Source organism: Notechis scutatus, chromosome 1, assembly GCF_049901735.1.
Source record: "Notechis scutatus isolate UNSWTSFEM ecotype Mainland chromosome 1, rNotScu1.2, whole genome shotgun sequence".
Lineage (NCBI taxonomy): Eukaryota > Metazoa > Chordata > Lepidosauria > Squamata > Elapidae > Notechis > Notechis scutatus.
The window spans coordinates 309,998,903-310,070,991 of record NC_142009.1 but is presented as its reverse complement, the minus strand read 5'-3'; positions in this window follow the sequence as shown (position 1 = coordinate 310,070,991).

Here is a 72,089-nt window from a genome sequence, read left to right as displayed (position 1 = left end):
GATAAGGAGGCTTTGGCTGCTGTAGCTGCTGTAAAAAAGTTCCATGAGTTTCTCTATGGCCATTATTTTGAACTGGTCACAGACCACAAACCACTTTAGGACTGTTAGCTGGAGACAAGCAAACCCCACAGGTACTTTCCCCAAGAATGACCAGATGGACTTTTTTTGGCCGCTTATTCATATACCTTGATCCATCGCCCGGAATAAACCTGAGCCACGCAGATGCCCTCAGCAGATGCCCCCTGCCTCACGCCAGTCGAGGACCCAGCTCCCATCCACGCAATCTTCGAGTGCACGGGACTGGACCTCCCAGTTTCAGCTGGGGATGTTGCTGCACACTCAAAAAAGATCCATTGATTTCGCAAGTCCTGGACTGGGTGGGAAGGGGGTGGCCGGATATACAATTTGCCCCTGAGCTAATTCCCTTTAGAACCCGCAAGCAGGAGTTGTCAGAAATTCAGGGCTGCCTGTTGTGGGGACAAGGGTAGTCATTCCTGCCTCATTGCAAGAACCAGTTCTAAGGGCACTGCACGTGGGACATCCGGCATGGTGAGGATGAAGGCCTTGGCCCGGAAGCTACGTTTGGTGGCCTGGACTAGATGCCCAAATTACCAGTTGGGTCAACGCTTGCCAGGCCTGCCAGGCGACAAGGGCAGCTCCACCCACAGCCACACCCACCAGGTGGGAGGACGCGGGGCACCCTGGGCCAGGGTTCACATTGACCTAGCTGGTCCCATGATGGGAAAGACTTTCTTGGTGGTTGTGGACTCATTTTCTAAATGGACCGAAGTGGCCATGCTGACTTCCACCACAACACAAGCCATCACAAGGGTTCTGACCCAGCTGTTTGCTACGCATGGACTGCCAGACACCCTGGTGTCAGACAACGGCCTCAGTTCAGCTCAAATGAGTTTGCCATCTTCGCAGCCAACCTTGGCATCAGACACACGCACTCACAGCACCCTTTCACCCTGCTAGTAATGGGTTGGCCGAGAGGGCCTTAGATCAGCCAAGGAGGTTTTAGCCAAGCTGAGCATGGCAGACTGGCACTCCAGGTTATCCATGTACTGCTAACACAGCATGCCACACCATGCCCGACCACCAACAAGTCACCTGCTGAACTTTTAATGGGCAGGCGACTCAGGACAACCCTGGACAGGTTGCACCCTACTACGCCTCCAGCACACCCCCTGGCATCTGACAGCCATGCCAGGGGTTTTGCCCTGCAGGACCTGGTGTATGCCAGGAACTATGCAGGGCAACCATTATGGCTGCCAGGGCAGGTAGTTTCTGTTACAGGGCCCAGGTCTTACAAAGTCCTCCTGGAAGATGGGAGAACCTGGAGAAGGCACATCGACCAACTCCGGAGACGCTGGACCGCCCGCCGCCGAGAGCCTAGGCAACCCGCCGCCGAACTACCCGGTCTACTCACCGCCTGCCGCAGCCGCCCCGCAGCACTACCCGGTCTACCAGAGGCCCGACTTTCCAGCCAACCATCCACCGCGCGTAGACTTACCAGAGCAGCCGCCAGATGACAGGTCTGGAACAGCCATCGACCCTCCACAGACGCCTGGCACCGCAGAAGGCAAGAAGGACTGCTGCAGCCGCCAGCCTCCAGAACCGCGAAGGTCCGGTCGCGACGAAGACCGCCATTACGATGGCGGACTGCGCATGCGCATCGACCAGGGGAAGGAGTGTTATGTATTTAGCACTTGACAGCAGTTCTCCTTCTGGTCCGCTGCCTGAGCGGGAGCGCCGAACGCTCCCATTGGCTGATGCCGTTTGACAGCCGGCTATAAAAGGAGCTGTCAAACGGCATCAGCTGTCGCCGCCAGCTGGCTGTCAGATTGCATCTGAAGCCGCGGCGACCCTTTATTCCCTGAATAAAGCTGTTAGCGTTATCCTGGCTCCGCCTCCCTTCTGTAACCGCCGCTCTACAACAACATCGACCGGAGAAAGCCATTCCCCATGCTGACACCTTAAGCCGTTCACCATTGCCAGAGTTCCTAGACGACCCAGCTCCTACACTTTCCACGCTACAAATAGAGATGCTTCCTCACCTCCACTAACTGCGCAGGATATCGCGTTAGAAACAAAAAAAGACCCTTGTCTGGTGCGAGTCCTCAGCTGGGTGGAGAGGGAATGGTCAGAAATCGAACCCAACGACAAGTTCAAACCCTTCAAAAACAGACAGACAGAACTTTTCTCCCAAAATGGGTGCGTGTTATGGGGAGACCGAGTAGCCATTCCAGAAAAACTTCAATGCCGAGTCCTGAAAGTGCTGCACGATGGACACCCGGCATCGCATACGAATGAAAGCACTGGCAAGGAGCTACGCATGGTGGCCAGGTATGGACAGACAAATCGAAGCCTGGGTTGCCACCTGTAGCAAATGCCAAGAAACACGTGCAGCTCCACCAAAAGCACCCCCAACGGAATGGGAAACGCCCAGGGGTCCATGGTCCCGCATCCACATTGATTTTGCGGGACCTACAAAAGAACATACTTTTCTAATAACAATAGATGCCTACTCGAACTGGCTCGAGGTGAACAAGATGAAGACCACCACCACAGAAACGGTCATCAAAAACTAAACAGACTGTTTGCAACACACGGATTTCCAGATGTCCTGGTCTCCGACAATGGCCCGCAGTTTACCGCCTTGGCGTTTGAACAATACCTAGCGGACCGGGATACGTCACGCCCTGACATCACCTGCTCACCCAGCGGCCAATGGCAGGGCTGAACGAATGGTTCAGTTTACTAAAACAACCCTACACAAAATGGACCAAGGAAACATTCACGACAGAGTCACCAGAATGCTCCTTCTCCAACATATTACACCGAACAGCACCACAAACAAAAGCCCAGCCGAACTTCTGATGGGCAGAAAACTTATATCACACCTGGACCGCTACACCCTGCTTACACCCCAGAAAAGCCCCTGGGTTCCAGCAGCAAACATCGTACATTCAAGGTAGGAGACCTCGTATTCGCTAAGAATTTTACAGGTGACCCATTGTGGGTCCCTGCCAAGTTAACACAAATTACGGGCCCCTGTTCCTACCGATTAGAAACCACAGATGGAAGATTGTGGAAACGCCACATCGACCAGCTGCGTTCAAGGCTTGATAACTACCCCTCCACGAACTCTGAAATTGGAACCAGAGGGAAGGGAAACCAAGGATTTTGAAAACAAAATAACACCTGCTCCAAGACACGCAAGCCCGCAGTTCACACAACCAAGCTCAGCATACTCACCTGATGGAGAGGACCCATGGCAGATGATCACTTCCTCAGGCAACAGCAGCCGAGCGGGGTCAGCAAATTCGGAGGACCCAGACGACAGGGACGAGGGTAACGTTGAAGGCATCCCCGAGTCACCTCCAAGGATACCCAGCATAGAAGCCAGGTCACCATTAAACAACCCACCAGAACCAGAATCCGAGCTAAGGCAGGTTGAACAGCGCAAATCAGGTAGACAGGTGCGAAGACCTGCCTACCTGCGTGAACTACATCGCCCCCCCCTGAGACGGAACCTAGAGGGGAGGGGTGTTCAACTAGCAGGCTCGTAAGCCTGCAAACCTGACTGGTTCCACAAGCAGGCTCGTAATCCTGCACATTTGATTGGTCCGTTGACAGCGAGTCGTGATTGGTCATTCTGGACTGGTCTGATTGGCTAGTTAACGGGCTGCCGCGATTGGACGCTCAAGCGCGGCAAACTTAAACCATTGGACGCTTTGACAGCAGCCAGCTCTATAAAAGGAGCTGCTGTTGCTATTCTCTTTGCTCTGTTCCTGAAGTCACAAATAAAGAGTTGGAGTAACTATTCGATGTCTCGTCTCCGTTATTGCACCCACTCTCCGAGATAAAACAATGCCCACAGAAACGGTAGTAAAAAAAATTTTGAATCCCACCACTGATCTGTAAGCTGCTCAGAGTCACCATGTGTGAGTTGGGCAGCATATATTTGTCTAATAATTTAATAAATCATGTATGGTACTACTTTTGCTGCATTCTGATAGCAACCTTCAACTCTCTACTTAAAACATTCAATTTAAAGATATCTGCTTTATCATAAAATTTCTCTGAATTGGGAAACATAAAAATGTTTTTTTCATACTCATATATCTCAATGAACTGCTAGGAAGCAAAAAAATTATCTGCACACCTCCTATTTAGTACAAAGCCACACCATATTCTGTTTTTAAATAATATATTTTGATTGTTTTTGTATTCATGAGGGTAAATTATTTGGCTACTATCAACAGAGTAACATCATCCCAAAATAAGATTCAGAGTGTTCAAAATGGCCCAGTCCTTTTGGCATATCAACCAATCCAACAAGTTCTTTTCTCTAAATCTGCATTCAAAACTAAATTAAGAACAATAGATGTGATGTTCTTTCATGACAATGAAAAGCTGCTGCTGGTGTAGGTTACATCATTCATAAGCAAGTGTTGTCTTTAAACTAATACCCACTATGTCATTATGAGAAGGACATTTGTATGATTTCTACTTGTCCCTTTAAAATATATGGAAGTGACAACTAGGAAAAGGAACACATCTATGTTTCCATAAATTTTAATGACGCATCACTTGAAGCTACTGATCTTTTGCAAGCAGCACAGAGTCTTCTGTTTGTACCTTTGAAATGACAGGTAGCATTAAGTTGCCAAAGGGGAAAGGCATATCTGAGATCCTAATCTGTTATGAACCATAGTGTTTCATGAATCTATAAAGAGTGGACTCCAGGAGGAAAAGAGTTAACTGATTAAGAGTATAACACTTTTAATTCTACATTAATAGGTTAATTTGGAAAATAAATGTGTACATTTACTTAGCTGTATAAATCTCATATGGTAGCACCGGCTGATGAGCTGTGCTATTGTCTTTTACTGCATATGTTACCAGTAAGTAATTTGTTTTGGAAGGCTAGTAGATCTAATGGGCCATGTCCAATAGTATTCAAAGGTTGTGATTATGTATACAGTAGAACCTCTGGTCACAAATGCTTCTGACCACGACCAATTCGTGTTCCGACCAAAAAATTCACAAAATTTTACTCAGGTGGTGATCAAACATGACCCCTGACAGAAATTCCTGAAGATGAAACATTTAGAAGACGAAGAAAGCGCCAAAGTTATGGAACAAATTATGGTTGTGACCATAGTCCACTCAGTGGTGGGATTCCAAATGTTTTACTACCAGTTCTGTGTGTGTGGCTTATTTGGTGGGTGTGGCTTGGTGGTCATGTGACCAGGTGGGCGTGTTTGGTGGGCATGCAACTGGGTGGGCATGCAACTGGGTGGGCATGGCAAACTCAATGTCACTCACATCAAGGGGTGCCTCACCTGGCCCCTCCCCTCTCAGCCATTCCTTGTCACACCCAGCTTCAACATATCTATAGTTCTGTAAAAATGTTGTTCACTTTTTTTTGACTTTATTATCTACATACTGTAGATGTACTTTCATGGACCACTGAAAGGAGGAAATGGCTCACATGCTTTGCCCAAGAGCATGATAGGCAACAGGCTTTTAAGGGGCTGCTAGAAAGAGGAGGGGGAAATGTATTTTCCAAAGCAGCAGAAGGCAAACAAGAAGCAATGGATGGAAACTGAACAGAGAGAGAAGCAAAGAATAAGAATAAGGAGAAACTTCCAGACAGTGAGAACAATTAACCAGTGAATCTGCTTGTCTCCAGAAGTTCTGGGTGCTTCAACACTGGAGGTTTTTAAGATAAGACTGGACAGACATTTATCTGAAATGGTATAGGGTCTCCCCCCACCCCAAGATCCCTTCTAAGTGTTATTCTGACACTGTTCCCAGGACCTCTATTCAGAGTTTGGCATCCTCAGTTTTTCATGCCTAAGCAGGGGGTTGGACTAGAAGACCTCCATACTCCCTTTCAACTCTGTTAAACACACATGTATTTATGCTCTGGACTATTGACATGTAAACCCTGAACAATACCTGGGCAAAAGAAAGGCAGTAAAACCACTCTAGGTGTAGGGACAGTGTAAAATATTAATATATGATAAATAATGGAACAATTAAAAATAATAGCACAGAGTTTTATCTCTCTTTCGCCCTTTCCTTCCTATTTCTTTTTCTTTCTTTCTTCTTACTTTCTATTTTTTCTTTCTCTTTCTCTCTTTCTTTCTCTCTCCCCTTCCTTTCCTTCTTGCTCTTTCTTTCTTCTATTTTTCTTTCTTTCTCTTTCTTTTTCCTCTTTATTTCTTTCTCTCTCTTCCTGTTTCTTCCTTTCTTGCTCTCTTTCTTGTTCCTTCTTTCTTGCCCTTCCTTCCTTCCTTCCTTCCTTCCTTCCTTCCTTCCTTCCTTCCTTCCTTCCTTCCTTCCTTCCTTCCTTCCCTCTATCTCATACACACACATCAAACTCTCTCTCATCACACACACACACACACACACACACACACACACACACACACCTGGTCTGGAAGAACTTATCAGGTGAACTCCAGAGCAGCGAGCGGCAGGACAACAAAGAAAGCAGCAGCCCCAAAACATCCATCCGCCCTCCCTTTCAGAGCACATGGATGATGATGGTGGCGGTGGGGGCAGGGCAGGGGGGGCAGTCTGGCTATGGAAAGCCTCCCTTTTAGAGCACATGGGCGGCAGCAGTGGCGGGGGGCAGCGGCAGCGACATGGCTATTTGAAGCAACCCCGGGAGTCCCCACCTTTTCTTTGGAGCACCTCTTACCACGGCATCAGACAGACATTCCTCCCACATGGAGTCATCTCCTGCACAGCCCCACCTCCCAAAAGAGAGTCACCAGAACTGGTGCGAACCGCTGAATACCACCTCTGAGTCCACTATGAAAATTGTATTTCAAGTTCTGACTCCAGAATGGAGGTGAGCAAAGGAGAGGGAATCTATCTATCTATCTATCTATCTATCTATCTATCTATCTATCTATCTATCTATCAATCAATCTATCTATCATCTATCTAGGACTTTTATGGCCGCCCACTCACTCTCAGTAACTCTGGGAGGCTAATTTTGTTTGAATGAAATCATATCCTCCACTACTTAATCTTTGAAACTCAGACTATAGTAGTGGAACAAGTTATATGCCAAATGTGAACCAAGTACACAATCTGCCTTGGACTTGTCTACTCACAATAGTGGTCTACTTTTTGTGGGCAGAGTTATGAGGCACCTATTCCAGACCACACCATCGGCTATCCAAAGTATGTGCAATATTTGAAATGATTAAATAGATTGATTGTTTTAAATCTATATGTTAAACAAAATAATTGTAATCAGTTAAAAATATTTCAGTATTTTGGGCTTTGTTGTGTATTTTTATTAGGCCATTGACTACAGTGAAAGAAAGCAACAGTGAGAGCAATTATATTGAGACTATATTGAGAAAACATTGGAAGAAGGACTCAAAGGAAACTCAGTGGACTTTTTAAGAGGTTTTTTTTTTAAGCCTGCTGTCTATTTCTTAATGTATCTACTATATTTTACTGTGCATTTTAAAATATTTACTGTATATATCTATAAATATCTATAGAAAAATAGAAACTTTCAATGAAAATATACATTAGTGCACATAGGTGGGGGAGATTTGAGGAAAGGGTCACATCATTCTGCCTGCCTTGTCCCCATTGTCTGGATTGTTTCATTCCCTCTAGCTCTTTCCTGGTTACTTAAACATTGTCACACTTGTTAAAGATCAAAGGCTTCACAATATTGCATTGACATTCTGTCAAAGCATGAGATACTTCTTCTTAATCTCCAGAAAGATATGGTTGAGTAGGACTTCTCTTGAACCTAGCCTATATTGAAGGCTTCTAGTATGCCTTCACAGTATGGGTGGAACCATTAAGCGGCATTGATCAACCCAGATCAAAATAGGGCATATCTTTCTGTTGTTAAGTCATTAATTCCCATCATGGACTCTGGTTCAAGAAAACCAAGGCAGAAAATGGAATGTTATTGATATTTCAAAGAGAAGCACCATTAAGAAAAATAAGAGATTTTGCTCTGCTTTGAAGCATTTTCTCACATCAAAATGTTTGTGGGGGGAGGGGAGGGGCTCAGAAATTTTTAATCAAGAATTTTAATCCTCTGCAGCAGACAGCAGTAAATACATTGATTATCAAAGTGTCTGTGGCTAAAACCAATATAGGGTTTGATGAATTTTACAACATCCATTTCAATACTATACCCTTCATTCTCAAGACAAGTACTCAAATGCAAGACAAGTAGTGAGTTTTTCTTCTAACTGTGTTACAAAAATGTCCAAGATAGGAAAGGCCACAAAGAGACAAAAGAAATGGAAATGAAAAAGCACCATCTTCTTGTATATGTAATTTCTTATTTTCTTTGCTATTTATCCAGTGTGTGGAGAGAGGGGCGGGCAGGGAGGGAGGGAGGGAGAGACAGAGACAGAGACAGAGACAGAGACAGAGACAGAGACAGAGACAGAGACAGAGAGAGAGAGAGAGAGAGAGAGAGAGAGGATAAATAGCTAAAATAAGATCTGCACATCTAATATCCAGGAAAACAATTTAAGCAGTTTCATTGATGCACTAATATCCTGTGACTTGCTCTAGAACTACATAACAAAAAGTATAGATATTTTCTGAATACATTTGCAAGGGATTTAAAGTAAATAGAAAGACAGTAGGATAATCTCCCTTCCCCCTATAAACTCCTTAAAGAAATCTATCCCTTTTTTTTCCTACTGATTCCTTTAATTTATACCTCCAGGTTGAAATAAATGGGTGCCAATGAACATAAAAACACTAATATGTAGCAACCTTCCAATTCAGTATTGTTCCCCAAGTCTCATAATGCCCAGACAGCCCTGGAAATATGAAAGTCAACATTTGTAGAGATAGCAGGTTACAGATGGTTGCTATTTTAAGATAGACATTATGCAGTTACTTTGGTAGATGTACTTTGGTATCTGCACTTTGTTCAGATATTTCTAAGGCAGAGATTCTAGTTGGCCTTCATAAGATATACACAAGCTTCTAAATTACAACTTCCAGTTGAGAAGACCAGCTGTGTTGCATATGCTAATAACAGCTGGACATTCACAAATGCCAATTTCACACCTGTATCATGAGTTTCATACAGTAAAATTCTTGACCAGACTTGACAAAATAGGAATCTGGACATTCTTAGTGCACATTTGGTCAAAGCAATTATGGAATAAGTGTATTTCACCTCTGTAACTTGAAGGTCTTAATAAAACATCCTTGCTACATCTCACATATTTTCTAGAATTATTGCAATCTTTTCCTGGCTTCCTCATTAGAAATTCTCCACTCATCTTCAGCTAGCTAAAATGCAGGAATCTGTCATGTATGGTGAATTTCTCTAATCCTTCCTTCCCCATAAAAACTATGAACCCATGGCCTTCAAGGAGATGAAGCCCAATCACTAACCTGAGACCAGGAAGTAAATATCCAAAGAAACCATTTTAAGCAGTTTCATTGTTGCACTGACACTCTAAGTTGCTCTAGGGTAATGTTTTGTCATTTCCTTTTTACACTTGACAAAGTTTAATGATTACATTTCTGGGATGGCTATCTATGCAGTGTTAAACTCCCACAATTACAGCCTTCCTCTCATTTTAAGCCCGCCTTGCTGGATCTCTTTAACTTACAGTATGTTGAACTAAGATATGACCTTCTTCACAGAAGCAGCAAAGGTGGTATCGAGGAAGAAAATGGGGAAAGTATACATAAATACACATGGTGATACAGCTGAATTAATAGAATGCTAAACTGATTCTTCAATCTAATTTATGAATAAAGACTATGAAGTAAGCATTCTATGGCATGATATTCTCCTGTATTATACATCAGTTTCCATAATTCCCTGCCAGTATAGTTGGGAAACATAGTTTCCTCAATAGCATATCTCCCCTCTTCCCACCATAGTATTGCAACGAATAGGAAAGCAAAGTTTCATAGAATTGTTTTTCCTTGCAACAGATAAAAGCACAAAAATCTAAGAAGAGATGGACTTGACAAGCTCTTTCGCTTCTCTTCACCTTCAATGTCACCTCTCTGAAACTGAGAAATGTCAAATAATGTGCCACAAGGACAGCTCAGGAGGATATTTTTCTGCTAAAGAGAATGTAGAAAAAGCTACCTTCTACTCTCTACCAAATCAAGGCCAACTAGGTTATATTATCACATAATTCAGAAAACCACACTGACATCTTACTTCTTTTCAGGCAGTTGAAACATGATAATGGTATGCTAAATAATTGTTTACTAGGAATTGAAAATTACTTAATGGCATATAATCAATCAATCAATGCTAAATAATTAATATTGTGTTTTCCCCAAAATTAGATGCATCTCATGCTGGTTGTTAGTATTGCTGTTCTGGTTCAGATTAGTAACCTGGGGAAACAATATTTCGTAATATCCAAGATAGGAAAGGACCCAGAGAGGCAGAAGAAATGGAAAAGAAAAAGCACCATCTTTTTCTTTTTCTATTACCACAGTATGTCCTAAAATGGAAAGACAAAATTGGGAATAGCAGCTGATAGAACCTGAGAGAATTTACCCATCACTGTGGAGTCTTTGGTACTTTCTGAGCTTTGTTGTCTTCTTGAAGATGTTTCATTACCTAAATAGATAACATCATCAGTGCTAGAAGGAAATAAGATTTGTCTTCTTTTTTATGTAATAACTGTCACCCCCACCAACACTGAAAGGGCAAGCCATTAGTTTATAAAAATAAAGAAAGCCCCACTCCCTTCTAGCACTGATGATGTTACCTAGTTAGGTAATTAAACGTCTTCAAGAAAACAACCAAGTTCAGAGGGCAGCAAGGAACGCCCCCCCCAGTTCAACTCTGAACCACAGATATTCTCTTCTATCAGTTTCCCATCACTGTGTGTCCCCTATTATCATAGTTTTCTATTGTTTCAATATGTATATTGTTTGTCTGCTTCCCTTCTCTCAGTTTTAATTCCTAACAGCCTCCCTCACCTATCTGCAGCACACAGTTGTTTGAGAGGAGTAGGTTTGATCATGTGAATTGTAATTCAACAAGTCTCCAGGATTCCTTATTCCTATAGGCTGTTTTATATCTACATTGAAATGGGAAAACCATGAGTTATACATCCAGAGTCATCTCAGCACATAAGTGTTCATTTCCCCCAACCAAATCTATTAAAGATGGTTGTAATTGAACTTTAAAAGCAACAGTAGACAATTAGTCAACAAGATAATACTTTGTATTTAATCTCTGGTCTTTCTGCTGTCATATTAAACCATGTTGCTATAGCCCACACCAAAGAACATCATTAATCTTATTTCAGTCTTTATATATTTTAAAATACAACTCACGTCTAACCATGCCCACTGACTTCCAGTTTTTTAAATCATCTTCAGTTATCTTACCAAAATCGAATCCACCAGCCTTCTCCAGTATTGCTCACTGTTACAAAGTATTTCAATCTTTGGAGATCAACTCAATTATTCCAATCTTCTTTAAGGCCTGTATAATGAGTTCCCAAAGGCTGAACATAGGACCTTCTGAATACAAATAATTTTCTATGTCGGTGAGTTATGGGCTCCTCCCTGGTCTGTATCTGCAAAAAGGAGCAGAGTCAAAAAAAATGTAAAAATGTTATAACATTTAGAACAAAATAATTTGGACAGTGCACAATAATAATTTTCTGATCTGTTTATCTTTTTAAGTTTATCAGATATATATCTGTGAATGATGAGATGTTGCTTCATGCTTTATTTTGACATTTATTAAAGGATTTCGATGTGGACACTAATAAAAGGACAGTTTAGTCCAACATGAACATTCTTATGTCCCCAATACTATAGTTTGCATTAGGTTTCCAAAGGACAAACAAAACTACAGTCTCATAACCAGGAGCATGTGACTTTTCATAGCATGCCAAGCTTTTCATAGCATGCATGCATGTGTGTGTGTGTACATGCGCACATGCACACACACATTTTTTATTGGCGGGGAGTACAAAAGGGGGTATTGGGATGTTCATGGACCTAATGTGTCCTGTGTCCTGTGCTTTCCATTGTTGTGAATTGCATTCACAATAATAAACTTAGTTATGTGGCTCATAAGGAGACCACTATCTTAATAGTAACTACATTTTAATTTGAACAGAGGAGTTATGTATGTGTATCAGTGCCAGTATAAGAGAAGTCTTGGACCTGAGATTAAGAGAGTTCATGAAAGTGTATTAAAATGTGTTGCCTGTTTGTTGGAAATGCACCCAGGAATATGGATCATTTTTCCACACATGGTGGTCATGTAAGAAAGCCCAGGAATTTTGGCATAAGATTCAGAGATGGTTAGAAGAGATTGGTGAGCTTAAGGTCGAGTATAAACTGGAATGTTTCCTGCTGGGAATCATTACAGAAAGATACAATAAGGAACCTGCATATCTAATAATACATGTGATTATGGCAGCAAGGTTAGCTTATGCTCAAAAGTGGAAAGATAAAGAAATTCCCAATGAAAGCGAAGTAATTAAAAATATGGATATGCACTGAAATGGACAAATTAACTTTGGAAATAAAAAATAAGGATGAGACTGAATATTATATGGGATAAATTCTACCAGTGGTGGGGGAAAAGGGAGGACTCAGAATTAAAATAAGACAAGGTTGTTAGAATAGAAAACTATAAATATGGAAATTCGTTGAAATGTACAAATATATATGTTATGTAAATATGTATTATATGAGAGATATGAGAGATATGTATGACAAACAGGATTGTCAGGATGATTACACCACATTCATTGTTTTTAATGCTTTATTCAATAAAAAAAATTAATTAAAAAAATTAAAGAGAGAGAGTTCATGAAAGATGCTTTTGACAAGATTCCCCATCCTCTCAAAATACTAGTGTTGACAATAACCACAAAACAAAACTTTTTTCCTTTTTTTAAAAAAAAGCATTATAAACACAACTCAAGCATCATTAAGATGCAGCACTTAAGATGTGAACACTTTTATTCAAATTGCTCTGAGCAACATAGAATATAAACAGCCTGTCCTGATTCCTGGTGGTGCATCTTTCTTTTTCTCTTGTAAGAGAAGAAGAAGAAGAAGAAGAAGAAGAAGAAGAAGGAGGAGGAGGAGGAGGAGGAGGAGGAGGAGGAGGAGGAGGAGGAGGAGGAGGAGGAGGAGGAGGAGGAGAAGAAGAAGAAGAAGAAGAAGAAGAAGAAGAAGAAGAAGAAGAAGAAGAAGAAGAAGAAGAAGAAGAAGAAGAAGAAGAAGAAGAAGAAGAAGAAGAAGAAGAAGAAGAAGAAGAAGAAGAAGAAGAAGAAGAGGAGCAAAAATGGATTGAGAGATCCAATATCTTTGCAACATTCTTTTTGTTTGATCTCTTCTCCTGCTGGACTCTTTTTTTCCCCTGCAGTAAATGGTTTGCAGTTTGTTTAAATAACAATGGAAGATAAGAATATGTCTTTGCATTTTTGTTACCAAATTGATGATCCACAAAGACCTTTTAGTCAGCCTTGTTAGACTGCTCTATTTCTCAGTGAAATTGGCATGGGGAAGAGCAGCCAGGAGAACAACTAGTAATTGATACACATTTTGAGCATTACTGAGTATATTTGACTTTTAGCACTGAAATATCCATTTCCCATTTCCTAAGCCAAGCAGAAGCTCAAACTTAGCTCTCTATTAAGAACATTAATGTAGAGTTGCTATCTTTGTCAGGTCTTCTTCTGAGGATCCAGCAAACCTGATAGAGAACAATACTATTCTGATCCCTGGCTTGATCCACAAAGGCAATTCTGAAGTGCATCCCATGAACATTTCATTAATCCCCAGCATCAGCACTGTTGCAATATGTCTCCCTCCTGTGTAGACTAAACACAATTGTTTTAGAAAAGATTACTCTTCTCTCCAGAGGCTGCGACACATCCTCATTCATCACCCTCAAGTGATGGCGACCGAATTACTCTTTGCCACTGCCATTCATTTTTCAGGCCTCCTGCTAATTCTCCAAGGCTCGTTAAAATGCTGCAAGCAAAGGTGCCCTTCTGATCTTTCCAAACATTCTCTAAATGGTTTGAATTTATTCATTGGACTATTCTCATCCTGGGTCATCTCTCTCTCTCTTCCCCTCTCTTTTTCAGTTTGTGTCTCATTGACTTTTAAATTTTCATTAAAGCTGTAACATTGCCTTTTGTCTGAAGCCAGTTCCATCAAGAGCAAATGTTGTTCAGAGAAAGGAAGAGCAACACAGAGTTGGCTGAGAAATACTCCCTTTACAAAGCAATCAATGTAGAAACAAAAGCCTTCCATTCGGGGGTAATTAGCATTGTGCAGGGATTTGGCACTAATATTCAGCAGAAATCTGAATACAGATTTTGAATTATTTCAAGTAGCATTCCTGATAAATGAACATTCCCTACCTGAACTTGATCAGAGAGTAATGTGAACAGAAACACAGCATTATAAATCAAGTGTCATCATCATAAAATAACGGTCCATTACTAAAGCCATTCAATGGGCTACAATAGTAGATAGAGAAGCAAAAATATAGCAACATACTTAACAGTATTTACAGATACTTAAAAGTTTAAGGAATGCTGGTACCATATATGTTATAAAACAACTCTTGCATTTTATAATACAGTAAATGCTTTCTCAGAAGTGGTAAAAAAAAAAACTTGTATCTTTTGAGCCTTAGTAAGTGATTTCAGCTATGAATGGAAATTTGCTATATTTCTATATATTTCTATAGCTGCCCATCTTAGCCAAATGACTCTGGGTGACTTACAACTCTAAAACCTTAAAACTGTTAAAACAATAAAAACATCCAAAAAATAAATACATATGGCAGCCAAGATACTAAATCAACTAACAGTAAAGCCAAGAAATGGCCCCCTTTAACACCAAGAGCCAGGGGCACAATTTTAAAAACTTTATGAGAGTCCAACAGTGTTGGGCTCATTCTAATCTCCAAGGAGAGAATATTCCATAAAGCAGAATATTCCACCAGAGTCCTGTCTTCTAGTGTGCCAGTTGACACTCTTTGACTGATGGAATCTGCAGCATGTCCAATCTTGTTGGATTGAATTGTATGGGTAGGGACTCTTGGAAAAAGATGGTTCCTCAAGTAATGTAATGGAGACTTGGCTGGGAGAAATAGGTAGGTTGATACTCCTAGCCTGGTATAAAGCACAAGGAAATTGTGTGGTTGTGGTCCATAAGAAAATGTATACATACTGATTATAGCAGTGGTTGTTGTCTGGTTGCCCTTGTCTATAGTCAAAGGCAAGCAGAATCAGGCTGGTCTTATTTGGATGGGAGACTATCCATCAGATAATCCTGGTTGTGCCATAGAGGAGAATATGGGTTGAATTTTAGGGTTCTTGTTCTCTGAACTTGCTTCCCTTCCTACAGACATTTCACCAGATCAGGTAACATCCTTGGGGGGGCAGGGTGAAGTGCAGTTTGTTGCCTGCTGATATGTGGTAGTTTATCAGACTAACCTTAATTGGGTATTATTTCTTTCTTGATTGCTTTTTGGATAGTACTTGATTTCCTCTTTAATTGGTGTTGTTTATTTGATGCTGGTTTCTGCTTACCTGGGTGTTGGTTTTTGTGAAGATTTGTGAAGAAAAACATGTTTGAGTCTGCTTGTCTCTTTCCTTTCCTTCTGGTTGCCACTTGAGTGATTTGTCTGAATGTTTGTTTATGACTGATTTGTCGAAATACCATGCTTCTAGGTATTCTTTTGCATTTTTGGATCTGGCTTGGTCCAAGATGTCTACAATTTTCCAGCTGAAATTGTAGTTGAACTTGTCAGAGTAACAGGAGGAAAAGCAAGCTCAGAGAACACCAAAAATGAAGGTAATCACAAATCACTTCCATATTACAGTCAACAAAATTTGTTTCCTGAGGTGAAAAATATATTGAAATGCTAATAGCCGTAGCATTTCTTAGGAGAAATATGAAAGAAATTTGAAAGAAAAATAGGAGGAATAGAAGTGTCTTGGAGCTGAACTGAACCTGACTTGGAGGCTTGAATATATTTGCCTCAGTATGAATACTTGAATATTTTTACTAAAGTCTTGGAATCAGGAGTAAAATAAGGATTTTAGTCGTGGAAGAGGAAAGAAAGACATTATCTCCATTAACATAATGAGGTGTTCTGTGTTGCTTCAATCTTTTGTCCAGATGGTTGGTGTTGTTCTAGCTATTAGAAACTATAAACTGCTTATTAAAACTGTGAGCCTCTGGTAATATAAGTTTTCTTAGACTAGTTGCAGTTTTTTTTAATTTTACTTTATAATCTAACTGAAATCTCCATATGGATTGATCTAAATATCCAGAAGAGGAATTCTAAAACTATTAGGAACTGATAAAAACAGCTTCTCCTCTCCAAGTGCATAACACTTCTCGGTAGACTTGATGCCACTACAGCATCACACACATTTCAAGAATGCAGGGTGGAAGAAGTTATAGATGCTGGAGTTACAGGTTAATATGTTGATACTTGTGGGTGGTGGAAAAAATTTAATAAACAACAGAAGAAAGATGTGAAATTGATCTGAGCTTTCACTGGTCATGCTGCACTTCCCACACACTAAAAATTGACACCCTGCTGCAATAATCAGTAAAAATGACCACAATATTTGTGGTCTTTAAATGGTATTCCAAAAAAAGAAAAAACAGGGGGAGGGAGGATTACCAACTTTAGTATTACAGTCTCTGCCATCCTTAGCATGTTTGGGCAGATCATCTAAGAAGCAATTTACACATTAATCTCAATTTCAGTGACATTTGCGTTTAGGAGGCAGTTTTAATTAAAATGAGAAATCATTTTGGATTAATACAGTATTATATATACTACAGTATATATCTCCCTGATATACATGTACATAGACACCTATATAAATGGAAGGGGGAGAATAGATAATCTTGGCTGAAACAGTCTACTTCTTTTGGGAGAAGCTGTTTCATTTAAGATCCAGTCTTTTGTATATTGGATTTCAGAGCTGAGGGGAACTAAAGGAGGAAGTGGTTGGCTGTTCTTTGTCAATAAATGTTAGAGCAAATGCCAGATTGACTGAGGGGCCTAAATGGTGTCAACCAAACACTGAAAACAACAGATATTAGACAAATTCTAATTAAACATTTGTTAATCATAAAAAATATTCCTATTCCCTTATCTAATTATTAAAGCTACTATTGGACATATTTATATTTTACACATATATTTTAGTGCATATACTTCATAACTATGAGTCTCTTATATGGATGACTGTGGGAACTAATAATTAACATGGGATGGACACAACTTGACCTTATATCCAGTGATTTTATACGCAGGATTTGTATGCAAGGTGACTTTGGTCCAGTCACTATCCATCATCCCAATAAAGCCTGCTTTTTATGATCCTGTAATCCAGGGGTGTCCAACCTTGGCAACTTTAAGACTGGAGGACTTCAACTCCCAGAATTCCCCAGCCAGCTGGGAGTTGAAGTCCTCCAGGCTTAAAGGTGCCAAGGTTGGACACCCCTGCTGTAATCCCTTAGTTTGGGGTAGAGTCGGGGCAACTGGATAGAGTTGAGCATTTACTGGGCAGATGCCTTTCCCGATGCCTATGTGGAGTTCACAGATATATATATATATAAAAATATATATATATATATATATATATATATATATATATATGATATATATATATATATATATAGTGTTTGGCTTGGTTCAAACAGATCCCCTATTTTCCCACCCCAACCAGTCATTGTAGTTCTTTTAAAGTTGTAGCAACGTTTCAGCAGAATCTCATCTGGCCATCATCACAATGCCGCTTCTGATACAAAAGCCTGATGACAGATGGCAGAAGATATCAGAGACACCCATCAAGCAGAACACAGCAAACTCCGAGACCAATAAACACAGACCAAGACTCCCAACCAATCAGGATGAAGAAAAACCATTCTGGCACAGCAATGGCTGCCCCAAATTTAAATCTGAAACCACTGTAAAGTACCACAGACGAAAATTAAGAAAACATATATATATATATATATATATATATATATATATATATATATATATATATATATATATATATATATATATATATATCTATATATATTTTTCTCTGTGCCTTTGGAGAGAAACATCTGCCACTACCTAGGCTTGAACTCTCAACCTTCTGAGTTGGAGGCAAGTGACTTCACCACCAGGCCATTACGCCAGTCTGATTCATCATCTCAGTATACCTGGCATATTCTGATGTGAAGAAAAGCTTTGAAAAAGACCTTGTCATATGCCATCTTGAGCTTCCAGAAGAAAATATTTCAATGAATAAAAGACACAGGAAAAAGACAATCAGACTGTTTGCATTGAAAGGAAGCTGTAAAATATATATAATATCAATTGCCCAGAGTCACTGTGTGAGGAAGGGGGGTGATTCTAAATTTGATAAACAAACAAACAAACAAATGAATAAAATCCCCGTGCTTTCTCCATTAGCATTGCAGAGATCACCCCTGAGTTAAGAGCTAACATTTCCTATTACAAAAGAACAAATGTATAGAGATGGATCATACTTCACAGAGAAAATTTCTATGCATTTGAATTTATTATGATTCTATGTTAATGGTGTAACCTTCTCATCTATCGGTCTGAATATCCATTCAAAGGAACAAAGAATTTCAACAAAAGCAAAAATGAAATTTAGTTGACATGACAAAATGATTCAACTGCCCTCTTTCTGCAGATGAGTGGCTATGGCTGAATGAATTTTTGGCAATGAATCATGAGGTCTTGACAATATCCATTTTAAAAAAAACCACAGCAACATTGAATGTTCTTTATACCAGAACCAAGGAAATCTAGCCCTTCCTCTGGAAGATTCTGGGTGCTCAGATGCACCCAGATGTGCTTCATTATTATTTAGAATATGCTTTCTGGCAGACACCATTGTGTGTTTCTGTTAGAAGTATATCACTTTGTCTCTTATTGGATCCAAGAGAAACAATCTTTAAGACCACATTTAAAAAGGTCAAGAAACATTTTTAAAAGCTCTTTAAAGTTCTTTAAAACACACACACAGAGAAGATGAGAATATAAAGGAGGGAGGATCTTTTTGTCCAAAGTAAAAATGTCCTATAAAAACCTCCACTGTAATAATGGATGAGGAATTTTACACAGATCCAATTACAGTAAAACTCGGGCTAAATAGCTGCATCCCTGAATAAGCGGTACTCAGTTGGAAACAATGCAATAATTAAACCATTGACATTTTGAAGGCAGTAAAGTCAGAAGGATCTTAAAAATTCTAATTCTGAGTTTGTTCATCTCTAATCGGATACTTAATTGAGGTGTACTCATTCAACCAGAAAAGTTCAGGCAAAGGATAGGGAGAAGAGATGTTCTTTTATATCTTTTCTGTACAAGCAGTGAAGATCTCTAACAGAAAGTATTTACAATATGGAAATGCATTTTTATTCCATTAGTCTCTGCTAACAGTGTTTCCACAGCTCATTATTTCCAACAGAAAATAGCACCTAATGAATGCAGAGTGATGGTGGGATTGCTGTGGAAGAGTGTATGACATAGCCTACAAACTCCCTAATGAATTCTTCCTGATTGCTTGCCATTTGCTTTGAAATCCAAATGAATTCTTATTGATTGCTAGGTGACAGGCACTTTTCTTTCTAAACAGAGAAATGGAGCCAATTCATTCATCACCCTGGCTGGAAAAAAACCCCCACATTTGCATCTAAAAATCCCTGCCATATTTATAGGCGATGGAATTGCTAAATATTCAGGGAGGTGGGTATATTTGGTGGTGGTGAGGAACTCAGGGGAAGAAACTTTCTCTTGTTCTAGAGAACTAAAATTAAAATATTAGTAAAACTATGAAAAAATAATTAATATGTTAGAATAAGCTATAAACCACAAATATAAGACTTAGACAACATGCTAACAAAAACTACATTAAAGATAAATGTTATGCTCCTGATGTAAATGTTGTATCGATCAAAAATGTAGTTTATCAGTTTTATTTAATATGTTGGGCAAATATATTATTTAAGGCTTTGTTGTTGAATGAACAACAACAAAAATAAGGAAATATACTTATTCCAAATCCTCCTGAGGCTTTCTTAATTTTACAGATAATGCTACCATATGCATTAATTGTTAGTTAAGCTACCTTGATATAGGACAGAGTCACTTGATCATTGGGCAAATTTTAAAAGAACAAAGTAGGCAGGAAATATTAAGGACCACACATTGAGTGTGATTGGTCAGCAGTTATGAATCCATCTGGTGGTGATGCTGACCTACATTTTTCTATCTGATCAAGTATTAGATTCTGGACTACTTTATCAAATGTCTTACTGACATCCCAGTAAATTATATCCATAGCATTTCCATAGTCAAAGAATACAATAAGATTAGTCTTGTATAATCTGTTTTTGACAAATCCATGTTGGCTTCTGGTTATGACTTTGTTTGCATTCTATGTGTTTGCAGATTCATTGCTTGATTGTCTTTTCTTGAATCTTCCCTGGTATTGAGGTCAGGCTGATAGGTCTGTAGTTTCCTGGATCCATTTTTTTTTTGTCCTTTTTTGAAGATGGGAACTACATGGGCTCTTTTCCAGGCATCTGGTAGTTCCCTGGTGCTGCAGGATTTTGAAAAAAATAATAATTCAGTGGATCATGTCTGCCAGTTCTTTCAGAACCTTGGGGTATAATCCATCTGGTCCTGGTGATTTGAACTCATCTAAAGTGGATAGGTGTTCTCTTACAATTTTCTTGCTTATTTTGATTTACATTCCTATTTTGCATATCACAGGTGTGTTTGTTTTGATAGGTTGGACTGTTTTTTTCCTTTTGTGTAAAGACAGATGCAAGAGGAGGAAAGAGTATTAGGTATGTTTGCCCCTTTGAGTTATTTATAAAGGAATAAAGATGGGATAAAAATGTAATAAATTACTATCAGACTACAGTCCTTTATTTGAAAAGTATCTTCTGTCTAAGACTCTAATGGATTGCCAGGCCTCTTAAAATTCCTGAATTCTTCACCCAAAATTGGACCTGGTCTCACTTCTGTCTGCAATGCAGCTCTCAACATGTCAGATGAGCCCCAGTGTGGCTTCATACTGACAATAGCACACCTCTATTTAGAGTGGTGCAGGATTTTCATCTTGGAAAAGCTAAAAGGCAACGTGGACCATGAACCTGAGTGTACAAAAAGCTTATAGCAACTGCTAAAATAGTTACATATTTGACCTTTATAATGCAATACTCTGATTGTTCAATCCTCAACAGATTAAATCAAATACATAGACACCCTGTGGTATTGTGGGCTGTGACACATGATATGGATATTCATGTGCATGAAATATTTTTCTAAATTAGCCTGGGAAGCCAATTCATTTCCTGAGGTGAGAAATATATTGAAATGCTAATAGGCCTTAGCAGGTTGTTGGTTTTTTTTTTTTTTTTTTTTTTGTCCTTTGGGGAAAGAAGTATACGAGGAATTTCTTAATTGTGCATTCACCAATCTTGTTCAGAAGATCAAATAAGGGCTTTGATATGAACAAATAAACTTTGATAAGACTCCTTCACCCCTGTTGCTAATTGAGAAAAAATAGCTTTGGTATGTGGGCTAAAGCCTTTGATTAAAAACATAATATTAATTTTAAATAGTTTTAATATTAATTTAAAGATATAAAAAGCTGTAATTGAAAAGAGTTCTACAGAATGAATGGAGTTGCTTTTGACAGCTGACTAAAGAAAGAAAAATCTTCAGGTATATATGCAGTGAAATTATAAAGTAGCACTGAAATATTAGAGGGACTAAAGCAGCATGGTTACTCTCATACCAATTTATATTTGCTCAAGATAAAGATAGTTCACAGGAAGCATTATTTCATCTGTGTTTAAATGGCCATATTCAATAGTTGTCACCCACTGCAATGAAGTATCTGGTGATAGGATTACCAGATGTCCAGGAAAAGGAGGACACAACTTCCTTTTTGTCCTCAGGTCTTCTGTCTGGCAGCCTTAGCCTTAGCCTTAAAATCAAATATTATCTTAGCTTTTTGATTTTTTGTTTATTGTTGTTGTTATTGTTGCTTTTTGCTTGCCGTTTAACTGGTTTCATAACAGTTGTTATTCAAACTTTTCTCTATGGTGACCTTGTAAATTATTTGGTTCTTTTCCTCCCTCATCCATGGACAGACCCAACCACCTCAGCTTTTTTTAATTTTACATATTATAATAAATAATAATATTTATTATTTATTTCCTAATTCCAATGATTGATTTCAATCTAGCCCCTCAAATTTCTTTTTTTCCCCCCACAAATTTTATTAGTTTTACAAAAACAATACACAAACAATCAAGGCATAATAACATAAAAAATCCTTTCCATGAAAACCAATAGAACATACAAAATAATTCCAAATTGTAATATAGATATTTACGTTATCTATTCAACTTCGTATCTTATCCCAACTTCTCCTTTTCATTCTATTATCCAAATTATATTTCTTGCTAATTAAAATTTTATTGCCTTTCATAAACAATACACAAACATACAAAACATAAAACATTAAAAAAAAACATAAAACATCTTTTCTGAAGGCTGTTTGATCCCGGGCTAAAAACTCTTCGCACAGACACAAGTTCAAAAATTGTATTCACTTTATATATCATTCCATATCTTATTACCATTTTCAACTTTCTATATAGTTTCTTCCCTCTTTTATCTTTCTTAATTTTGTTTTATTTATCTTATCTCAATTCAGTTCATAATACTTATCATTCTTTGTCTGTTCTATTTCCATCTATCATAAGACATAAGACATAAGAATTTATTTGTCATTACAGTCGCAAAGCGGGTGCAACGAAATGAGGTGCTCTTCCACAAAGTAAAAACTGGACAAACACCACTAAAAAGAAAAAAATTAAACTAAACACAACCAACCATACAATCATCTCTATGCAATTTAAAAATGTAAATACCCCATTACTCTCAGCCATTTAATTCCACAAAAATCTTATGACCCTGCATTCAAACTCAAAACTGCACTTGGATAAAAACTGTTCTTAAATCTGGTCGTCCTTGTTCTTAATACCCTAAATCTCCTTCTCGATGGTAATAGTTCAAAGAGCTGATGTCCTGGATGAGAGAGTCATTCAATATATTAAGTATCTTCCTCTTCGTCTATTCCTATACAGTTCTTCCAAAGAGGGAGTGAGCAGCCAATGATGTTTTGGGCCGTCTTCATCACCCTCTGAATTGCCTTTTTCTCTGCCACTGTGCAGCTCGAGAACCATACACAGAGACAGTAGGATAATATACTCTCAATTGAACTCCGATAGAAGGTAGTCAGTAGACTCTCAGCCAGTTGTTGTTTCCTAAGAATCCTTAGTAAATACAACCGTTGTTGTGCCTTCTTAATTAAAGCAGCGGTGTTTGCACTCCAGGTCAGGTTATTTGTAATGATGGTCGAGAAACTTACATTCAACCACCTGTTCCACACGAACTCCTCTATATACAGTGGCTGAATGTCTGCTCTTTTCCTATAGTCCACTATAACCTCCTTGGTCTTCTTAATATTAAATAGAAGATTATTATTTTGCACCAGCGGATAGCTGTAATACCTCATCCCGATATGCAGACTCATCATCCCCAGAAATAAGTCCTACAAGCGTAGTATCGTCTACAAATTTCATTATCCTATTGTTGGGATGTTTATTTGTGCAATCAGATGAATAGATGGAGAACAGTAGTGGACTAAGGACACAACCTTGTGGAGTGCCAATGCTAAGTGTCTTGACAGTAGAAATATAATCATTCAGTTTAACTCTTTGTGGACGATTTGTTAAAAAGTCCAATATCCATAAACAAATAGAATCTGGAAAATCTAGATCTTTGAGCTTGGCTATTAATCTGTGCGGTATGATGGTATTGAAAGCAGAACTAAAATCTGCGAACAACATTCTTACATAATTCCCCGGTGTTTCCAAATGGGATAAGGCCACGTGAAGCACAGTAATAATTGCATCCTCGGTTGATCTATTTTCTTTGTAAGCAAACTGAAGCCCATCAAAGGAATTGGGAAGGCAGGAGATAATATAATTTCGAACTAGCTGCTCAAAGCACTTCATTAAGATGGAAGTTAGTGCCACCGGCCTATAGTCGCTCGGACCATTTGTGGGCAACTTTTTAGGCAGTGGAACGATGGTGGAAGCCTTGAGACAAACAGGAACCACACATTGTGTCAAGGATCGATTAAAAATTTCGGTCCATACCCCAGCTAACTGATCAGCACAGTCTTTTACCACCCGACCAGGAATTAAGTCAGGCCCAGCTGACTTTCTGGAATTAACCGCCTTCATTTTCTGCCTCACATCCTGCTCATTCACAATGAAGGGGAGGCTCTGCTGAGTAGATGATGGCAAAGGGACAGTTTCAGTTTGATGGATCTCAAATCGAGCAAAAAGTTGTTCAGCTCCTCAACCACCGCCGCACTACCATCCGAAGAGACCTTTTTGCTTTATAGTTCGTTAGTTGTTGAACCCCCTGCCAAACCTGCCTCATGTTATTACTGAGAAAGCAATCTTCAATTCTCCTCTTATATTCGGCCTTAGCTTGCTTAATGCCTCTCCTCAAGTTCGTTCTTGCAGCACTATAATCTAGATCATTCATCTTTTCTCTTTTAATATACTTCTCCTGTATACTGATTGGAGTGACGCCTTTGACTCATTCCCCTAGCTTAAAATTACTTAATATAACACTTAATTTATATTGGGATTCTGTTTAGTACATTCTATAGTTACACAATAGACTTTATGAAAGGGGTAAAAACATAACAGTAACTAAACAAAATCATATATAACCACTATCCATATCATTAAAAAGCTAATCATATATATTGATACTCATTTATATCTTAAGCATTTTACTCTAAATATACATATAAAAACACAATCTTATGTTTAGGTTTTTTTCCCCTTGACAGCTTTCTCCGCCGCTTTCCAATCTTCTTAGGGATACAATGTATCTTCCAGCAATTCAAACGTTTCAGTTTCCAGGGTGTTTAAAAGTTGTTGATTGACCCAGCTCAGACAGCACTTTCACTTTTCCTGCTTCCTCCAGCACAATCTTACCCGGCTGCCGGCTTCTTCATGGCGGCCATTACTGACCGCCGCTCCACCACCTCAGGAAAAAGGGGGTTTTCCGGACGAGGAGGGGGTCTGCGACACCCCCAACCCCCTGTTCGGCTCCCCTCTCTCTTCGGCTGCCTCTACAGGGCAGCCATATCCCCCTGACCCGTTTGGATCGGGGGCACCTTGGCGGCGAGTGCAGCAGGAATTGCGGACAGTCGCGAATTCCTGCTGCTACCGAAGCTGCGCAAAACCAGAAGTCCCTAGCCCCTCAAATTTCTTATGAATACAATCTGTAGGACATATGACTCATCATACACTTCTATGATGAAATTTAAAAAAACGTATTGTTTTCAATTCTTTATTACTTCTAGGATATGTTCTTGAAGATAGAGAGTTGTAAAACCAGTCTTTCTGATTCTGGAAAAGTAATTTTATATGCCTGAAGGGCTATGTTTTCAGTTGTTTGAAATATTTTTTTTGTTATGAATACCAAGAAAGTCAAACAATTAACTCTTTTCACCCATTGGTTCTTCTTTCTAATGATTGATTTTTTCCCTTTCCCTTTCCATGTGCAGATATTTTATGGTCCTATTCAGGAAAGATTAAAGGAAGTGTTTTTGTACTTCACCCATAGCTAAATTATGGGATTTACTGTCATCAGATGTGGTAATGGCCACATCTGCACATTAGACAGCTTTCAAGGGAGCCTGTGCAAATTAGTGGACCAGAGAGATGTACTGGAGCTATATTACAACTGCCCATGCTTTAAATATTTGTGGGAGTGCACATGGAAAGAGGGCTAATGCCTCTAGTCTATATTCATGAGTTTTCCAAGTGCACAGCTGTGCTAGTGTGCATGGAGCTGGATTATGTTCTTGTATAATTGCTGTTTTCCTCCTTTCCCTTAATTTGGATAGGATCTATGCAGTCAATATACAACACAGGTATCACAGGTGGCTCAGGCAATAGGACTTTGATGTCCTGATCAGGAAACAGGTTACTTCTGTTTCCCATTTCTCCTCTATCCCAGACCTTCTTCCTCAAGAACATGAATTACATTAGAAAAAAAATTAACCAGAGAAGGCTTATGAATGGAACTCTAAGCATGGGAATAGCTAGAAATATAGTACTTATCATACTCATTTACTTCTTGGAGTTATATCCCAGGAGCTCAAGACATTTTTCATGGGGATTTCATTTCATGTCTACTACAAGTGTCCTTAGTGAGGTGGTAAAAAAAGCCAAAACATGATGGTAACTGCATTATGAAAACTGTTCCTCCTCAATCTTGATCCTAATTGGTTATCATGAGTATATAAATCCCTATAATAAAGGACTTACAATGTCTCTTTTCTGTAGTGGTGAATATTTCCTGGTGTCCGTTTTCACTTCTCTACATTCTCTCCTTTGTTCTCTGTTCCTATTTGCAGAAGAGGAGACCTGTTTTGCAATTCTGGCTTCTCTTTTGCCTAGTTTTTATCCAGGATTACAGGCTGGGATTCAGAGACAGCAAAAAAAAACCCACTTTCTTTTTGGTGGGCATTTAGTTAAAAGACCAATTAGGCATTGCCTTCAGTTGTTCTATTCCTTTATTGCATGTTGTGCTTTGGATAATATTTAACAGCTTGATTTAAGTTTTACTTAATGTTACATTTATTTTTTTCTGTATATGATAACTAAGAAAATCAGATGTGAAATTTTACAATAAAGAGATGACAGTCAATACATATATTCTTTAAGTATTATGTTTTCTTTTCATACCATAAAACCTAAAATATATACTTCTATTTTTTCCCTAAAAGTTGTGATGTGGACCATTCAGTATTCTTTCTTTAAATACTGAGGAAGAGTAAGTATAAACATGCTATTAACTCTTCTTCCAACTTTCAGTTCTGGTCTAATATGTGATCTTTCAGGAAAATAATTTGTTAATCTTAAAATACAAGACAATTCTTCTAATATGCTTTAATAAAATCTAATATGATTCACCTCATGTATTAATCAGCACAGTTGGTATGCATGAAAATAACAGCACTAGACACGAGACTCATTATAGACATATTTACAGACTGAGCTGCACATTTGTTGACTATGTATTTATTTATTTATCATCACCATAATTTTCAACACCCAGATTAGAATGAGTGTTTTCCACTCATCTTTTTCATCTTTTATCATCAGCCCTAGTAATGGGCAATGATTGTGTCTCCTATTGCTATTGAACATTATTTTAAAATAATTTCATCTGAAATCAGCAAGATGCCTGAATAAAAATTAGTTCATTCCCTTAGTGCAAACTGACATCATGGTATCACACAGCCAACTGGATATGGCTATGTGAGGACATTTGAAGTTAAATCAGAATAGAAGTTGCTTCTTGTCCTTCTTTTGAGTTCTTGTTTTGTTTCTTTGTTCTTATTAGGATCCAATAATAAGAACAATTTGGCTCAGACTTTTTTTTAATGCTTCCCTAAATTGAAAGATTTCAGTGCCCGGAAGGATTCTCAAGCTGCTACAAATCTGCAGGAAATGTTCTAGCAGGGTATCAGCAGCAAGGCAAGGCAATGTCTGCAAATATGGCAAATTATTTTATGATTTATTTATGTGATTACTTTTAATCTTTTCTTTACTATTTTATATAAATTACTCAAGGAGCAAACATACCTAACACTCCTTCCTCCTCCTATATTCCCATAATAAGAACCTTGTGAGGCTGGGCTGACAGAGAGAGTGACTAGCCCAAGGTCACCTAGCTGGCTGTCATGCCTAAGCTTCCTGGGTTACAGGCCATCAATTCAAAAATCAGCTCATTGAAGGAGAACAAATTATATAATTTGATACATTAAAGTACTTTCTGTTATTTTGGGATCTTCTCTGGGACTCGCAATAAGTCACAGAAAGTGCTGGAAGAAGCTCCATATTCAATGCAATATAGCAACTTCATAGCTCTCTTTTAGAGGTTGGGGATATGTGCAACTTTTGACAGAACTCTGTGACCCAAGCAGCACTGAAGCAAGGCACACTTCAGAGCTTTCCATAGCTTCATTTTGCAGTAACTCAGTAGTTGTGAAATATCCAGCATCTTGCTGCCATACCTGAAGTTGTACTTAAACAGGGAAAGTAACAATACCCAGAACTTTCTAAAACTTCATCCATTACTATGAATCATCCATTCTGTTTGGATAGTTTAATTATGTCCCAGCAGAATTCTATGGAAACATTATCACTAAGATGGAATCTGACAAGAACATACATGTGTCACATTGCTATTTCATTCTGTCCCACATATACAAATTACTAAAAAAATTTTTTAATTTTTATTGGTTTTTAAAACAAACATAAACAAACAAAACATAAAAACATCAAGCCATCTTCCATACATGTACATACAGTGTGCCGGTTGGTTTACAAATTGTTTTGTGCTTCTATTGCGTAGTCTTCAATTACAATTACATTGTATATATTCTCGTATTTTCAATCAAGTATTAAATAGATTAATATCATTATTATTCAATCATTTGACTATATTTTTATTCATTCATGTTTTATTAAATAATCATATTTTACTTAATTTGTTTTATGACAGTTCATATTATCATCTCAAATCTATCCTAGAATCATTTTGTAGATATAATAAGAAAAGAATACATCTTTATATATTTATTATTTTCTAAGTATCTACATAATTCATTACTATGTTTTATTGTCTAACCATTGATAGAATAGATCCCAAATTTTATAAAATTGTTTATCATCTTGTTCTCTGATTTCAAATGTCAATCTACTCATTTCAGCACATTCCAATATTTTCTTAATGATTTCCTCTGGTGATGGTATTTTCTCATTTTTCCAGTTTTTAGCAAATACAATCCTAGCCGCTGTTAATACATTTACAAACAGGTATTTCAGTTCTTTACTATATATTTCAGGTAAAATTCCCAATAAAAATATCTCTGGTTACAAATCCATATGCTTTTTGTCATTTTTTCCAACCACGTGTGGATTTTAGTCCAATATTTTTTAGCATCCGTACATGTCCACCACATATGGTAATATGAGCCAGGTGTCTGATGACATTTCCAACATTTTTCAGATTTATTCTTGAACATTCTTGTTATTCTTGTCAGGGGAAAATGCCACCTGTAAAACATCTTATACAAATTTTCTTTATATGCTGTTGGCATTGTCATTTTATAATTTTGAGACCACAAGTTTTGCCATTTCTGTAAATCAATCCCATATCCAAAATTCTTCCCCCAAGCACTCATAGTTTCTTTAACTTGTTCTTCTTTTAGCTTAATTTCTAACAAATATCCATACAATTTTTTAATCACCTTTTCATCAGTACCTGTCAAAATCTTATCTAAGTCAGTCAGTTTATCATAAAAACCTTCTGTTTTAGAGTCTTTATCATACCTTGAATGTATTTGTGCATATGAAAACCAATTCATCTTTATACCTTGTTCCTCTAATTTTTGTATAGATTTAAGTTCACCCTTTTCATTCAATATTTCACCATATCTAACTGTTTGTTCCTTTTTATATTTATAGGATAAGAAAATGCTTCAATAGTCGATAGCCAGACTGGAATTTTCAAGTAACATTGCCTTTTAGTCTTCTCCCAGTTTAACCACAGAGACTCCCGTATATAATGTCTTCTAAAGTACCCCTGTGTTTTTAGTTCCTTTATACCATAAAAAAGCATGCCACCCCAACAACAAATCAAGTCCTTCTAATGTCAACAATCTAGTATTTCTTAATGTTATCCGTTCCTTAACCCACATCAAATTTGTAGCTTGGTAATACAACTCCCAATTAGGCAAACCAAATCCTGCTCTTATTCTAGCATCTTGCAAGAGTTTTAACTTTATTCTCGCCTTCTTACTTTGCCATATATATTTCAACACAATTTTGTTTAAATCTTCAAAGTAATCTTTTCCAAGCCTAATTGGAATTGTTTGGAACAAATATAAAATTCTGGGTAATATATTCATCTTGATTGTTGATATTCTCCCTATTAATGACAGTTGTAAATTTTCCCATTTCGCCAAATCTAGCGCTATCTGCTGCTTAAGTTTGGTATAATTATTCTCTTTTAGTGTACTGCATCTTGCTGTCAAGTGTATCCCCAAATACTTGATCTTATTCGTGACCTGGATTTTCAATAGGTCTGCCAGTTCTTCCTTTTGTCTTGATAGCATATTCTTTGTCAAGATCTTTGTCTTATCTTTATTTATTTTCAAACCAGCCACCTTTCCATATGTCTCTATCTTTTCTATCAATTTTGATGCTGTTTCTAGTGGGTCTTCTAGAATGAAAACCAGATCATCTGCAAATGCTTGCAACTTAAATTCTTCCTTTTTAATTTTCATCCCTTTTATATTCTTTTCATCTCTAATATTTCTGTTTAGCACTTCCAAGGTTAACACAAACAACAGAGGCGATAGTGGGCACCCTTGTCTTGTTCCTTTTCTTATATCAATAGTCTGTCAGTTCTCCCTCCATCATTACCTTTGCTATTTGCTTATGATATATAGCTTCTTTTTTTTTCCCATGAAATTGATTTATGAAAGAACTTACTGTGAGTAAGAGGCAGGTTAAAAAAAAAACACCAACCAGCTGTTTTATTGCTCTCAAAACGAAAGCAATTTGAAAGACTTGTAAAGTCTTCAACTAGATACCAGAACATTTTAATTAAACAAGCAGAACTCAATCCATTTTAATCAAACAGGGGTCTAAATCTTTTACATTGTCTACAGCAGGGGTCCCCAACCACCGGTCCGCGGACCGGTCCCGGTCAGCGGAACAATTCCTACCAGGCCGCTGGTTGCTGGGCGCCACCATCTTTTTGATGAAAAAGTGCTTCCGTGAGCTTTTCCGGGTAGAAAGCTCTTCCGAGCTTTTCCGGGTAAAGCGGCGGTACCGGCATCAGCTGGGCGCCGCCATCTTTTTGATAAAAAGTGCTTCCGGGTAGAAAGCTCACCGGAAGCACTTTTTCATCAAAAGATGGCGCCACTCTGGTGAGCTTTCGGGTAGAAAGCCATTTCTACCCGGAAAGCTCACCGAAGCGCTAAGCCGCCATCATTTTTGATGAAAAAGTGCTTCTGGTGAGGTCACCGGAAGCACTTTTCATCAAAAAGATGGCGGCGCCCAGCTGATGCCGGCACGGCATGGCGCCAGCTGATGCCGGTACCGGGCCGCGGCATAAAAAAGGTTGGGGATCACTGGTCTACAGGACATTTAGGACTGGAGATCTACAAATAGCAAAGAGAAGTTGTCTATTTTATGCAACTGTCGCCAGTCCAGTTTATCTGCCTCCATTTCTTACGTGCCCACTCACAGAATATAATAGGCACACCTTTGTTGGGAGGCTATATATAGCTTCTATTGCTTGAATAATTTTTTTTGCAAAGCCCATCTGTTCCAGCTGTAATAACATGAATCACCAATTCACATTATCAAATGCCTTCTGTGCATCTAGAAATATCAAAGCCATTTGTTTTTCAGGATGTGCCTCATAGTATTCCAAAGTGTCCAAGATTACTCTCATATTATCTTTAATTTGTATCTTTGGCAGAAATCCATTTTGATCAGGATGGATAAAATTATTTAGATATCTTTTAAGTCTTTCTGCCAATATTGAAGCAAAAATTTTATAATCTGTGTTTAGTAAGGAAATAGGTCTATAGTTCTTGATTTGTAATGGATCGGCCTCCTCTTTTGGGACAAGTGTAATATAAGCTTCTGACCATAATTTAGGTATCCTCTTCTTTAACATAACTTCATTCATAACTTCTAGCAATGGAAGGTTCAGCGATTCTTGTAATGTTTCATAAAATTCTGCTGGAAGTCCATCTGGGCCTAGTGCATTTCCATTATTTTGTTTCTTAAGTGCTTCAGTTAACTCCATCATTGTTATATTGCTTTCTAACATTGTTTCAATCTCTTTAGGTATCTGGGGTAGATTAGCATTCTGTAAATACTGTTTAACTCTTTCCTCATCAATATTCTCTTGTGTGTATAGTTGCCCATAATAGTCTCGTATGATTTCCTTCTTCTCTTTACTACCATAGCAAACTTGGACTTTGTCATCTATTAGTTGCAATATTTTCCTTGATTCTTTCTCCTTTCTCAGTTTGTATGCTAACCATCTACCTAGTTTATTTGCATCTTCAAAGTAGTTCTGTTTAGCACCTCTAATTTTCTGTGCTAGTTCTTCTTTTTCTATTAGACCCATTTTATGTTGAATGATATCCATTTTTAACTTAATGTCCTTTTTCTGTGGCATTTTCTGTAGCTCTTTTTCCAGTCCTTTATACTCATCCTCTAATGCCTTAGAGGCTAATCTTTTCATAGTATTCCTTTTCCTTGTATAGTCTATTATCAAGCCTCTGGCATATGTCTTCATTGTATCCCATACATTCTGGATTGATGTATCATCTTTTTTGTTTTCTCTAAAGAAGAAAGTCAGTTCTTTCTCCATCCACTGTGTAAAATCTTTTTCCATTAATATAGTATTATTTAACGTCCATCTAGATCTTCTTTTTTGTCCTTTCCATTTAATTGTCATTGGAATGTGATCTGCCCAAGTACTTGTTTCAATATTTATTTCTTGAATATTAGTTAACAATTCTGTTGACATCCATATCATATCTATTCTGAACCATGATAAATGTCTATTTGAGTAGAAGGTGTATTGTTTAGTTTTAGCATTTATTTCTCTCCATGTATCTTTTAAGTTTATTTCATCTACCTTTTAAAAAAAAAAATAGGGAAAGTCTTCCTGTTTTGCTTTATTGTTTTCTGTGCTGTGTAGTCCAGTTTATTGTCTACAATTCCATTAAAATCTCCCATCATAACTATATTAGCATAGTCCAGTTCAATTATTTTCATATGTAATGTTTTATAAAATTCTTCTTGATTGTCATTCGGGGTGTTTTCACATTATTGTCCATTATTTCCACCATTAGTATTCTTCCATTGTCATCAGAATAAATCAATTTCACTGAGATGGTCTCTTTAATATATAAAACCACTCCTCTTTTCTTACATTGTGTCAAGGAAGTGAATATTTTCCCTAGTTTTGGCTGTGTCATCAATTGTTCATATTGTTTTTTAATATGTACTTCTTGTAGGCAGATTATATCAAATTTTAATTTCTCTAATTTATGGAAGGTTTTCCTTCTTTTAACAGCTGAGTTAAGTCCATTTATATTAATTGTAATCAGTTTTTTCTCTTCCATGGTTATATTTTGTAGTTAGGTTTAGCAGCTCTCATAGATCTTGGTTCACGTTGTTCTTTGGCCTCCACCTTTCCACCTACTGCACCTTCTTCTTTTTCAGTCGTCATTTGGCAGTCCTCTTGGAATTCAATTAGTGAGATTTCTTTTTCTGCCTCTTCCTTTTTCCCTCCAAAAAATTCTGTGTAAAATGATTCAGCTTTCTCAATTGAGTCATTTCTATATCTCTGTTCATGCCATGTGAACATTAAACCTTCTGGAATCATCCATCTATAATTTACCTCTTTTTAAAGTAGCATTTTGGTCAGGAATCGGTATTCTCTTCTCATCTCTCTCACTCTTCTGGGTACTTGTTTCAAGACCACAATCTCCTTGTCTTTATATTTCAATGTTTTCTCTTTTGCCACTTGCAATATTTGCGTTTTAATGGCTTTCTTTGTAAATCTGATGTGAACTTCTATTGGTAAGCTATTTCTCATTGCATATCTTGTGAAGACTCAATAAACCTCATCTATTCCATCCATCCTCTTGAGTTATTTCCAAAGCTTCAGCCAATATTTCTATCATTATCTCAGCTAGGTTTTGTCCCTTTTCTTCCTCTATGTTTTGGAATCTAAGATAAAATTCTGATCTGTCCATTTCCCATCTCAGCATACCACTTTTATCTTGCTTAACCACAGTTAATCTGTTATCAATATCTCCAGTCTTCTTGTCTCTTTGTTTATCTTCTTCTTCAATTTTTTGGAATCTCTCATCATACTTCAATATCATTTGTTGAATGTTCTCCACCTTTTCATCAGTTTTCCCTGTTCTTTGTTCGATGTTCTCTGTTCTGTTTTCAATATTTTCTGTTCTTGTTTGAATATTTTGAATTCCTTGCATAATCATCTGCAGGGTCACTTTTTCTTTTTCTTTTTCTTGCCTTAACATTGTCTGTATTGAACGTTGTCCCCCTGATGGTGGAGAGGAAGAAGTAGAGGTTGAGGAACCAGGGTCTGTTAGTTTCCTACTCATTTCAAGCAATTAAAAATTTTCAGGTTCTTCTAGACCTTAATCCAATTGTGAAGTAACCAATTGCAATTCCAAATAAAAATAGCAGGAAAAAAAAGCCAAATAGTAACAACAACAACAACAACAACAACAACAACAATAATAATAATAATAATAATAATAATAATAATAATAATAATAATAATAATAATAAAGAAAAACAATTTCTTCAGGTTCTTGTATACCTTAATCCAATCGATTGGTTGAATAACAATAAAAACTCAAAAATGAAGGAAAAGACCATAAACACATACAAAAAAGAGAAAGTTGTTAAATCCTAAAAAAGGCGGAAAAGTGAAAAATTAAAAAATTAAAAAGAGAAAAGAAAAATTCTTCAGGTTCTTCAACACCTTAGTCCAATTAAGAAGTCTCAGATATGAAAAGATGCATAAGAAAAAAAAAGAAGGCCAAAAAAATAAAAAAGAAACCAATATGGAAGGTAAATGGAAAGAAAAAAAAATACCAGGGAGGGAGAGAGAAAAGAAAAAAAGACTACTCCCTTAAAAAGAAAAGGAAGGAAATCATTAATACTAAAGCTTTTCTTTTAAAATAAAAAGCAAACATAGAAATTTAACTTCAAAAGACAAGAAAAAAAAATACAAAGACAAGTTCCAAAGCGCCAAAAATCCAAATAGCTATTACAAAAAGTAAACTGGTGAGGAGGGGTAGTGCAGCTTAGAAAAAATAAAAAGAGCACACTGCACTTTATTTAATTATCCAAGGCTCTTGTTATAACTCTCTTCTCCAGAGACTTATCACCTTTTCTTTTCCTATAAGCTTCAACACCAGACTCCAGCTGTTGATAGAAACGCAGAAGAGCACCTGCAATAATACTCTCCCATGCTCTTCCCTCTATCTTATCAAATAGCAATGTCCTTGAAAAAGAGTCTCAGTTCTTTCTCAGCTTTGTCTGGTCAAGAAAAAGAAATAGAATATTTCCAAGCCTCTAGTTGGCAGTGTTACAAAGTTTCTTTTGCTTTCACTTTCCCCCTCTTTTTCCAAGCAAGATATAATAAGAATTAATTAAAAAAAGAAAAAGATATTTTAAAAAAAGTAACTAAAAGGGAGTCTCTAGCCTAGAATATTATAAAGTCAAAAAGGAGAGAAAGAGTAGATGAAAAAAGAGAAAAAACCAGTCTGGTTTCAAAATGTAAGATCATGTGTAGAAAATCCAGCCATGAGAAAAAAAATAAAAATATTACTTTGACATTCCTGTTTAAAATCACTGCTTAATCATTTCTGTCAAAACTTTTACAGATTCTTTCTTTTCCTTAGGGTGTCCTTTCAAATCTTAAAATAAAGAAAAAGTTCTCACCAAACCGGCACACTCTCTCTTTCCGTACTCTTTCATTTCAGAGCTATCCCAACTTCAGCAGCTTTAATGGCTGCCTCTTTGCCGCTGGCAAAAAGAGCTTCTTCTGGATCTACCAGGGACTTTGCGGTATCCCTGGGATCGACAGGATGCACTCTTTACTTTCACCATCTCTTCGGGATGGTTTAGATCCGATTGGACCGTCCAGGAGCAAAGATATCAGCAGCGATCTCAGACCTCCAAGATCGCATGCCGTATTGTCGCAACGCCAGCTCCGCCCTCCAAATTACTAAATATTAATAAAGGCTAAGAAATTCAGGGTAGGTCAACAAGAAATGCCATTGCAAAAGGCCAAGTTATCCATCAGCAAACCTATTTTATGCCAGATATACAACCGGCAGCCTCCACTTGCTGTTTTGAAGTTCTGCATCTATATACTCCATAAATAGTCATTGTCATGACTTTTAACTGGGCAAAACAGTGCATCATAGGGCAACAATTTTTGAACCAAGGTACCTCAAATGGGGGAGTTTACAAAATGTGTCCAAAATCTGTTACACCTTGTAGCATTTCTAGTGTACATATATACAGAGAGGGAGGGAGGGAGGGAGGGAGGAAGGTAAAAAAATGGAGGGAAGAAAGGAAGGAAGGTTAGGGTACCATTGTTAAGCACTAGAAGTATGATTTAAAAATCAGCTGTATAAATTACTTTTTGTCATGCTATTTAGACCAATCATAGTTAGCTTGTTAACTGTATGTCATGGTATATTTTCAAATGCTTTGCTCAAGTCAAGATACACTACAGTTAGAGCATTCCTACATCTAACAAACTGAACGGTAGTAAGCAATTATTTTAACATACATTTATTCTCCTCTCCTTTTCCTATTATTCTGTTACAGCATTTTACAGTGAGATAAAACCCTTCAATTTTAATAGAGGGAAATATGAATAAGTTTCAAACTTGGCCTCACGTAGCATGCAGAGACTATAAAGAATATCTATAAAAAGTTATAAGTGCTAGAGCTTGGAAGCGTACATGGTTGGCTGGGTTTAATTTTTCTGCAGTAATTCCCGTATCATAAAACTTTCATTTTCACACTGATACTGTACGCTGTTATTTCTGGTTGTCTTTGGTCTTGTAGAAGGATATGAACTGCAGCAGATAAGAAGATTTTGCTATTTTTTTAAAAAGGAAGGACTAGTCACAGTGGAATCTATGGCTACCTACATTCCTTGAGCCAGATGTTGTAATGTCTAGCTCATCTAAACTCAGCAGGAATGAATTGTAAGATGAGAAAAGTAAGATTTCTTTAAGAATCTTATACTATGGCATTTATAGAAATTCCTAGGAGTTGGATAATGATATTCTTGCCCAACATTCTTCTCTGTGTCTGTGAAGAAATATATAGTGCCTATTTCATAACCAAATCAGTGGTGGTATTCAAATTTTTTTACTACTGGTTCTGTGGGCGTGGCTTGGTGGGTGTGGCAGGGGAAGAATACTGTAAAATCTCCAGTCAGAAGTGGTATTTGCTGGTTCGCCAAACTATTCAAAATTTCTGCTACTGGTTCTCCAGAACTGGTCAGAACCTGTTGAATACCAAATGCTGTTCTTTCTTTAGTGAATTTAAGGACAACCCAAGCTACCAATGAAATCCCACAATAGCTACCAATGAAATCCCACAATAGCTTGCAATTTCTAATGCTGTGTCACTCCACAATAGGTGATACAGCAAGAGCCCTTCCCCACTAAATTTAGATTTTAAAATTAAAAATTACTGATTACATTATAATAACACAGCAGTTTTTCAGCAACATGCAAGCCTCTAATAGTCCTCTTTTTTTTTTTTTGAAGAACATTTCCAAGTCCTACACAGGACTTTGAGGCATTCTTAGAAAGCAAAGAAAGTGAATGGCTAGGTTATATGCAGAATGGCAGCAAAATGAACAAAACCAAATGATTTGTAGAATGAAGTGAAGGAATTAAAAAATGAAAGAGGTGATTTATACCTCATGCCCTTAGGATATGAGATGACCTACGGGGCATTTTATAACATATACAACAAGTGAAGAGAAAAATAATAATAATAATGGCAAACCACATATCTGTTAAAGCTCAAGTGCCATAGAATAAAATCAGCCTGATCTACAGTTTCCACAGACAACTTATGCACAAGTTTCCCTCTTGCCTTGCATTTCCTTCGGGCTGCTTTATAAAGATATAACAATATAAGAATGGAGAACAAGTAAGAAATTGGCATTTAAGATTTGTTAAGAAGTTTATAAAAAGTTCATTGTCTACCATCTGCTTCACTTATACTACTGCCTAGGTCTTATTTGTATATTACTAGATAAAATGAGAATAATCACAAATCTGTGTGGCTCATATCTATTTCTTTTTTTGAACCTATTCCCTAACGCTTTCTTGGAAGTGAGCTGTTTTCCAGAAAAGCGATAAAAGTAAGTATAGGTGGCAAAAAGTATCCTGGGAATATAAAGGATAATGGAGGGTTACCATGGTGGCCATTTTGTGAATATTGGACGTTTAGTATTTATAAAGTTTACAATCACAACATTACACTTGACTGTTCTATTTCAAAATATACTGATTGGTTTAGATGTGCCAGACAACTGTTTTCATAAACCTGAATATGGAGAAAAGAAATGCCCAAACCAAAACTTTGAAGAATTTGGTCAACTGGTTGTAACAATCTGGATGCCCACTGGATGACAGGAAAGAGAAAGTGTATAAAAAAATTACTGTATTAATTTTTTGTTGCCATCTAGTGGTCATTACAAATAATGGCAGCGATTCAAATGATTTGGCTTCCCTACTTTCCATCCTTTCCAAAAGCAACAAGACTCCATAGGTATTCCTTTTTCTCCTTCAGCTCTGATTTTCTCTTGTAATTCTTTCTACAGATCCATTCCAACTAAGCAATAGTTATGTAATTCTGACGGGTCTTGTAACCATGCATTAAGAAATGCCCATAAAGACTTCCAATGCAGATATGTGCTATGGTCAAAAATTTTATCATTCTGAAGATCTGCTTAGGAATGATTCATTCTACTCCTATTGGTGGGCTGGGAAGACTTAATATAGGAGTTCCTCATACTTTTCATTCCTCCAGCCAAAGGGGAAGCAGTTTGGGCGCAGTTAATAAATAATATGTACCTGTATTTTTCAGAAACTAAGTTCTACCTAAAGCAGAAATTTTAAGGATCTGACAATACTACCTAGGTTGCTTTGTTGCAGGCAAAAGAGGTATTCTTCTTTTGGGGAAAAATGTTTTGCTTGCAATTCAACATTTTCAATAACCAAAGAATGTAGTTATAAGTCTGTAACTTGTTATCCCCTAGAAGGATTTCGTATGTTTTACAGTTTTATTAAGTCCAGCAGTTGCTTCTTTGTCCAGCATGGAACATTCAAGGACAGGAAAAACCGTCACTTGCTGAATTATGGGATGTTTTGAATTTGATCTGAGGCCTGACTGAATCCCCCATGACACAAGGGCCTTGATGTTCCACTCTATAGCCACCCCCCCCCCAAGAGAAACTTCAATAATTCAGCCCTGACTTCAAAGAGAGCAGCAACATCCTTACAAATAGCTTTTTCCATGAATGAATCCAAAGATAAGAGTTTTATGGATGGAAACTAAGCCATGCTTTCTGAACAAAACTATTTGGCTCCTACAAATAATGGCAGAGATTCAAATGATTTGGCTTTCCTACTTTCCATCCTTTCCAAAAGCAACAATCTCAGATCACAAGTGAACTGTACAATGTACTTGTTAGCAGCATTTCAAAGCTGATTTATTGCTATAACTGCTATGTATTGATTTGTAACATTTATACACCACTGTTTCATTTATAAAACACATAAAACAATTAAAAACAAGCCGTTTAATTATACTACTTTTTAAGTAACTATAGTTCAATGGCTTAGCTTTTCTTGGTAGGGTCCTTGATTTAGACTCTGTTGCTTACTTGTTCATTTCAACTATTAGCATGTTATTATACTTTTATTTCAGTGGATTTTTCATAATATGGACATTTTCTATAGAGCAACTCATACATTTCATAAATACATAAACAGCAGAGGAAGAAGCTAATCATAGACACAGCAGATGATTATCATCTAGATAGTTAAATACACACACATGTACTAAATATGAATATTAATACGATGAAGCTTTTATAAGGATTTGAAATAGTGATATGCTACTATTCAAATTCAAAGCACAAAACTTATTGGGGGGGGGGATGGCAGTGGCTTACTTATTACATCAATAGGAACCTCATTAAAGAAGGCTATTCCTGATCCTTGGTTGTGCTATCCCAGGAAAAGATCTTGGAAGTGGTGACACATCTATCACATCTGTCAATATATCTTTAACACAAATGTATCTTTTTGAAAGTTATATTTTATTTTTTTCAAGTAATAATTTTATTGCTTTATATATTACAGTGAATAAACTCCCTTTTTATGACCCCGTAATGCCTTAATTCAGGGTAGTGTTGGGTGACTGGATGGAGCTGAGTGTTTACTAGCCAGATGCCCTTCCTGATTCCTCTGTGGAGTAAGCAGCAGATATTTTTTCTTTGCATCCTAGGAGAGAAACATCTGCCACTCCTTATGATTGAACTCTCAACCTTCTGAGTGGCAGGTGAGAAACTTCACCACTAGATTACCACACACTCATAAAATATGAATAATATATTACAAAACTAGCTCTATACCTATGCTTCGTTACAAAACTATGTGGTCGGGCTTAGTTTTTGGGGAGGAAAATAAGGGGGGAAAAATCGGTCTCTGCCTACTAGCATCCATTGGTATTCATCTGGTTACATCCTGTCAGTGTGTGAGAGAGTTGAGGGCTGAAAAAGTATTTTCTATGTGAGCAAGAAGGAGACAGCAAGGAGCCTGGGTGTGGCTTTGCTCAATTGTTCTGTACTAAAACTGCTTGGTGCTATGAAACTAAAACTGAAACTCCTCTCTTCTGCTTGTGTTTTGCAGCTGGGGAGGGGGAGTAGAACTCCTTAGCATCAGAGCATGTTAATAATAATAACCGAAATACTAATGCTCTGATGGTCATTTCTAAAAATCCTTTCTTAGTGAGCACCTAGAAGCCAAGACGAACATACGTGCCAAATTTCAAGTTTCTAGGCTTTACAGTTCTGGAGATTTTGTGATGATGCGTGAGTGATATTTCGCTTTCATATATATATAGATATATACATATTAGCACAATGATGGTTAAGGTAACTTAAATCTTTAAAAGAGAAGAAAGTATATATCAGTGTAATTTCTTAAAACATTAATGAACTTAAGATTGCTTGAATTGTACATTGTTTCTTGGGGTTGCATAGCTATGGGGCAAACCCAGGACAAAGTGTTGCTTCTTTAAGGAACTGCAGGCAGTGCTATACAATCACCAATTATCTCTCTGAAGCACCTTTTCCACTTGAGATTTGAATGACCGCTTATCACCAGGCTGAAGATATGTAATTCAGTTTCTACTGGTAGATGCTTTTACTACTAGAACAACAGTTTCCCTTGCATGCACTTAGACTGAAAGCCACCTGGCCAAGAAAGTAAGTGGTTTTTTTTTATTGATATGTGTACCAGTTACTTACAAACTACTTTGACTCATTTTGATAAAAGTGAAATAAGAACATTTTCAATCACTTGAACTACATTCAGATCTTATACACAAAGGGAAAAGAACAATATAGCAATTTTCTTGCAGAATATATGAATTCCCAAACTTCTCAATTCCTTTGCTGTGTAAGATGTATAAAGGTACTTCAAATGTATGTTGGAAATGTAAATGTAAGGAAGGAACTTTCTACCATCTTTGGTGGACTTGTGACAAAGCAAAGACATTCTGGGGTAAGATTCATATCTTAATACAGAAGATTCTCAGAACAAATATTCAAATTAAATCAGAGACTTTTCTTCTAGGTTTAATGGAGAAAGGACCTGAAAAATAAATTTGAACTTGATAGCAGCAAGAATTCTTTATGGACAAAGATGGAAACATATATTATTTTCCACAATAGAAAATGCTTGGAGAAACTGATGGAACTAGCAGAGATGGCCATATAAACAGCTTTAATCAGGGAGAAGAATACATCTAACTTTGTTTCTGTCTGGAAACCACTTCTAGATTTTGTGCTTGAGATAGAAAAATATGAAACTTTGACTTTGGAATTTACTGATTAGATAAGGTTTCTTTCTTTCTTTTTGTGGTTATAGAAATGGCTAAGAAATCCTGACTAAGTAAAGTAAAAAGTTGAGGCTGTAACATTATGTTCATTCTTCTTCACTGAAAAGAGTTAATTCTTTTTTTTCTATTTCTCCTTCATCTTACTCTTCTATCTTTTCCCTTTCCTATTTGCCCACTATTTTCATTTGTAGTTTATATAATATTTTTATACATAATATAAAAGTATATTATTACAAATCCTTTACAAAAAATTTCTATATAGAAAGACATCTAAAGGAAATTTGCAAATCAGTCAAAAGGATCATAATGGAACATTTCTGGTGCTTTGTGTAATAGAACAAGATCCATAATCATAACACTTATACTCTCAAGTTGACAAGGTCCAGAATATCCCCAGACAAGGGATGTAGGGACACTAGTCTTCAACACCAAGTCCTTGAGGGTTCTGAATGGCCTTTTCAACTGGCTTGCCTTGAACCAATTACTCCTGGTATTCCTCCACTTTTTCAGGGCTTCCTCCTACCAATCCAGAATATAATTTCAAGGTGACTTAATTGCATAACATTTTCAAACAAGGTTTAAAACCTTTAATGTGCTTCTCTTTCCTTTCCACCTCTTTTTCCTTCTTATATCAGATCTCCAAAACTTTAGTTTAAATTATAAACAGGTATAAGGTACAAAGGCACTACACAAATGTAGTCAATAAAATCCCAATACCACAAATGCTGATAATTACTTTTTGCCAGCAATGCAAATATTGAGATGCAAGACATATTGTTGTGTCCATCGTGGAAGAAAGACTCGGGGCCAGTGACTTGGTTTCAGCTCTTCATTTGCTCCGAGATCGGCTCGGCTCGAAAGGGGAAAAGCGGCGGCTTTTATTCTTTGGCCGCGGCGGCCGCGGCCAATGACACCGCTTTGAATCTCCCGTGATTAGTTTCCACCAATCGCGGGAGATTCTCGGCGGGCCAATCACTGCGGCTCGCTCGGCCAATCAGCTCGCCGCGCGTCTTGTCCAATCACCGTGCGGCGTTTACGAGTATGTAAATGACTGTACAGAACACCTATGCCAACACACACACATACACATCCCTCTTGGCCTTTAGTATATCACTTTAATCAGCCAAGAAGTATACAGCAATGATATGTGTTTGTTTTCCTGGAATGTACAATTAAGATTATTGTCACATCACAAAATTCAGGAGATACCTACAGAACTGCCTAATTCCTCTATAAACAAGCATTACTGCCTCTTGTCACTGGTTTTGCCCAGGTTTTGCATAGGAATTCTCTCAATTAACATTGCCTTTGGTACAGGCTTCAGCTAGCTGGCTAAAAACTATTTTAATATCTGATAGCCAAATTTTAACTTATTCTGCAGAAACTCAAAATGATCACACACACCCCAAAAAGGATTTATCTGAAATACTGAGGGCTGAACAGCATTTGTTTCACTTTTAATTCTTTACTACTTAAGCCTTTTTAAACTTAGAGGTTGATCATTTCATCCATATAAACTGGGAGATTGCAGAAATGTCTTGGTTAGTCTAGTAGCTACTATTCCATAATATTTCTACTGGCTGACATAGGGATCTGCTAAGGGCAATAATGATATTATACACACCTTGATGTCACTGCAGAAATAACATGGGGCAAATTACTTATACTTTCTTGATTATATCACACCATGTGTGACATCTCCTGGTTACTTGCCCTGTGGCACCCATGCCTACCAACCAAACACTGTTAAAAACAGACAATTTATTTCATAAAAGAAAATATTCAGTGCTGACCTGGAAAGAAAAAAATCTAATTTGAAGCAACAGATTTAGTAAGCCAACTAGATAGTTATGAAATAGTGTTCATATGTAAGCTTTTAAGATTTCAATAATCCTCCATGAGTCAAGATTGTTTTAAAAAAATCATTAAACAGGTTAAAAGGAGGGAAAGAGGAAAAAACATAGGTGACATTTTTAATATCTGTCCTAATTTTCATTTCTGGAAAGTTGTAGACACTTCCATCGTTGAAATTCAATATTACCGGGAACTTTGGTAAGATTGAATTTGATGATTCAAATGGTTCCAGATTTTACTAAGGTTTTTACCAAAATGTTTGTATGGAAGAAACCAGGAAATAGGTCTTACCATGTTGAGAATATAGATGCACCAATTGTTAGATCAGAGCTTTTGCAGCAAATATATATTTCCTTTGACCAGTAAAAAGAGATCAGCTGAAGATAATTTGATCCAATGTACTATACTATCACAACCTTTCCCAATCTAGGGACTCTCCAGAGCTATTGATTCCATCTCTTAAGATGGGTGTTATTGAGCACTTTTGTGGTTGAATCTGCATAAAATGGAGAATTCCTAGATTGGGAAAGTCTAGGCAAAAAGAATTTATAAAAATATTAAGTGGTAGACAGGCACATATTGATGTGGAATATTGCTCTGATTCAGGACAAATCACATTTAAAAATGATCATCTAATAGGATCTAAAAGGGGATATGCATATGAAAATGTGTTTAACTGTCATGTAGGCTTAAGAAAATAATTTGCAATCTGATATGGGGACAGAATGGAATAAATGTAGCTGAAAAACAACAAAATGTGAGCAAAATCAGACTTAATTCTGAGAAAATGAGCATGCTACTTCCATCCTATGGGAATCTAACCCCCACTTCCAACCACCATTATAAGGATTCCTCCCCCTCTTTGCCTCCGGCAGTGGATAGCTTTTACCAGAAAAGAATATGACCTTAAACTAAAAGATGACATCTCACAAAACAAAGATTAAACATGAGGAAACAAAACAAAGTAAAACAGAGAATTATAAGAAGACTCTTCCATTGAAATGGTGAAGTATTTGGGGAGAAACTAAGAGCGTTTTCAAAGATCAGCCTTTCTATCATCCAAATCTTCTGATTTCAGAATCTAAACAAAACAAAATGTCAGTTCTCATCATTTTAGTTACTGGAATCCTGCAGTCATTTCTTCTCTATGATTCTACAATAGTTATCTAGAATTAGCAACCAATATGATCTTCCAAGACAACCAATAAGAAGAATTCTATTAGTTAATAGATACTTATCTACTAGTCAGTAACTGTTTCACTATGTCAGTTTCTCGACCCCTAAAATTCTCTCCCCCCAAAAATAACAAAAAAAAGCAAATTTAACATGTACGGGGACAGGCTTCTGGCATGCCAATCCTCTATTTTTGCCCATTTATACAGTTTGTCCCTTGCTATTAAGGGACAAGACCATGAGTTGGAGACATGTTCTGTGTAGTGGGCCTGAAAATCTATTTGCTTGTAATCTTATAAAGAGATGGTATCCCCTCTTGCTATTCTCTTCCTCTTCAATTTCCATTGTGTCAAGGAAGGGAGAGGTCCTTATTTCCTTTTACCTTGGGATATGCAGCACAACCAGATGATTACCAGGGTGAAGAGGGATCAATATTTAATGAGTAACAAAGGCAGATGTTTAAATATAGCATAGTTTGACCAATGTTTTCCATATCAACATCCTGAAACACACACACCCCCCACACACACACTCATTTCCTCTTGTTTACTTTCTACAGCTGAACCAAAATTGCAAATAATGCCTTTTGAAGCATTTGAGTTTCACATCTAGCAAGACAAAGAAAAATATTCAACACCAGACTGCTAAAAAAGATGTTAAATAATATGTACAGGTTGTCACAGAAAATGTCTGAGGTAAAATGTAATCAATCTTTCTCATTCCTTTGACCAAATTCCAAAAGTCAAAGCAAATTTTTGCACTCTATAGAAACGAGTGAGACAGCAATGAAAAGTATGAAATAGATTATTTCAATTTTTGGAGGGGGAACAAAGGTCACCTGGTAGCTGTTATGTTATTCATGCAAAAGTACAAAAATGTCAAAGGAAAGTAAATAAGCAATATAGTCTGAGATCATATTGTTTGAACTAATATAATTTAGCCCACAAAATAATAAACAAACCAGGATGCTATTCTCCTTTAATTTTCATATTTTTTTTTCAAATTTTATGATGCAGTTTCTAATCAAACAATGCATACATAAATGCAGATGCTCAGGAAATTTTATACCAAATTGTTTACATTAAGGGAAATGCATATAAAAAGGGATATGAATTTTCATGCAGATAATTTAAGGACTAAAATTTATGATGAAGAGGATTGAATGAATTTGTGCTCAGAAAATAGATTCATCCAGCCCCTGATCAGAATACTAAGAGTATCAAATGCCTTAGGAAAATTATACTCAGTGCTCCTAGTATGCCATTTGCTGTAATAAAATTGATTGAAGTAAAGTTTAGTAGAGAAAGAGACTTAAGGGAGGGTGTGAACTCCTTTGTTTTTGAAATAATATTGTTAAATCCTGATTAAAGATTCTAATTGGGCTTCAGATATATTACAAAAATAACAGCTCAGGTCCTGATATATTTTGAACAACACTTTTTCTCACAGCAATTTTTAAAATTACATTATGTAAATAAAATGTAAATAAAAACAGTTCTTAAAATTGATATCTTCCTGTTTCCTGATAAGCCAAATATTATCACCAAATCATAATCAATTGGGATCATAAAGAAAAGAATTATACCTTATGAATTTAAATTGTTGCCAAAAAAAGAATGTGAGCTCCAAATATATTTTTCTTATGATATAATTGTCATACTTGAATGCCAACATATCTAAATTGCAGAAGGATATTATATACGTTTCTTAGAAGTAAGTCTCACGAGTTAAGTCTCCTTTAGTAAGGAATAAGCTCAAAGACAGCATAAATAAGTCCACAGTTTGAAACAGGCTATAGTATACAACCTTCAGAAACCACCTGCAGACTTACAGTCTCAAACAGTTGCATTACTAAAAGGAGAAAAAAAATGATTATGTACTAGCAACATTCACGTTCCTGTCATTGCATAAAGCCAGATTTCTCCTTTGTGCAGTTAGTTCCTTGTTTTTTATTTTGCTTTCCATTTTCAGGTGGAAAATTACATTAACCAAGTCATTTTCATGGAACATGGAAAATTCCACCTGCAATTTTTATAGTGTGCTGTTATTTAAGAGTTGGATCATACCAGGGAGAATCTGCGATACTGTTTACAGACAAAAAAAAAAAAAGGCTGTTTATTCAGCAGTGGAGGAGCAGGCCAACGACACTTCCCTTAATTTAAAAAGGCTTTGCAATTCCCCACAAAAGCCAAAATGATTTATTGATAGAAATATGCTTTCATTCAGCAAATAACGAATCCTTTCCAAAGTGTTATATGGTTTTATTAATGTAAGAAGCTAGGAAGCTGTGTTTCTGTTTAGATGCAGGATATTGCTGTTGATCATTTCTTTGTGATGAATGTGATGGCTCTCACCTCTTTTTCTAATCTGAAAAGGGGAGACTCACAAACAGTTGTTCAAATGAAACAACCTGTGTATGCTGTAACCCATGTCTGTGGCACAGAATTCAGGAACTCTAGCATCCTATTAAATGCATGCAGCACTTCCCTCAGAGCAAAACTATCATGTCCTTATGTTCTCTGATTGAACACTGATGATGTTACCAAGCTGGGTAATGAAATCTTTGCCTGAAAAAAGCTCACAGAACATCAAGGACTCCCCAGTTCAACCCTGACTACACATTCTCTTCCACTGCAGGGTTCTAATCTAAATAAGCAGGAAAGCCCCAAAATACAAGAGGGCTATATTAATACCTTTGAAGAAAGAGAGTTAATATATAGTTGTTTTAAATAGATTGCCTGATTTCATTTTGATGAACTGTCGCTAAATTATTGCTTTAATTTTGTATATCTCCTTAATCATCCCATGGAAAGCACAAAGAATGTAACTAAGGAATTATACTCTCTCACACACACACAATTATCAAATGAGACATAGCACCGTCCAGTGTGGCAATATATCTCAAAATAGACATTTCAGAAATGAATTCCAGAATATATTCATTACTAGCAGAACTCTCCAGCATCTTCAAGTAAAATAAAGCTAAGAAAATATTTTAGTCATATTTGTTTTTTAAATGCGTCTATGTACTGCAGAAGAGTTCACAATAAAGACATGACCTCTCTGAACAAGATGACATTTTCATTCTATGAAAATTCTGAATAGTTCCCAAAAATAGAAAAGAGTTCCGTCTGACTGGCCTTAATTTCTGGTCAAAATATTATAGATAATACTGGGCTAAATTGTCCCAAAGGTGCATTTTCAGCTGGACTTTGTTTTTCCCTTTTTTACTTGAAGACATTTTGCTACTCATCCAAGTACTGAGGAGCATCTTCAAGGAAAAACAAAGTCCAATTGCCTTTTGGAAAAGCACTTTTGGGAGAACTATGACCTGGATGATTCAGAATCTCCATAGACACTGGACTAAACTATGAAAGTTAAACTGGAATAAGATAGCTTCCAACCTATCTTCATAAGATTTAACAATCGTGAACTGAGTTGCAATATTGATTAAACCTACTGAGAATACTGTTATGATGTCAACCAAGAGCTTCCTTTGCTTAAGAAATGCTTAAAAAATATACCAGTGTACTAGCTTCTAGTTCTCCAACATAAATTATACATTGTTTTGAGAAATACAAATTTTGGAACTGTGGAAATGATTCAATGGTGTATAAATAAATAACATACCAAATATCCACATAACATAGTATCCTCACAGAAGCCTCTATCACTTCTAGCTGGAAAAATCCCTGACATCACCAAATAAACTTTCCCAAGCTTGTTTTCTACAAGCTGTCTTTACAGGGGAAATAAGCGTACATTCACCCCCACATCCCTCAAAAAAAATTTTTTGAAAAGCTTTTGGCTTGCCTAGAATTTTCTCTGGAAACTGGTCAAACACCTAATGTTTCCCCAGGGCTTCGCTATCCAAACAGTGTAGTAACAGCTTTTTCATTTCCGTTCCTTGCACATTTCTTTGTGTGGTCATGTGCCTTGTATCAGGTTGAACTCTCACCTCCTATTTGTATTTGGCTGAGCTCCTAGTCTGGGAACAACCCCTTTCCCCATCCATCACTGACAGCTCTCTGAAGACAACAGGCTTTTCAACTTCCGTGGTCACTTAATTGCAGTTCAACTTGGAATCTGACAGCCATTTTAATCTGTGCTGATCTCAGCTGGTGTATGACAATATCTCCTATAAATTGAGAGGTACAGACCTTTGTAACTATAAAGATTTGTTGTATATGGATCCACAGCATGCCATATTTTATTTGTTACAGTAAAGTCTGACTTGGGGTTTTTTGGGGGGTGGGGTGGGTTTGGCATTGCTTTTGATTCGTGCAACCTGCAACTAACTTCTGGTAAGGAAAAAAAGTTTTTCTGGATTTTAGGGAAGCCTCTAATGAAGCCTCTTTCTCAGCCTTATTGAAAGATGTGAGGGTCAAGAAGGGCTAAAAAAGAACTTCCTCAAAGGGGAACAGGGAAGCAGCAGAGGTGGTATTCAGCAGGTTCTGACCAGTTCTGGAGAACTGGTAGCAGAAATTTTGAGTAGTTCAGAGAACCGGCAAATACCACCTCTACTGGCCCTGCCCCCATCTATTCTCTGCCTCCCAAGTCCAAGCTGATCAACTGGGTCTTCTTTTGTTGTCCTGCACAGGAGAACGGAACTGGAAAGCAGGTTAGTGGAGTGGGGAGGGAATGGGGATTTTATAATATCCTTCCCCTGGAGTGGGGAGAGAAGGGAGTTTTTGCAGTATCCTTCCCCTGCCACACTTGCCATGCCATGCCCACCAAGCCATGCCACGTCCCCAGAACCGGTAGTAAAAAAAATTGAATCCCACCACTGGCTGGATGGTTTTGTCAGGGATGTTGCAATAGCTTATGCCTATACTGGGCTGGGGATTAAACTGGGAAGCAGGACCTAAAATTAGAATGGGTGAACTTTTTCAAGGTCAGGGACTGTATTTAATATTAGTGGGGACTGAGGATTGAAGGGAAAAGGGCAATGCTCAAAGATGGTAGAGCTGCATCACATCATTGGGTGAAATTTTGTGGATATCAGGAAAAGCCTTCTTTCCTTCCTTCCTTCCTTCCTTCCTTCCTTCCTTCCTTCCTTCCTTCCTTCCTTCCTTCCTTCCTTCCTACCTACCTACCTACCTACCTACCTATTTTGAGTTATAGACCCTATTTTCATGGGTTTTCCACTTCAGAATAGAAAGAAAAAAAATGTCACTTTTTGCCTTGTCAAACTTGGAAGCATAATTCTTGGTTGCAAATTTCCCACTGTCAGAGTTAGGAGAGATTGAAAAAAAAAATGCTAGCATTGCCTCCCAGAAATTATATATTGAATTAACTGACTTTACTTCAAATTCCAGGTCTCTATGGATGCACCACTGTAATGGCAAGTGGGAATAACTTTGAGACACACAGTAATGAGACCCAACCAAGAGAATGGTCAAATAAAAGTCATCTTAGCCCATAGCAGGAATGATGGTGGGGCAAGAGGCTAAGAAGGGATCCTGTCTTATTTCTTGGGTTGTAAAGGGGATGGGGGAAGTAAAGTATTTTTGGACTTGCAAGATTCTATTAATATAACCTCATAATAAAGTAGAATTTGTTCTGATGTTCATATTTTCTGTCTACTTCATATGGCTGAAAATTACAATCTCCCTCAATGAAATGCTGGGTCCTATGTCCCTTATCCTTAACAAAAGGTAAAGGGGAAAGATAAGGCTAGCGTACCTTGATTTTATATGTAATATGTATGCTTGCATTTATATATGTGTGTAAATACACACAGAGAGGCACACAGAGTAATATTTTATATGTGTTGTTTGTATGTAAAATATTACTGCCCATCTCACCAAAAAGTGGGCTCCAAAAGTGCTCCAAAAGAGTTTCTCCTGCAAACTACATAACATTGTCACAAGATGAGAATCCAACTTGCAGGTCATATTCTATGAATGGAGAACAATCAAATCCCCAAGATGGAATGAGATGGACCCTCAATACCAAACAACCAATCAAAATGAATATATTCCTTTGAAATAAATGGGAAAATATGTTCATGGAAGACTCAAAAACTTTAAATATTACATGGGAAGATATTGAAATACTTGCCCAAGTATTTCAAAAAAGCTGGAGATCCCTTACTGCCCGATATTACTTATTTATTTAGCATATGGCAAATACATAGACTTATAGTGGTTCAAATGTTAATGTCCAGGCCACCCAGGCATGGGTAGTCTATGTTGAAAAAAATCAGACATTGGGCCAGTGTAAGATCTTGATTGACATTCGAACACAATGTCAAGGAGTACCACAGTCACACTAAGGGGTAGAGACAAGATCCCACTTAAACAATGAGTCCTGGCAGACACCATGTTGGGAAGGGATCCTGTTCAGAGTTGACCAATGCTGGTGAGGAACATCAAAACCTGGCACCTTTTGTGTAGAATCTTCTACGTAACTGCCTGTATCATATACTACATAGCATGGAAGGATCTAATGTTAATAAAAAGCCCATCTCATAAGAATCATTATGGGTAGCTTACAATAATTAAAAACAATAAAAAACCCATAACATGTAACAAAAAGCTCTCAAAGACTAACAAAGAACTGCGGTTGTGCAGTGATTAGAAAGCAGTAGTAAGCAGTAGTACTGCAGGCTACTTCTGCTGCCTGTTGCCTATCTGTGGTTTGGCAGTTTGAATCTCATTCAAGAATGACTCAAGATTGATTCAGCCTTCCATCCTTCTGAGGTCTGTAAAATGAGGACCTGGATTGTTGGGGGCAGTATGCTGACTCTGTAAACCATTTGGAGAGAGCTGTAAAGCACTGTGAAACTATATATAAGTCTAAGTGCTATTGCAAAGTGCCAATAACCCCATTCACAGGGAAAAAAGTACATAATCAACATCAGAGCTCTTCTAGCTACATGACCCAAATGGTCAGGAAACAGCCAGGTTTTCAATATCTCTCCTTGCCTTGATTGACTGCTTTGCTTTGGCAATACCACCATGACTATCTCACTATACTGATGTCATTGTGGCCTTGCTGCCAAAGGGATACTCTGCTTAGTTGTCCAATGAAGCAAAGTGCCCCTTTGAAGAACTGCACAGCATCATTAATTTCTGTTTCCTGAATCAGCAAAATGAATGCATTCTCTCTTGAAAGAAGCTGAGGCATTCCAGTCCCAAAATTAAATAAATGCTTTATAAGAAGCACACCCTCATATACACACACCCAGTAGCTCAGAACCAGAATGACATTTCTCTCTTCCCTAAGTAATTTTGGCAGAATTTTAATGTGTATTACATTGTCAGAGCTGCTTACAAGTAAATAATAAAATATAATTCCATAACAGTAGCCTGGCTACTGTGAACTAATTTACAAAATTGCAGAACACTAATAACATTGTTAAGCCTCTTAAAAGGAGCCATGGTACTTCAGAAAGAATAGATGTGACTTGTATCATCTTATAGTAATCGGTTTTTATCTATTTACAGCAAAATCTGCTTTGGTAGAGGGTAAGTGGCATCACTTTCTGTTAGCCTCAAGGCAAAATATATATTGGCTGTTTTGCTTTATTTTATTAGACTTCATATAGCTCTTTTGATACAACTGTGACTTTTAGTACTCCTAATAATGAAAACACTGAACAAGAAAAGAATGTTGGCAGATGTCATCATAACAGAATGAAATTTTGAATGCAAGAGGGGCCATCTAGCCAAAGATCTCTCCTCCAGCACCTCTCATCCAATATTTGGGCCAGTTATTTGTGTCTTTAGAACAACACAGATTTCACCTCTGCTCCATGACCTATGTGGTTGCCAGCCTGCTTATGAGTGAAGTTCAAGGTATTCTTTTTGACCTTTAAAACCCTACATGACTGGTGCCAGATTATTTGAAGAGATGTCTCTCTGATCACATCAGCCTGTTTTACCAGACCCAGCACAGGAGGTATGCTATGGAATCCTTTTGTTAGGAAACCAGAGGTGGTATTCAGCAGCTTCTGACCAGTTCTGGAGAACCAGTAGCAGAAATACCACCTCTGACTGGCCCTGTCCTCATCTATTCTCTGTCTCCTGAGTCCCAGCTGATCGGCTGGGTCTTCTTTTGTTGCCCTGCACAGGAGAACAGAGCTGGAAAGCAGGTTAGTGGATTTTGCAGTAACCTTCCCCCAGGAGTGGGGAGGGAATGGAGATTTTACAGTATCCTCCCCCTGCCATGCCCCCTTCAACCATGCCATGCCCACCAAGCCATGGCCACAGAACTGGTAGTAAAAAAAATTAAATCCCACCACTGTAGGAAATGATATTTGGTGACTTCCCAGAGGCAGTTCTCTGCCACGGCACCCACCTTATGCATCCTCCCCCACAAAGTGAGGCTGATTCCATCCGTATTGATTTTTCAAAACTTCCTCAAAACCTGACTATGCCTTTAGAGCTGGGGATCTCATGAGGGACTGATGAGGTACTGAAGTGGCTCCATTGTTATTAGATCTCCTATTCTGTCTTAGCCATTGTGATATTTTCTTATTTTTAATACTACTTTTAAAAAAAATATTAACTGTTTCACAGTGTTGTTGTAGGGGGCCCCAATGGCTCAGTGGTTAAAGATTCTGAGCTTGTCAGCTGAAGAGCTTACAGCCCAGGTTCAAGACCTGAGCTCTGTGTGCAATAGGGTGAGCTCCCATTACTTGCCCCAGCTCCTTCCCACCTAGCAGTTCTAAAGCATGCAAATGCAAGTAGATTAATAGGTACCACTTTGGTGGGAAGATAACAGCATTCCACACACCTTTGGCATATAGTCATGCTGGTCATGACCACAGAAATTGTCTTTGGACAATGCTGTCTCCCATGGCCAAGAAACGTAGGTGAATTCTATGCCCTAGAATTGGACATGACTGGACAGGGAAACCTTTACCTTTAGTCCTTTTTGCATGAGATGGGTGGCCATACAGATTTGATTGATATGAGAGAGAGAGAGAGAGAGAGAGAGAGAGAGAGAGAGAGAGAGAGAGAGAGAGAGAGAGAGAGAGAGAAAGAAAGAAAGAAAGAAAGAAAGAAAGAAAGAAAGAAAGAAAGAAAGAAAGAAAGAAAGAAAGAAAGAAAGAAAGAAAGAAAGAAAGAAAGAAAAGAAAGAAAGATCAAATGGCTTAGAAAACCCATAAGCATAGCATCACATAAACACAATATACCATTACTAGAGTAATGTCTATCTTGTGTTAGCTGAAGATTAGGGTTAAAATATCTGATCCTAATAATTTGACAGCTTCCTTCCCTCCTCCAAAGTTAGTGAGCAACAACATATATTTTCTCAATCCCACCCAATCCAAACGATTTGAACATTTGGTAAGGTAATTTCCTACCTTCCTTCCTAAACTATGAAAGTAGCTTCAATCCCTACCCATGGCTCACCTACAGCTTGATTTTTCTTACTTTTATTTCTTTTTAAGCAAAAAAAAGCAAAAACCAGTTAAGGACAACAATGCTCCCAGAAGATTATCACTATTTTACCTAAAAAAAAAATGAATAAGAGCTAGAAAGAAGAACCATTGAACTAGAGGTACATAGAAAAGAAGAACATTTTTAGTATGTTAAAATAAATTTGGAAGACAATGAAAATGGGTGAAATTTAGATTTCTGTTCCCTTTGATTTTTCTCTCTGTATGGTACATGCAACAATTCCCCCCACCCCCCACCCCCCACCCCCAAAAAACCTAGTCATCTTGCAATCTGGATAATTTCCCATTCTGCTTGATGATAAAATGCTTTTTTCTCAGAATAGCTCTGAATCATTTGGAACTCCTGCTGATAACATTTTTCAGCAACAAGGAGAAAGCTTTTTCTTTTCCTCTAATCTGCTGTTCACTCTACTGCCTCCTTAACTAAAGGTAGTATTTTGTGTATAATGGATTCTTCCTGTGTCAGATGATGCATTTTCTACCCAGTGCATTTATAGTTCTACGTATAGTTGGTATTAAGGGCTGGCTTCATCAAGCTATTGCTTAGTTTCCCCCAGCAGAAAACCAATTATTGGCGGAAGGTCTCTGGGCCTCTTTTCTTCTTTGATTTTCAAAAGTGTGCCTATTAAGATAAGTTTGTGGGGGAAAATATACATATCCTAATGTATATAAAAATGAATGCACAGATTCCTATGTTATTGTTTCTTTATTGATAAATGACTGTGAAATGATGAAAGAGTTTAGAAAAATGAGAGGTTGAGTAAAAGTACTTGAAAGATTGTATGCCCACCCTTTTGAAGAGTGTAGGCTGGATAAATGAGCATAGGTTTCAGCTTGTCTTATTTGGGAGCAGCAGCAGAAGAGAATGACCACCAGCAAAACAGGTGGACTCTACTAGATGGCAATGGGTCTACTGTTGGATGACTGAAAAAGTGAGTTTTCAGAGCAGGTCATCAATATAGAAATCTATCTGGGTTCTAAGAATCAATACCAACTTGATGGCATTAAGCTTGCTTAATATGGCACATAATCAAATTTCTAGTATCTCAGTAATGTTCATCTAAAGATAATCAATTAATTAGAATAGAGCTGGAAGGGACCTTGGAGAACTTTTAGTCCAACCCTCTGCTCAAGCAATTTCAAACAAGTGGCTGTCCAGTCTCTTCTTAAAAATCTCCAGTGATGGAGCACCCATAACTTCTGCAGGCAAGCTGTTCCACTGGTTGCCCTCTGAAGTGACTGAAAATACTACAGGAGGACTATTTCCCCCACCCGTTCAGTAAACTTTAACTAAATTGTACTTCTAGATCTAGATTTACTATGGGAATTACTTTCAGACTGCATTGTGTTGGTGTCCTCTAGAAGGCGAGGCTGGGTGCTAAACTTCCATGTGCAGATCTTGTAAAGTTATCTGGGAAATGAAAATTGTAGACTGCCTCTAATTGCTGTTTCTAGAATCAATAATTCTCCAAATTGTACAGTCCATCTCCAACAGCTTTATGAAAAATGTGTCTGTGAGGCTGAGCTTCAAACAAGAGTGGGATTAAATAAATAGAATAGAATGTTATTTCCAGTATTTGAAGGGTGGTAGTTAGGAATTTTACATGTGACCTTTTGCTCCATAAACCTTGTTTTTGTTTTATTTGGGACTTTGTGTGCTGCTAAATTCAGCTCAAGAAGGGAAATGGAAGAAATATTCAGTAGAACTCTATGTTAGAGGTTTTGTTGTTGCCCTGATTTGTCCTCTGTCACATTTGTTTCCTTCCATTTCCCATTAAAGTGGGATTACATAGGAAACATAATAATGACTCTAATAGAAAGAAATTCCCTGAATTGTTTTAGGAAGTGAAATGAGAGTTTTGGTCGCCACAATGTAAAAAGGAGACTCTAGAAAGAGTCCAGAGAAGAGCGACAAAGATGATTAGGAGACTGGAGGCTAAAACATATAAAGAGTGTTTGAGGAGGTAGAATGTCAAAAAAAAAAAAAAAGTCAAGATGGCAGCTTGCACTATGCAATCAAAGTGCACATAAAAAACATGCCATTTTGGCTGCCATCTTGCATTTTTTTCATCCCTGGTTTCATTAGCAATACTTCTTGAAAAACCATCAAAACTGATTATATGGTTTCACGCAAGATTTTCTCTTGGCTCAAATAAAGAGCCTAATTCAGAGCCCAATTTTCTGCAAGGGAGAACAATTTAAGAATTGTCAGCAAATTATTTCCCTAATTCTCAAGAGTGTGAAGAAATACATAACTAAGGAAGTCACAAAAGAGCAGGGCTACACTCTACCTGGATTCCCAAAGCTGTGCCTGAGGGGGTCAATATTCTCAGCGACACATGTTTGGTGTCCGCTAGGCTCCCCTTCCAACCTAACTTTTATGAGCTACCTTTAATTAAAAATAAATCAAAAGCTAGTATGCCACAAAGCAAAACATCAATTTTAAGAATAATGTCTCCAGGTATGTCTCTGGGCCAGCATACAGCCCAATGGGATTGTTAGGAAATAAAATGGTAAATAGTTACAGACAAATGCTTCATTTGGAAATGTGCTTTCTTGTAAATGTGCAGAGCATTCTAAAAGCTGAAGAAGGTAATGGAGAACAAATTTTCACATGCTGTTGTGTATGTATGCATTTATTTATTTCTATACCACCTTTATTATTATTTTTTACAAATAACTCAAGGCACCAAACATTTCCAAAACACCTTCCTCTTCCTATTTCCCCACAACAAAACCCTTTGAGATGAGTTGGGCTGAGAGAGAGTGACTGGCCCAAAATTGTCCAGTTGGCTTTCATGACTAAGACAGGCTTTGAACTCATGGCCTCACACTTTCTAGCCTAATGCCTTAACCACTAGACCAAAGTGGCTCTCTACAATCATAGGTGACAAGCTGTGGATCATATTTATTTGATATATTCAACTATTAAGGAATATTCCAGAAGATTAACTTATTAACCAAACACAACAGGAATAAGCAATAACTGTCAAAGCAAAAAATGATTAATAAATGGATTGGAAAAGATAACAACTTATCCACTTCCAGTTTCTCTATAGAACAAATTCTTCATTGACCCATATATGTTGTATGAGAGCCAAAGTGTTGCACTAGCACCTTAGAAACCCTAGTTCTAATTGATTCTCATTCAAGAAAACCTATTGGGTGGTCTTGCTAGTCTGTCTGCCTTCCTTATTTTTGTCTGTCTTTGTCTCCATCGCTGATTTAGAAGCCACCTGTCTCAAAAATGATGTACAATTTCAAAAAATGAAAGCAATAACAATATCATATACAGCATATGCAGCACAAACAACCATGCACATCCACACACATCTACATATATTGACAGGGCTCTACAGCCTTCCCAACCCAGAGTTTGGGAGATCAGTCATGTTTTAGAGATCTCTGGAACCACATGGATTTCTGTGATGGGGTGAGGATATCATCTTAGAGGCAAGATACTACAACCAAGAATATGTCTCAGCCCACTTTATCTGACAGGTTTTCTGTAGGAAAAACTGCCCCAGGGAATACAATGTATGGTACATTCCAGTAGTGGGATCCTACCTTAGTCATTACCGATTTGGTGGGTGATCGCGCATGTGTGTGCACACACACACACTGTTCTGATCCAAGCCTCATTCAAAGCAAACAAACACCAAACAAAGATAAAAGCAAAACCTTTTTAATACTTTTCTTTGAATTCCGCTCATTCACAGTAAAATGCTATTAAAAACTAATTGTCCCAGATAAGAACAAGCTTTGCCAAGATTGTGCAAGACTGCTAAGAACACTAGATTAAATTGCAAGGAAATAATAAAAACCAAAAGTCTCCAAATACAAACCAGGATAGTTTCCACAAGACTTGAAGTACAAGAACTTCTTTGCTTCCTGCAAAGAATCCCACCTCTGAGGGCTGGCTTTTATCCCTTAAGGGAGGGCCATCACCTTGCAGCCTTATACTCCCGAGTCGCCCATGCTGCTGAAGCTGTTCTTTCCTTTGAGCAACCCTGCATGCACGTGCACTGGGCACAGGGTCCTCAGGGTCCTCTGCATCACTGCTGCCAGCCTCCACAAGCTTCAAAGGCAGCACTCCACTCTCTGATAGACCTTGCACCATCCCTGCATCACATATAGGCCCCTCATCTGAGTCCTCACTCTCCGAGACCTCAGCTGTCCGCACCTGCTGCCGGCGAACCACAACACGCGCATCCCTAATGTGCGAACCCCTAACAAGGCAATCAGCTGAGAGGATAAAGAAATGAAAAGCTAGGAGTGACCCTCCCACCCTCCCATACACTTTTAGGTCTTTTATCCTCTCAGCTGATGTGGGAGGCTTGTTTTCCTCCTCTCAGCTGATATGGGAGGCTTTTTAAAAAACTACCAGTTTGGCCGAACTAGTCTGAACCAGTAGCATACCACCACTGGTACATTCATCTTCTGGAAGAAAAATGGGATCTCAATTTAATAAAAGTACTGTTATGTTCGGTCGGTGGGTCCCATGAGTAGGCGAGGCATGAGTAGTGAACAACAGCTCTTTATTAAGTAGATAGATTCTGAGACAAAACCCCAGCGCGCAGCAGCTCTTCTTATAGAGCTGGCCGCAGCTAGGCAGCCAATGACAACTGTTTGAGTTTGCCGCACTTGGTTGCAGCCAATCGCGGCAAACCCTGTATGAGCCAATCAGGAACGTTCAAGCCGTCCAATCACGATCCGGCTTGTCTGGACCAATAGGAACGCAGTGTTTCAAGCCTGCTAATATGGAACAAGTACAATAATTTTATAATAGCAAATCAGTTTGCCTTGTATATTGGTGATTTGTTAGTGGTCATGACACCATGACAGACATTCTGTGTGAATAATCATACCATGTCTTCCAGATTCTTAAAGCTGGAGACTCTTTTATAAAATTGTAGCTTAATGGGTTAAAAAAAGAGTTATGAATAGAAAACTATCATCTCAATGGGGCTTATTTCTGAATACATAGCATATACAGTAGGTGAATAATCATGCTTGAGTAAATTATAAAGCATATGAAAAGAAAAACATGGACCCTTTTTTTGTTTCAGGCCCAGGCATGAGATAGAGATGACATTTGTCACTCCTTTTTGATAGATATTAAAATCTGGAAAGCACTAATGTGACCTTCTTGGTCTTTTTAGACTTCTGAGCAGTCTTCAGTACTGCCCTGCATTTGGCTGAGCAGCAAACATGCAGGAAGCAATTAGCATGTTTTCAAACAGTTGTATTAGTTTGGTCATAAATCACTTAGTAGATAATGGTAGGACTGAGTAACTGTAAATTAGGCAAAGAAAGATCTACAGAGAAAGAAAATATTGCCTCTAACACATATCTGTGGCTTAAATACTACCAAGAAGAGCAGGTATTCTGCAGTACAAGATCTTACAGCCAAAACCATCCACTAAGTCCAAGAGCTGCAAGCTGAAGGCAATAAATAACAAACAAACAAACAAACAAACAAACAAATGAATACAAATCAGAGTTTTTTTAAAGGAACCAGAGGCCAAAAATGCAGATCCAACAAAAGGAGGCCGTCTGGACTATGTCCTAATTAGAAAAATTAATGCTCCCTCCTACAGAAGAGTCAGTCTCCACTGCTCAGCCCTCTCACTCTCCTTACTAGTGGAATCAGCAGTTACCACCACTGAGTTTGATATATCACTGCTAGCTGGCCACCAGCCAGTTATCTCCAGAAGTACAGGCTGAGAGATCACATAATTTTTATTTTCAGTCTTAGAATCTGAGGAATCTACTACAGAGAATATTGACCATCACATTATTCTGGAATGCCTGCAAAGGTTGGGGATTGGAAGCTCTATTTTATGGGGTTTCTACTCCTACATTAGTGAATGGTTCCAGTTAGTTTTGTTGAAGTACAGAGTCAGCTAAGTAGACTCTCTCTTGTGTTGATTCTTTCTTCCTTCCTTTTCAACATCTACAGTACAGGAAGCCCTGGGGAAGGTCCTTTGTTGGTTTGGGCTATAGGAATATCAATATGCTGATATTTTATGATAAAGTGTCATCAATATACTAATGATACTTTATCTCACCATTGCAGATCCTGCAAAAGATGCTACAAGTAGTCCTTGCTTAGCAACCGCAAGTGGGAACTGGCAACAGGACCATGATGAGTTTACGAAGACACTTCCCATTAAGTTGCACTTCAGGTGAGACATCACATGACTACAACTTGTGATTTTAGTGCCAGCTTCTTCACTGACTCTGCTTATTGGATGCCAGTTGTAAAGCATACAAATGATGATCCTATGACCATGGGAATCATGGATAAACATTCCATGCCCCTATTGGAGTCTGAATCTGAAAATGAGCAAGAACCAACAGAATTGAGAGGGCACCTCAACTGGCCTTGGAGGAAACTGGGGAAGGGCAGAGTCAGTCCGGGCAAGGCTTTTCAGGATAAGGAAGGCTTGCTGACAGGGAGGTGCAGGAGAGACAGAGCTCAGGCAAAGAGCAAGGACCACCCCCTCCTGATCCTAGAGCACGGAGAGAAAAGAGAAGTTGAGAACAACACAGACTGAGCCTCTAAGAGGGAAGAGAGTGCCCCACCTCCCCTTCACAAGACACACCTGGGGACAGAAATGTAAGGAGGTGCCTGTGGGAGGGGCATTTTGTTGGGAGCCTGTGAATCTATTGAGCCTCACGTGTACTTGTCAACACCTGGAGATTACTGTGTTCTGTCTTGTGGGGCTTGCCTGGTTTGCCTGCTTCACTGAACTTCGTGCTCTGATTACTGTTTGGCTAACCTGGCTTACTGGACTGCTGGTCCTGGTTACTGTTTAGCTAAGCTTAGTTAATGGACTACTTGCACCCAGAGGCTGCTGAAGGTGCATGTGAGAGCTTTGTTCTAGGACTTGTAGTAAATGTGGGGATGTTTGGGGGCAAAGTTGGAGCAATAAAGGGGAGCTATACCTGTTCTCTGGCTGTGTTGCTTTCGTGCCACGTCCCAAGTCATCACAGAACATAAATGCAAGGACTAGTTGTAAAGTTATTTTTTTCAGTCCTGTTACAACTTCAAATGATCATTAAAAGAGGGCAATCATTTAGCAAGGCCTACTGGTACTGATGTTTTATCCCAGTTAGAGTTGGGGCTGGCACTGTTAGCGTTTGGATAGGGCAAAACAGGCTGATGTTGAATCCCAGAAATATATAGTTGCTGGTTGTCCAATGAGCTAATCTGATAGCTATGAGTTGAAGCTCCACCTGGATTCTTGGCCTTTTTTTCCAAGCCTGGTTATGTGCCAGTTGCAAAACTAACTGCAGTAGAAAGACCTTATAATCATACCTCATACAACAGTATTATGTGGCTAGACTAGTACAGAAATAAACTCCACTTATGAAGAATATCCAGAAGTTTCAATTAGTACTGAATGTATTGACTAGCACTAGGCAACATCAACACATTAACACCTTTGTTTTCAGCTGTACACTGGCTCCGGAGCAGCTTCCAAGTGCAATTCAAGGTCCTTGTTGTTACCCATAGGGCCTTATGGGGTTTGGTTATGGATCATGTCTTCTAATTAGAACTGACTAACTTGGCTTAGGTGTCCCAGGAAAAAAACAAGTTGAGTCCGTAAGTGAATGTGTTAAAGAGAAAAAAAACCCTCTATCATGCCCTTTCTCTTGTTATTCTAAGCATGTTCCTATTTGCTTAATAGTTAATCCAGGCACTGTTTTTGTGGGGCACTTCCTGCAGTTTGAAAACCTCACACTTGAAGTGAGGAAGATCCTTACAGTTTAGACTTTTCATTTGTTTCAGAAGGACTTTGGCTATCAACAATGATGGTTGATTAATCATTCATATGCTATATTTTAGATACACAAAGTAATATCCTCTCCATTATAATCTACGCCTTTTGTTGTCTTTCAGATCTTTCAACAATGCACCTATTGCTGCTAAAATTGAATTCATCTCTCTTGCTGCTAATCATCCTCTTCTTCTCTTTCCTTCCACTTCTCCCAGCATCAAAGCTTTCTCCAGACAAGTTAGTGGTTGCATAATATGTTTGAAATAGGATAATGTGCTCTGAGTGAGAACCGTGGGTTGATTTGTTCAATTATCAATTAGTTAGTTTTCTTGGCTATCCATTGTATTCTCAATTTTCTCCTAGACCAGTTTTTAAACATATCAATACTCTTCATCTCCTGTTTCTTCGGGATGATGGTAAGTATGGATTTATGATTATGTACTTTAATTTTGTGGAGGCTATAGGTTTTCACGAGAAATCAAAAAGTGTCTTTATTCATGCGCAAACTAGAATGATAATGGGACTCCAGCTCAAAATCCTGAGAGCCCCAAAGTTACTAAGGAGGATACACGAGGAACTATAAAATCTATCCAATTAATATATTATTCTGAAATTGTGCCCCCATATCAAATAAGAAACAAAAATGGTTTTTTAATATAGTCTTATACTGGCACCTCCACAATTTCTATATTTTCATAGAGAGACTTCTTTTCCATGCTTCTGTTATTAACAATATAGCAAATATTACAAGATTATTATTCTCATCAAATGACCATCACACCATCCGGAAATGCTAACGTGCTCTTTGTTATTTGAACTTCTTGCTCTCAGGGCCATCAGTTTTAGGGATTTTGGCTATACCCCTTACACCATTTACTAGCTTACAAGACTTATTTATTATTCTAACATAAGTTTTTTTTTTACTGTGGATATTTCATTGCTATATCTTTTTATTGTCATCTACCAAGCACCTTCAGATTATAATGAGTAAGAAGTACATTAAAAATACAGCTTTTCTTTCAGCCAGCTGAAACGAGCGTCTAGGTTTATTATTATTAGAAAGGCAAAAAAATTTCAAACTGTTATAATTTAAATGGCTAAAAGAAGCATAAGAAAGCAATACCTCAAAACAAATTCTGCTTAATTAACTTCTCCAACTTTCCTTATTCAGATCCATCACAGACAATCATAAAACTTGAAATGCCCTTCATTACTTCATTTATTTGCAAAGGGATTCTGCCAATTTGGCACTCTAGAAAATGATATCACTGCTTTAATTTAAAAAAATAATTCCTGGAACAATATTCCCCTGCATTTCACTTCCAATTCCACTCAGTTTGTCTGTTTTATTTCAACCATTCTCGAAGAAGCTCATTTTCTTCCTTTCTTTCCCAATAATTTATGGTTGACTTTGGACAACATATTAGATTAAGATAAAATGGGATGAGATTATCTATGATTTGTGAAAATTCAATATTTTCTTAGTATATTGCATGTTAACTATCCACCACATTATGCCATACTATGGTTCATTTGTTTGAGTACAGCAGATTTTGTGACAATAGTTATTTGTTTTTGTTTTTGTTTTAAAAACCCTGGATTTAGTAATCCATATAAATAAAGAAAATAAAAGACCCCCCAATTTTTATCCTCTTTTCAATAATGTACCCAATAAGGAGTCATCTATCCAGAGGTGATATTTAGCAGGTTCTGACCAGTTGTGGAGAACTGGTAGCAGACATTTTGAGTAGTTTGGAGAACTGACAAATACCATCCCAATTGGCCCTGCCCCATCTATTCTCTGCCTCCCAAGTCCCAGCTGATCAGCTGGGTCTTCTTTTGTTGCCCTGCACAGGAGAACAGAGCTGGAAAGCAGGCTAGTGGGATGGGGAGGGAATAGGATTTTGCAGTATCCTTCCCCTGGAGTGGGGTGGGAATGGAGATTTTGCAGTATTCCTTTCCCTGCCATGCCCACCAAGCCACGCCCACAGGACCAGTAGTTAAAAAAAATGAATCCCACCACTGCATCTATCTATTTTGGAGCCAAAAATTTCCAAGCAAGAATTTTGGATAGAGCCCTATGTCAATAATATGAATAAACCTTTGAATAATAAGACTACAAGTATTTCATATTATAGATGCATGAACGAAAGTTGAGCCTGCTTTTCAGATGATTCTTGTCTCCTCCACCATCAGATGAAATCAAAAACTAAAATACATATCTGCCTCTGTTGCCATATATTCAGTGCACAGGAGATAACACTCCCATTTTACAGTAAAAAAACAAAACCTAAATCTTCTTTTCAGGTAAATAGTGCCTGTTAGAACTTGCAGCCAGCTCTGGGAATTCATTTCAGCTCCCCTATTTCAGGGTAGATACTTCTTTGTTTTCATGCCCAACATTCATGAAATAAATGGCTTGAGTTTTCAACAGTTACTGAGCCGTGTGAACCTCGCCTAACATTTTACTTTCAATTTACCACCATTATGGTTTCATTTGACAGTCTCTATATGGTAATAACTATGAATTGGTTGGATATGGCATGTCACACACTTTGCGGGGGGATAGCATTTCATTGTAATGTACAGGCCCATTAATGTACCAAAAGCTTTTTCAGAGTTCATGCTTTATGTCTTTCCCCATCTTTTTTTCTTTTGCAGCACAATCAGTGTACTTCAAAAAGATCAGGAAAGGAAAGCTCAGATCACCCTTCATTTTCTTCTGTAGCTCTTTTTTCTGACCTTTAAAAGGGCTTGAAGATGGGATCTAGGCAAAACCCATGAAAACAAAACCAGATCCCTGCCATAAATACATATCATTTAGAGCAAGGGCCTTCAAACTTGGCAAGTTTAAGACTTGTGGACTTCAACTCCCAGAATCCCTGAGCTAACATGACTGGAGGAGGAATTCTGGGAGTTGAAGACCACAAGTCTTAAACCTGTCAAGTTTGAAGATCCCCTGATTTAGACACTTTCTCAATCAGATGTATAGTGGCATTTTCATGGAGATTATCATCACCAGTCTCTCTCCCAACTCATCTCACTGGGTTGTTGTGTTTGCCACCTTGAGTTGTTTGTAAAAATAATAAAGATGGGATGTGAACACTCACATACACATATACACAAACATAGACACGGCATGGTGCTGGTGGCCTAATGGTAAAGATGCCCGCCTCCCACTCGGAAGGTTGAAAGTTTAATCCTAAATAGCAGCAGATTTTTCTCTCTTAGGTGCAAAGAAAAAATATCTGCTGCAAACTCCACATGGCATCAGGAAGGGCATCCAGTCAGTAAATGCTCAGTTCCATCCATTTGCCCCAACTCTACCCAAATTAAGTGATTACAGGGTTGTAAAAAGGGATATGGGGTTCTTAAAAATATAGTTTCTGATCCACAGAGTGATTGTAGTAATTGTGAGACAACGAATGTAAGCTTATCAGAAAGCATCTTCCTTGTAAACCTTTTCCAAGCAGACTTCACTAATTAGACAGGGGAGAAACTGGATTCCAGATATCAAAATGATTTCTGTTTATTATATGAAATGAGGGTGGTTTCTGTTTTGAGGGGTGGGGCTCAAATCAGTATTGACTCCTGCTAAATGCCTGGATTACTTCCCATAGTTTTCTTGACAAAATTTTCAGAAGTGGTTTGCCATTGGTTTGTCCTTAAGACTGAAATAGAGTCTGCCTCAAGGTCACCTAGCTGGCTTTGTGACTAAGGTGAGACTAGCACTCACAACCCCCTGGTTTCTAGCCAGGAATCTAAAATTATATCAAATGAGCTCTTTTTAAAAATAAAAATTCACATTTACCTTTCAAAGAAGGAATAACAAATCTCTTGAGACATGCAGCTTGGCTAATTTACTTTAGATTTCTCTTTTTTCATGCATCTTGATAAATTTCTCTGGAGTGGAAGATGGTATTAGGTGAACTTTTCTGGGCTTCTTCATGGAAACCTATATGGAACATACAAAAAAAATCCTGTACGATCCAAAGCATTTTTGATTTCTTCTCATGAAAGCTGGGAGCCAAAGAATGATATATTTAGTCTTTTTCCCCTCTGCCTTTTGATTTCTCAAAATGACCACTAGAAAGTATTAAGCAGCCTCTTCCCAACTTTAAGTTAATCTAAAACCCTTTACAGCTGTCTTATTAGATAAAAAAGAATTTTCAAAGCAACATCTACAGAGGGCTGCATTTTCTACCCTCAGGGGGCATCATGCTATCTGTTTCACTTTCTCTTGGCTTCTCATTTTTCAAATGCTATATTTTGTTTCCACTTTCTACCTTATCTTATGTTTATTTCTTTAATGAATAAAAATCCACATACTTTTTATGTGATTTTTCCTAATTATACACGTTTTTCCTACCATAAGTCACTTGCTGCATGACTACCATAAATATAAAGATTTTGTGTGCATTTTCCCCTAACATGGGAAAATGTACATAAGAAATGGGCATGGAAGAAAACAAGACAACTATATAGAATAAGATTAAAATGCCAAACAAACTGTTCTTTCCCGCCTCTTTTGTCTTAGAAGCTTATCTGAGGAAACCTTAACATAAGCTTCCTTGTGTTCTGTTTGAAAAGTGATTGCCTTTGTTGCAGAAAACCAGAATAAATATTGACTCATGAAATATCAGGAGAATAAACAGATAAAGACTTCTGTCCTTCCACCTCACAAGTGCTGGGCAAATGTGAGGCTAATGGAAATGTACAATTGCCATCTAGACCAAAAAGTCAGATATACTTTGACCAATCATTGATTTAAAAGTCAAGATCAGTATGCTTTAAAGTCATCCTTTCAAAGAAAATACCTACTTGGACTCTATTTCAACACACTGAGGTTGTTCCAAGCAAGCTAAAAACAAACATCCCTGGGATGTTTATTATAAAAGATGCAATATAAATAGGCAAGTATGCATCATGCAATATAACTCAGAGCAACCTTGTTAGCATAAATAGGTTTATGCCAGGTTTACAACTTTCAGGCATGGACTATTTCATAGTTTTAAAGTGCTGGAGGATTTGGTACTTCAGATTCCAATACAAATTTATCTAGTTCTCAATGGGGATTTACAGACCAAAGAAGGAAGGTTCTCTTTAAGGTTCAGGTGTTTGATCTACACAGGGGTGTCAAACTGGCCACGCCTATCCCCACGAAGTGGAAAAAACATTGTGGAACATCATGTGATGGCAACGTGACACCATGAGTTTGACACCCATGATCTAACATATTATTCTGATTAATTTAAAGTTACAAGAAAATTCTGAAATATAAAACTCTCCTTTATAAATGTTACCACGATAGGCTCTCTTTAAAAAAAAATAAGGAAAATGAAGCACTTAAATCTACTCCGAACACTTTGAAGAATTCTAATCTGGCATTTCCTTAAATTGCTACAGAATAATGCAACACTGTGCAATCACATGGTTAATCTTAAAAGCTAAAAATATTCTTTACTCTATAAAGACTTTTAAAGAGTCTAGTCCTTGTTGACACTCCTGGCTTTTAGAACATCTAAGAAAATAATGTTTATGGCTTTTTTTCCCCCTTACTACAGATCAACAGATTTAAATTGCCATGGAAGACTGAATAGAAAACTGCATCCCGCATCAGCAATAGATTTCAAGCGTCTGATACTCTCCTAACCCAGCCATTTAACTCAGAAGCCTTATTGGCTATTTTATAGGAAAGCATGCTTTGTAATATGGGCATGAGTGCTTTCCTTCAGTTTAAGCAAAGTCACATGTTCTGGTGGCTTACCAGATAGCTTACCTATCTTATAGGGACAAAAGAAAGTAAGGATTCATCTGCCCATGTGTTGTCTTTTGGTGGATTGTGTAGAGTCATCACAGAACAACCATCTGCCAGATTTCAGCTCTCGAATCTCTCCTTCATTGAAGGAAGCAGGAAAAATAAGAGATACCACAGTGCAAACTCATAGCCATGGCAATCTCAATAATCCAAGTCCATTTCCTTTGAGACCTGCATTGTTTTAAAATTATTTTTATTAAGAGATTTTATGCAATAGTAAAAGCAAACAGACAATATAAATTTAAAGAAGAAAAAGCAAGTCTATAAATAAAAATGTAAATAGAAGAAAATAGAGGGAAAAAAAGAAAAATAAGGAAAGGATCAGTTCCTGATCTTTTTACAGCAATTACAAATACATTTATTGTCTATCTGCCTTCTTTGTTATTTCTCTTTTTTCTCATATTTTTCTCTTTCTATCATCAAATCCAGAAATCACCAGTTCATTTTCAGCAAAAAAGGGTTTCCAGTCCTTTGAAAAATATATGTTGCCAAGTCAGAATTGCAACACTACTATCATGGTTCCAAACCAAGCCAACAAAAGAAGAAGCCACACTGTGAGTAGAACTAGTCTCTTTATTAGAGTCTCAGTTTGGCACATCATGAACAATACAAGTAAAAGGGTTTCTAGCTAGCATTACTGGCTTCTGCTAGCCAGCTGGCTTTATGGACTCAGCACACCCCGCCCTCCTGTTCCCGGTTGCTCCCTGGCTGGCTCCAGAAAATACTTTTTGGGCCTGGCTCCAGCAAGTACTCTTTGAGCCTGATTATTCCCTGATCAGCTTCAGCAAGTACTCTTCAGGCCTGGATGGCTTTTGAACAGACCACATCTGGCTTGCCTTCCTGGCTCTTCTCCCAGCGTGAGTCCCATCACCTGACACCCAACTTTGCCCCCATGCATCCCCTTCCCCCTGAACATATGTGGCAACTCCAAAATCATACATTGTGGCAACTTTGAGTGGTGTGCTGTCTCCAATGTTGACAACTACTGGATCAATTGTCTGGTTAGGGATTGAGTTATACAGTTGGGTATCATCAGCATACTGCTGATACTGTACCCCATACTGGTGGATGACCTCCCTAGCAGTTTCATGTAGATGTTAAAAAACATTACAGGGGCTTAGGGCTTGACCTCTTATCTCCTACCAACAGTGATTGGAACCATCCAGAGAGGGAGATTCACTATAACACAAGATCTCCCTCTCCCAGTTTTAGTTTGTAAGATTATTTAATATGTCTTTTAATATTTGATTGGGAGTTGTCCAGAGCTGGTTGAAAGATGGGTGGCTACATAAATGTTTTAAACAAATAAATAAAATTAGTTTTTAAGTTAATACGAAAGGTCTATGGAGATTCTCAGTCATCCAGGTCATGGTTGTCCCAAAGCAGAGGTGGTATTCAGCAGGTTCTGACCAGTTCTGGAGAACCGGTAGCAAAAATTTTGAGTAGTTCAGAGAACCGTCAAATACCACCTTTGACTGGAGATTTTATAGTATCCTTCCCCTGCCACGCCCACCAAGCCACACCTACAGAACCGGTAGTAAAAAAAAAAATTGAATCCTACCAGTGTCCCAAAGGTATTTTTTCAAGAGGCAACTGGTCTTTCTGTGTTTTCTTTGAACGTCTTCAAAGAAAAAACAGAAAGTCCAGTTGCCTCTTGGAAAAGCACCTTTGGGCTAATATGAAAGGAACATCTAAAAGGCCCTAAATAATTAATAAATACCAGAACTCATACCTCCTATGTGTAAATTTAGTCATTTGAATGAATAATGTCAATCCATACACAATGTAAATTTCACCATTATGCAAATAACAATTTTACATAAATGACTATGTAAATTATGCATGCACCAATTTAATAGATCTTTTGATTTATCAGACTTCTTTTCCCCAAATTCAGAGATAAAATCAAGATTCCATTGTAGCATGAAGGCTGCACCTATACTTCCTGCTACTTTCAATATGTTTCCCCTGTACTATATCTAATCATTTATTATTAATTCACTGAAGAATTCGGCAAAAATCAAATCCTTAATGCCTAAGGGTGAAAATCAATTTTTTGTTTATAGTTCCTAACTTTCAGCATAATTCATAAACAACCCAGAAAACAGGAAAATAGATTCAGAGAGATTATTAAAATTGATTTAATCCAGATATATACATACATACGTATGGATGTATGCATGCATGTATATACACACATATCAGATTAACCAAGAGTTAAGTATTTTTTGCACATAATTTTAAGAATAAACTTTTAAATACGATTCACTATAGAGATAGAGGTTTAAAGAGTCTTTTAAATGCACATTAATCTTAGCATCTCAAAATACGCTTTAAACAATTATTATAGTGCCTCAATTATTTTTAATCCAGTACTTACATGCTTCCTACACAATATGGAATCTTGATAGAAAAGAGAGAAAGAAAATCTTATTGCTGACTCTTAGACCCATCTTTCTGAGGACAGATCCCATTGATCTGAATAGTTTGCTTCAGAACAGACATTTTAAGTATTGCACTATTGATATGCTTTAACTCGTGCATTGACTAAAGGGAGAACTGGCAATTTTCATTTATACTTTTTTTTTAAAAAAATAGCACAGATGTGAACATCTAGTGAAAGTATGGAAGTAATTTCTTGACAGATATTCTTCATCTCAAAATGGAGCTTTTGCATGAAGAATCAAATAACATGAAATATAACACTAAGTCCTGTTCCTGATTGGATTTTGTTTTAATAGGCCAACACAGCTGCCTACATTTAAAAAAAAAAAATGAAGTCATTTAACTTCTCTGCAGTAAGAATGAATCCATCAGTGTTCCTGGAAATGGGCATCTTACAGCTGGGTTTGAATGGGCATCTTATAGCTGGGTTTGCAATCTGAATAGCTTTATATTCACACAGAAAAATATCAGCAATAAAAATTGCAACTAAAAATAGAGATTCCTCTGGTACCTAAAAGACTAAACCTGATTACTTTAGTCTTTAAGATGCCTCAGCAGCCAGGATTTGTTTCTCCTGCAAATACCAACTTTTCTGAAAAGCCATGGTTAGTAGGTTCCATGTAGGGCTAGTCTATTTCACCAAGAAAATTAATACCTCAGCAAATATGAGAAGATAGTGAAAAGTTGGTTGCTATCCTTTGCTGAAGGACAATATATTCTACATCCCCTCAAACACATACTAATGTCTCAAGCATGATGGAAGACACAATGCGATTATCAGTGCTGAATAAAGTTTCAACTGCCAATCCAGCTGGATTCAGTAATTGGTAGTAATAGTTTAGTAATTCAGTAACAGTTGATGTGCACTTGTTCTTTGCCTCAGGCAACAAAATATTTTGGACTATACTTGGTTTCATTTAAGAGATATCATATTTACACTGAGTGAACCTGCTGGGCATAGCTATAGAATATATTCTTTGCAAGCCAGGTGAGACTGGCCAGTGAAGAGAAGCATGGAAGAAATTGTGGGGACAGCAAGATGGAGAAATAGGATAGATCATCATAATACCCATAATGGAAAATATTAGAAGGAGAAAAGCAATTAAGGACATCTTCAAAGAGCTTTTGAGAAAAAAGAGATGTGCTCTTGACTAGGTCAATCAAGTGTTGTGATATTCTTGGTTAATGTCTTTATTGTTTTGCTTCATTGTCTTGTTTATTTTATTTGTATGTTTATATTGTTAACCACTTTATATTATGGAATTGTGGTAGCATACAAATTTGAGAGATACATTAATTTTTTTAAAAAAATACTTTAAATTATATTATTTCTGTTGCTAGCCAGAGGGGCATTACACTTTTGTAATTTGCTAATAGCTTTTTAAAAAGTATATACCCAGTTGTCTGGCCACTCACCAGGTTAACAAAAAAGCCTAAAGCAAATCGAGTTTCCAATTTAATATATTAATTTTTTAAAAAATCTAGTGGAGAAGAGCGAGAAATTATGATTTTCTATTTAAAGTAAAACACCCAGAAAAAAATACTTTGTTAATTAAACATATCAAACAATTAGAAATCTTTAACTTTGAGGATATTTGCAGGTCTGTTT